At 48.5% G+C, this 58,834-nt stretch overlaps 2 protein-coding genes across 3 annotated transcripts; one reads left to right on the forward strand and one right to left on the reverse strand.

The window, feature by feature from the left end:
* The first annotated feature begins 10,404 nt into the window (after positions 1 to 10,404).
* On the forward strand, positions 10,405 to 14,109 carry SOD1 (superoxide dismutase 1). Its single transcript, XM_071573189.1, has 5 exons — positions 10,405 to 10,526; positions 10,902 to 10,995; positions 11,660 to 11,729; positions 13,211 to 13,325; positions 13,617 to 14,109. Exons 1-5 carry the CDS (start codon positions 10,452 to 10,454, stop codon positions 13,725 to 13,727), a joined length of 465 nt encoding a protein of 154 aa, XP_071429290.1. The 5' UTR covers positions 10,405 to 10,451; the 3' UTR covers positions 13,728 to 14,109.
* Positions 14,110 to 14,854: 745 nt separating this feature from the next.
* Positions 14,855 to 48,529, reverse strand: SCAF4 (SR-related CTD associated factor 4). Of its 2 annotated transcripts, XM_071564585.1 has the most exons (21): positions 48,361 to 48,529; positions 39,514 to 39,597; positions 38,837 to 38,881; positions 37,559 to 37,720; positions 35,256 to 35,391; positions 31,564 to 31,703; positions 30,864 to 31,040; positions 30,429 to 30,529; positions 29,884 to 29,931; positions 28,699 to 28,807; positions 28,200 to 28,367; positions 27,549 to 27,634; positions 25,749 to 25,939; positions 24,723 to 24,823; positions 23,921 to 24,034; positions 23,085 to 23,241; positions 22,691 to 22,845; positions 21,355 to 21,517; positions 21,148 to 21,228; positions 20,888 to 21,073; positions 14,855 to 17,088 (listed from the first exon to the last, which is right to left on the reverse strand). In XM_071564585.1, exons 1-21 carry the CDS (start codon positions 48,388 to 48,390, stop codon positions 16,262 to 16,264), a joined length of 3,261 nt encoding a protein of 1,086 aa, XP_071420686.1. In that variant the 5' UTR covers positions 48,391 to 48,529; the 3' UTR covers positions 14,855 to 16,261. The 2 variants fall into 2 exon arrangements, with proteins under 2 accessions (XP_071420686.1, XP_071420693.1); XM_071564592.1 differs by lacking the exon at positions 29,884 to 29,931.
* Positions 48,530 to 58,834: the final 10,305 nt, after the last annotated feature.

Here is a 58,834-nt window from a genome sequence, read left to right on the forward strand (position 1 = left end):
CTATTTAACTTGTAGCTGATGAACATTCACACCTCTGTTTGATGAAATGTGTAAATAGTGAGAAGTTTTGGTGGTCTCACTGCCTCAGCTTGGGTTCTTTAAGCCATGACTCAGCTCAAGGCTGGATAAGTACATTTTATAATGCACTAATAAATAAACATGAGCTGCCTCTGAACTGAAAGTGGTTTTCAACACAAAAAGGTGGAAGCACCTCCCCACCACCTTTGAAAGTCTGGGTGGGGAAATCCAAATCAGCCCAACGTGTATCTAATAAAGAATATTTATTTTCCAATGCTCTGTATTTGTTCTACCTTTAAAAATCAAATACAACATTTCAACTATCTACTTATTAATAACCATGTTGCTTGCAAATCAAATCCAAATATTAAATGTCAATTTTCTTCATGAAGCCATTATTAATTAATGGCAGGTTTTAAATGGCATTACCACACCAAGCACTTTAGTCAGAGCATTTAATCAGTGAGATTAAATGCAGGGCCTCTCCTGGGTTTGATTTTCAGGTAAAATTCCCCATTGATTCAGCCAGGAGGTTTCATTAAGATTTAAACCAGCCCTGGATTAGGAAGGCTCAGCGAGTCGAGTGGCCCTTGGAGCAGTGGCACAAACCCGAGTGAGTGACACCTCACACAGTTGGGTTTGTGGCTCCCAATCGGCTGCACAACTTCAAACCACGACTTGAAGGTGTCCACAAGCTCTTGAGCACATCTGTCCCCACCCAGCCTGGGTGGCACATCAAAAGCTCCCTGTATCCCAGGGACATCCTGGTCCCCTTTGGCCCTTCTGTCACAACTGGGGCCACAAAGGGAAGCCACAGAATCATGGAATGGTTTGGGGTGGAAGGGACCTCAAAGCCCCTCCAGTGTCACCCCTGCCATGGGCAGGGACACCTCCCACTATTCCAGGCTGCTCCAGCCTGGCCTTGGACACTCCTAGGGATGGGGCAGCCATAGCTTCTCTGGGAAATCCATTCCAGTCCCTGCCCACCCTCCCAGCCAGGAATTCCTTCACAATATCCCACCAAGCCCTCTGGCAGTTTAAAACCACTGCCCCTTGTCCTCTCACTATGTCCCATATAAAAAGTCCCTCTCCCTCCTTTTTTTAAGCCCCTTTAGACACTGGAAGGGGCTCTGAGGTGTCTCCAGACCCTTCTCTTCTCCAGGTGAACCCCCAACTCTCCGAGAGCAGAGGGACTCCAGCCCTGGAGTAAGTTGGCCCCAGCAGTGGAAAGAGGGGCCAAAGGCTGAACCCCCTGCAGGGTCTGCTCCTCCCTGCCATGGCACACACCAACCTGCAGCCCAGGAGAACTGTGTGTGTCCCCAGTGCCACCACTTAGTGTGCCCCCAGTGCCACCCCCCCATGTGTCCCCAGTGCCACCACCCCTTGTGTGCCCCCAGTGCCACCACTTAGTGTGTCCCCAGTGCCACCACCCCTGCCCTGCTGCAGCCCCTCCCCCCCACATCTGCATCTCAGCAGACCTGCAGTTTATCTCAGCTAATCTGGGCGTATTTTCCTGTAATCCCACCTCACTTGCTACTTTTCCAGGGCCTCAATGGGTGAAATTCATTAGTCATCTGACAGTTCCAGTTCTCCTGCATGTCAAGCCCCATCTCCTCATCTCCATCCCCAGACTGTTGTGCCTGAGTGTTTGTTGTGCCCCTCCACCTCCTCAGTGCTAATTCAGGAGTTGTTATTTTTGGCTCGCAGTGCTTGTGTGAATAAAAAGTTCAAGCTGCTCCAAAAATTCTTCAAAGGAAGCTGAAAACTCCCCTTGCTAAACACCAATTGCCCAACACCAGCAAACCTTGTTTTCAGGGACTGGAGCAGAAGGGAAACACCTTCCTGTGGAGATGCTGAGTTTGTGAATGATTGGGCTGCACAAAACCGAGTTGGTTTTGACAGGGACATGCAGGAGTAGCTCAGTGAGAAAAAACCAACCTGGCATTTCTCAATGAACAGAGTAAAACTCCCTGCAAGGGCAGTAATTCCATGATTGAAAACACCACACAGCATGAGAGAATTCCTATGGATGGGGAAGGCTCAGGAGCAAAGCTCTGTCTCTACTCCAGACATTCCCTGTCCATTTGTAAAATTAATTATCTGTAAATAGAGCATTCTTCTCTTTGCAGTGCAGGTGGTGATACTTCTCCTCCACACCAAAGAATGCTCTCACTCCTGAGCAGTGCACGCCTGTACCTGAGAGACAGGAACTGCAGGGGACGTTCCATGTGGAAAAATTGAAAAAAGGGTTAAAAAAGACATCAGGGAAACTTGGGAAACAGTTGTAGACTGTTGCCAGTCAAGGTGGTGCTGCTGGTGTTTCATGACCTGCCTGCAGAAGGATTGCTCAGCACCACAGCCCAGACCAGGCCATCCAAACTGGGCTGAACTGGGGACTTGTTCTGTACTGATGCATTTCAGGCCTGACACTTGTTTTCCTGTCAGTTTTGCCTGTAACTTAAAGAACATGTTCACAACCCAGAAGTTGTTCCCTTCTTTTTGCTTTGGAAATCAGGAGCAGCAGTGTAATAATGAAGGTTTTTTTCTGGTTCTTAAATAAAAGTAACTCAGGCTGGTTTGCAGGCATGGAACTCCATACACAGAAAATTAGTATTTCTGCTTAGTTTGAATTTTAGTGCTTAGTCCGTGCTTCCCTAAGTGCACTTGGAGAAGCTCTCCCAGGCCTTTAGATGCTACAAAAATCACAATAATGCCTTCCCAGGTCTTTGCCAGCCAATGTTTGTCTGTGAGGCTGCAGAGAGGCCAATAGTGGGATCACATCCTCGTGCCTCCAGGATTATGTAAAAGAGGAAATGCATGTGATGAATTATTGTCCACCTCAGCCTCTCTTTTGAAAAATGCTGTTATCTGTGCTCACTGCTGCTGTGAGGGAAGTGATCTGTGAAATCAGAGTTCTGTGGATAATGGCAGAGTCTGAGCATTCCCAGGGATATGATTGCTCATGTCAGAGGCAGGAAAGAGCCTTGGCCTCCAACCCCTGCCTGTTCTCATGTTATTGTATTAAAGTCTTTCTCTCAATGTCACTGCTAATTTCATAGAATGACAGACAGGTTCGGGTGGGAAGGACCCTAAAACTCATCTCACCCACCCTCTGCCATGGGCAGGGCCACCTCCCACTATCCCAGGTTGCTCCAGCCTGGCCTTGGACATTCCCAGGGCTGGGGCAGCCACAGCTTCTGTGGCCCCACAGTGCCCTTCAATCCCCCTGCCATGGCAGGAGGGTGGAATGAGATGACCTTTAAGGGGACAACCCACTTCACAATTCTATGATTGCAATATGAGGGAACTCACTGAGTACCCCTGTGCCACTCACTTTAAAGTCCCTTTTCCCCAGGCTAGTTCCCTGTTCATGGATGGGTTTCTTTCCCCCACAAGCAGATCCTTATGCCCTTGTTTTTGTCACAGTCTGTGCAAGATGCCAGATAATGATCCATTCCATGCCCCCAGAGGAATTAAAGCAACCACTTCTACCAACTTGAAGGCTCTCAGATCCTTTTTCAGACTAGATGTTTCCAACACTTGCAGAGCAGATTCTCTCCTCCATGAAACTCTCAGCCATCCTCCACAGCCCCTGGGGGATAAGAAAGAAGGTTTTATTCCTTTCCACAGTTGACTTTGCCAAGATTCATCAAGGTAGATAAATTATAAGCCTCATTGAAAAAGGACAGAATTATTTTTGTGGAGCTGATGAGCCTACACCATTCCCACCCTTTGTCCCTCAGACCCCTCACTCACAAAAGTATCTTCCTTTTTTTGGTTGTTGCTGCTTCAAATTTTCTGGTATTTTTGCCACAGAAGAGAAGGGTCTGTCAAGCAAACCTGGACCACTAATGCCACCCAGTGGCACACACTAGTACCTTTGCCAGCGCTAATAAATCTTGAGCTGGCTTCAACATCAAAACTCTTCCCCTCCCACACTGTTCACAAACATTCACAGAGGTTTTTTGCACCCATCTGAAAAAATGTAAGAGACCACACACGCCTGTGGTAAGCACGTTTTTTCCTCTCCTACTTCTGTTTTCTGTATAAAGTACCTTCTAGAGCTCAGGCTCTGGGAAATAATACCCAAAAATGTTGTACACGCTTGAGGGGACCTTCTGGCTCTGCAATCCCTGCCAGGAGGGGGGAACTGGGGGGTTCGGGCTCTGCTCCAGGGCACAGGGACAGGAGCAGAGGGCACGACCTCAGGCTGTGCCAGGGGAGGGGCAGCGGGCACAGCAGAAGGAATTTCTGCATGGAAATGGTTTTTAATCATTGGCAGGGGCTGCCCAGGGAGGGTTGGAGTGCCCAGCCCTGGAGGTGCCCAAGGCAGGACTGGCCATGGCACTGAGTGCTCTGGGCTGGGGAACAAGGTGGGCATCGGGCACAGGGTGGGCTCAGTGACCCCAGAGGTCTTTTCCAATCACAATGATCCTGTGATCCCACGTTTCCATGTGCCCCTTCTCCTGCCCTTTCTCAGGGAGCACTCCAGCCAGGAGCCAGGGGGGCAAGGTCTGCAGCTCCTTCCCGCGGTGCCCTTCGTCCCTTTGGCACGGCTGGAGAGATGGCTGCTGGCCTGGGAAAACAATCCCAAACGGATGCAGAGCAGTCGCAGAAATATTCACAACATGGCACTGTGGAAGTTGTGTGGAAAGACGTGGCTGATACATTTTGCAGCTGCATCCCCACTTATTAATTGCTAATATTAAACCAGCACCCCAAGGCCTCGTTTTTAGTGACAGCTGTAGAGACCCAGTTGATGCTTGGGAAGGAACTCCAGTGCTCCCAGAGAAGAAACCACATGAAAACTCCAAATAAAACCACATCTTTGTTATTCTGGAGACCTTCCTAGTTGTATTCTGTTTGTCCTCCTTGATTTGCCACTGCAGAAATGGGATAGTTTATCCTGTTGCATCATTTCTCTTCTAATTTCTCTCTGTAGTTTTGTACTTTGCACTTTCAGGATTACCCAAGACAGTTAAGCAAAAAAAATCCCTATAAATCCAAAGGATATCCAAATGAAACTCCATGAAAGTTACCTCTGGCACATGCTTATGTGGGCTGGGATTTGCAAAGGTTTGTGTTTATTTACCATTGTAAGGACTTGTACAGCAACAAATCCAAGAGCAAGGTTTTGGTTTTCACCACTGTGAATGGAATCCTTATTCAGTTGTTATATATAACACAGGTAAGGTAGGGAAAGCTACAGGGTTCTTTTGGACTTCATTGCTTTTTATCCTACTTGGTATTTCAAATCTATTTCCTAGTACATGTTTATACACAGACACACTGTTTTGGTTGCACCCCTTTAGGTGCCTTTCAGTGGCCAAAACAACATTCCCGAGTGCATAAACATTTTGTAAGTCTCCCATTTAAAAAAAAAATCTTCTAGATGAGCTTTCAGGACAATGTTCTGTCTTTGACCAGTTCCAGAGGTGTTTTCACCCTCTAGTTAACAGCTCAAAAGCCATTTAAAACTTCAGCTGGGTCTCCCCAGAGTTCAGTGTCACTGCACTGGTGCCTCTGTGCCACACCAGCAGTTTGTAGTTTCTGCAAACACCAGAATCGATATTTTCACCCATCCTGCCTGTCCTGCTGGTCACTGGGAGCTGCTTTGTACTCCAAATTTCATCCTGCCGGGCTGTTTCCATGGGGAAACATGCCCAGATTATGGAACACTTAAATTCCAGCCCCTGGTGAACATGAACAAGGAAAAACGCCCCAAACAACCAAACAAATCCAATAAAAGCCCGCAGTGGGCAGTCCTGGAGCAGCCCCAGCGCCCTGGCAGGTCGTGCCGAGGTGCAGCTCCCGCCCCACGCTGAGTACAAAGGTCTTAATCAACATTTACACAACCTCTCTCTGAGGCTCCTGTTTCAACTCCGGCAGCCTGTGGAGCTGTGCAGGGGAGAGGGACCTGCAGCACAAAGATCAGCTCCGTTCAGCTGCTGGAAGAGAATGTTGTGTTTAATCTTGCCTGTTCCATGCAAAGGCTCTCCAGCTGACACTCCTTTAATTACACGGAGCGCCTGGTTTATCAGCACCGCTACCCCTCCTTCCAGCAGCAGCTTTGCCACCAGGGAGTTCCTACGGACACAGCAATAATTGCCATGTTTTCACCTTCAGACGGCCACACGAACATAAACTCCGGGAATTCCCTCTCCCGGCATCCTGCAGGGTGTCCTTCCCCCCCGCAGGGAAAGGGGAGGTGTGAGTGACACACAGTGTCCTGCTCAGGACTGCACAAAGCCCTGGGGTCCGCTTTGGTTTCCCTGCAGAGGCATTTGGTGGTCTGTGAGTGCCCTGGGGGGTGCCCAGGGGTCTGGCAGGGAGGGAACAGCAGCTCCAGGACCTTTCCTGCTGCATCCAGAGGCAGAGGAGATGGCCTGGAGTATCCCAGGGGTCTGGCAGGGAGGGAACAGCAGCTCCAGGACCTTTCCTGCTGCATCCAGAGGCAGAGGAGATGGCCAGGAGTATCCCAGGGGTCTGGCAGGGAGGGAACAGCAGCTCCAGGAGCCTTCCTGCTGCATCCAGAGGCAGAGGAGATGGCCAGGAGTATCCCAGGGATCTGGCAGGGAGGGAACAGCAGCTCCGGGACCTTTCCTGCTGCATCCAGAGGCAGAGGAGATGGCCAGGAGTATCCCAGGGGTCTGGCAGGGAGGGAACAGCAGCTCCAGGAGCCTTCCTGCTGCATCCAGAGGCAGAGGAGATGGCCAGGAGTATCCCAGGGGTCTGGCAGGGAGGGAACAGCAGCTCCAGGAGCCTTCCTGCTGCATCCAGAGGCAGAGGAGATGGCCAGGAGTATCCCAGGGATCTGGCAGGGAGGGAACAGCAGCTCCGGGACCTTTCCTGCTGCATCCAGAGGCAGAGGAGATGGCCAGGAGTATCCCAGGGATCTGGCAGGGAGGGAACAGCAGCTCCAGGACCTTTCCTGCTGCATCCAGAGGCAGAGGAGATGGCCAGGAGTATCCCAGGGGTCTGGCAGGGAGGGAACAGCAGCTCCAGGACCTTTCCTGCTGCATCCAGAGGCAGAGGAGATGGCCAGGAGTATCCCAGGGATCTGGCAGGGAGGGAACAGCAGCTCCGGGACCTTTCCTGCTGCATCCAGAGGCAGAGGAGATGGCCAGGAGTATCCCAGGGATCTGGCAGGGAGGGAACAGCAGCTCCGGGACCTTTCCTGCTGCATCCAGAGGCAGAGGAGATGGCCAGGAGTATCTCAGGGATCTGGCAGGGAGGGAACAGCAGCTCCAGGACCTTTCCTGCTGCATCCAGAGGCAGAGGAGATGGCCAGGAGTATCCCAGGGGTCTGGCAGGGAGGGAACAGCAGCTCCAGGACCTTTCCTGCTGCATCCAGAGGCAGAGGAGATGGCCAGGAGTATCCCAGGGGTCTGGCAGGGAGGGAACAGCAGCTCCAGGAGCCTTCCTGCAGCATCCAGAGGCCAAAGGAGATGACCTGGAGTATCCCAGACTGTGGATGTGCTGACAGCTGAGTCCAGGGACAAAGCATTAGACAGTGGGAAATCCCAGCATTCTAAAATGTGGGATGCTAAAGGGAAAACCAAAGCAGCCCCCAAGGGCCTCCCAGACCATTTAAACCCCAGGATTAGAACGCACGCGTGGTGCCAGCTGGACAAACATTGTGTGCCTCGTTTTTCACCATCAGAGGGCTCCCAAATCCAGCCGCTCTGCTCCAGGGACAACGTGGAAAAGCAGCTTCCACCTTTCCACAGAGCAGCTCCAGGTGGCAACACCATGCACGCTGCTCATCCCCAGCAGGGAAGGCACAACTCATCTTCACCCCTATTTGATGGGTTACTCAGTCCCTGAGCTGGGAAAAGAGGCAATCCCAAGGGATGTGTGCATTCCAGGCTCAGCTTAACTCTGTCCTTTTCCTAAAGAACCATCACAATCAGGGAAATACTATATACCTGCACCAGGGGTATGGTTGCCATGGGAATCAGAACCCTCAAAATTCCCTCTTAGGTTTTTAATCTGTGTAGAATTCCACTCCAAAGTTGCTGCTGCTTAGGCTCTGTGTTTGATCAAGGCCACATTTGGGATTTTTTTGTTATTTTTGCACATTTTGCTGAGTTTATTAACTTCTGTCTCCATGGCTTAGGCTGCTGTTAACCTACATCCCACAGGAGTTATTCCACCTGCCCTTTAATCTGGCAAATTAGGAAACAATCAAGATGCACTTTCTCTTCTTTCCTCCCTGCTTTGACTGATATTCCAAACAACAAAATACCCACATCACCATTTGATCTCACAGAGTCCAGTGATGATTTCTGTGCTGTCAAACACCCGGTTCAGCTGCACTGGAGGTGGATTTTCTCACCTACTGGCACGATATAAGAAAATAAAAGAGTTAAAGGGAAGCATGTGGGAGAAAACATAACAAAAACCTTTCCCTGGCTTCTTGGTGTGAAGGAGCACACCTGTAACTAATACATGGTGTTTTTATTGTACTTGTGAAAGAAAAGAATCACAGAGGCCACTCCCAGGGGTGTGACCTGTAGGAGGTCACTGGTCTCTCCAGCTGAGTGTCCCTTACCTGTGTTCTGCCCAGCTTGGGCATCCCAGGGCACCTTCCCAGGTACCCTGACACTGATAATTAGCACAATCAATCTCTGAAATCATTACTTAGATTGTTCCACTTGGCATATGAAGAAACCTGACACATGTGGCTCTTACCCCTCCGTTTGTCCTACATTCATGTCAGGGCATGAAGAAGGGCAGATCTTGAAACTCACTTCCAGGAAGGAAGGAATAAACCTGTCTGATAAAAACATGGGCAGGTTTGGAGAAGGGACTGGAAGTGAGAGAAATCCCCGTGGCACAACACCCACAGTGCCCTCCTTACAAGAGGGAGGGATGAGGGAAGCCAAGGATGGCTGGGAGCAAAATGAGACACTGATATTTTAAAAAGTGTACAAAATATTTAAATGAAATCAGAGCCACCTCGAGGGCACTGGAATCTTTCCACTTGATGGGACAAGAGCTCAGGGTTGTGTGCTGTGACCTGTTTGCTCATAGATCATTCACAGAGACTCTTCTCTCTGGGCATGTTGGGAAAGAAACTCCAAGGAGTTTAACCCACAATGCCAAGGTGCCTCCTCCATAGGAAGCTGCCTGGCTCTCCTGCTCTCCCAGCATCTTGCCAGGGTCTCTCAAACAATCCCCATGTATTTCCATGGGCCTTTTTTCACCTTTCAACATGACAAATCTCTGTTCCAGTGGCATCACCTGAGCCGTGACTCAGGTGTTTTGTGTGAGTCTGAGGTGTGAAACAACCCCTGTGCATCCTCCCCTGACCTTAACGAGGCCCCAAAGGTGTGGCTTAAAACCACCCGACCTTTAAGTAATTTATACCTCAGTCATATACAGAAATTAAGTGATTAATAATTAATTAATTATGAAAGCACAATGGGCAGCAGAGAAGGAGAGGGTTGTGCCCTGCTCAGGTGAGACCCCCTGCAGAGCTGCCCCAGCTCTGGGACAGCACAGGAAGGACATGGAACTGCTGGAGAGGCCAGAGGAGGCACCAGGATGGGCAGAGGATGGAGCAGCAATGCTGGGAACAAAGGCTGAGAGAATTGGGAATGTTCACTGTGGAAAAAAGAGAAGGCTTTGGGGTGACCTCACTGTCGCTTTCCAGTGCCTGAAGGAGCTACAGGAAAGATGGAGACTGTTTAAAAGGGCCTGGAATGCCAGGACACAGGGAATGTCTTCAAACTGACAGAGAGCAGGGTTGGGTGGGACACTGGGAAGGAATTCCTGGCTGGGAAGGTGGGCAGGCCCTGGCACAGGTTGGGCAGAGAAGCTGTGGCTGCCCCATCCCTGGGAGTGTCCAAGGTCAGGTTGGAGCAACCTGGGATAGTAGGAGGTGTCCCTGCCCATGGCAGGGGTGGCACTGGATGAGCTTTAAGGTCCTTCCAACCCAAACCATTCCACAATTACCTAAACCCCCCCATCCTCCCTAACCTTTCTGTGCTGATGTGAGCTCAGAGCTTCCCTTGGGCAGGGCAGGGCAGCTCAGGAACACGGAGCTGCTCAGAGGCAGCTTCTCACCCGCCTCCCACTTTGGGACGAGAGCGCAGTGTCCGTTCCCGCTCGGGCCGGGGAGGCAGCGAGGGATCCCAATCCCGGTCCCGATCCCGGTCCCGAACCCGAACCTTGTCCCGATCTTCTCATGCACCTTCCCCCTTTCGCCACACGAGGGCGCCACCTCAGCCCCCGCGCGCGCGCGCCGCCGCCGCCGCGCGCTCCCTCCCGTTGCCCCGCCGCGATTGGCCGGGCGGCGCGCGGCACGCAGCGCGATTGGCCACCCAGCGCCGGCCCGGCGTATATAAGCGGTGCGCGGGGAGGGGTGTGCCCGCAGTCCGCGGGCGCTGCGGGCGGGGTCGGGTTGGGACGGACCAAAGCAAAGCAAGATGGCGGCGGTGCGGGCCGTGTGCGTGATGCGCGGGGACGGGCCCGTGCAGGGCGTCATTCACTTCGAGCAGCAGGTGAGCGCCCGCACCGGGGCCGAGCCTCCCCGCGGGGCTGCTGAGCCGCTCCCCGCGGCCCCTCTGCCTCCCCGGGAATGGCCGCGGCCCTCCGGGGCTGCGCCGACACTTCTGGTGGCCGAAGGAGGCGGGGAGCGGCTGCGGCGTTACCCGGGGAAGTGCGGGATGGTTCTGGAAGGCATGGTCAGATAACAGGCATTCTGGTGATAAACAACGGGAAGATCGCGTGAGAGGTGGATAAATAGATTCAAATACTGTGTGTCAGGCCGCCCGGGGCTTGTGGCGGAGCCTCCAGTGCTTTCTGTCACCTTGGTTTGACCCAGAGCCGCGTAATGCCAAAGTCCGTGTGCTGATAATAAATCCTTTCCTTTCCAGGGGGATGGACCGGTGAAAGTCACGGGGAGCATCAGCGGGCTGGCCGATGGGGAGCACGGGTTCCACGTGCACGAGTTCGGGGACAACACGAATGGTAAGGGGGGATGAGGGTGCTCAGCCCTGCCCGGAGTGCTGCGGCAAAGTGGGGCTGAGGAATGCGGGCCATTCCCCGGGGAATCGCTCCACGTGTAATGCCCTGGACATGTCGAGGCTGGTGGTCAACGTGAGACTCACTAAGCACTCCCCTGCATGGTTGGATACTCTGTTTGGAAACAAAGTTTCCAGCTGAGCCCAGAGCGCTCTGGAATGAGTGACTGCACTTAATTGGACTGTCAGCCTGCAGCGGGTGATTCACACCGCGAGGCTTAGCGGGACACGCAGCAGAAGAGCAGCTGGTTCTTGTGGATGCCTGGGAGGCAGGTTCAGCCTGGCTCCCGCAGGGAATGCTGCCCTGATGGATCCTCTGCTGTGTCCTGGGAGCGGTAGGGTTAGCCTGGCTCCAGCAGGGAATGCTGCTCTCTCTCTCATGGATGCTGTGCTGTGTCCCAGGGACAGGCAGGGTTAGCCTGGCTCCAGCAGGGAATGCTGCCCTGATGGATACTGTGTTGTGTACCAGGGACAGGCAGGGTTAGCCTGGCTCTAGCAGGGAATGCTGCTCTCTCTGATGGATGCTGTGCTGTGTCCCAGGGACAGGCAGGGTTAGCCTGGCTCCCGCAGGGAATGCTGCCCTCTCTGATGGATGCTGTGCTGTGTTCCAGGCTGCACCAGTGCCGGCCCTCACTTCAACCCGGAGCGCAAACAGCACGGAGCCCCCAGCGACGCCGAGAGGTGAGTGCAGGGACAGCCCACGACACCCAGGATTTCTCAGGGCACGTCACTGGGGCTGTGGGGACTGCTCAGCAGGTTGTTGGACACTTTGGCTCTGAGAGCATGGTGTAAAATATCATTTTGGGGACGTGTCACTGCTTTTGTCACAGCTTGGGAGGAGGGGACAGGGAGGGCCTATGCTCATGCTGGTTATCTCTGTGCTTCAGTGGGAGACCTTGTTCTTTTTTTGGGAGGAGTTCTCACAGTCCAGTTCCCTTTGGGAGCCCACCTGAGGGACTGCTGGTTGGGTCTGGGGCAGCACAGGAGCTGCTTCAGGGCAGTGGAGGAGCTGGGAGCAGCCTGGCCTTGCCCAGGGAGGGTCTGGGATAGCATTAGAACCAGCGTGGCACTGTGATCAGCCTTGGAATGCTCCCATCTGTGCCCCTGAGTGCTCCCTGTGTGGCTGATCAGTCCTACCTGAGCGATGGATCAGCGCTGGGCAGGCGGAGCTGGGAGCTGGCTGTGGGCCAGCCCCTGCATGACACAGCATGAAATGGTGTGTGAGGGCCCTGCCAGCCACTGCTCGGGGCCAAAGGTCGGGATTGCAAGCACCTGGTGGCTTTTGCAGGCTGGGTTTTGGCAAATCCTGCTGTGTCCTGCCTGCTTGGGCAGCTGTGGGCGGCAGAATCCCTTAAGGGGTGCAAGAACTTATCAGTGTGCAGCTGGAACAACTGGACTGAAGCCTCCCAGAACCTTGAATCAAGCAAATTCCTAAAGGGAAAGCTGCCCTTGACCTGATTTTATAGGACTCGGTTAAAAATGTGGAGTCTGTGCTGTGTAAGACGCTGGTGCTCAACACTTGGCTGGCTGAGAAGCATGGAGAGTTTTAGGAATGTTGGTATTCCAGGTTCTGAGTCTGGATGGAGTCTGGCAGAGCATGATCAGCAGTATTTTGAGTGAATGTTTTTTTTGGGGGAGGTGTGCAGGACACAACACCATGGAATGTCCAGGAGTTCCATGAAAACTCCCCTGCTGGAGGCACAGTTCTCTAGGAAGCCCTGGCGGAGATGTAGCTCTGATAAAAGCTGTGTGGGAGAGCAGGATGCCAAGTGATGGGGCAATGCCAAACTGGAATAATCATCCCTGCTACTGGATGGAACTGAGCAGCTCCTGCATCCCCTTTGACTGTCCCCTGACAAACTGCTCTTCCTAATCCTGTTTAAACCCGAAGCCTGTGGAATAGCTGATCTGTGCTGGGCATTAGGAGCTCTTGGGAACAGTGGCAGTGTTCCACCAGACCTGGTCTGTGCAGGCAGGGTTATTCCATGGAATCTGAGAGCCTTTGGGCAGAGGGAGATGCTGTTGTCATGGAGGGATTCTGGACCTGCGTGCCCTTGGAGATGGGATGGGGGAGTTACCTGAGTGTAGGAACAGCACAAACTCCTAGCCTTGCCTTGGAAGAGCTTTCAGTCCAGTTTCTCGAGTCTGTGTGTTTTGTGCAGGCACGTGGGAGACCTGGGCAATGTGACTGCCAAGGGAGGAGTGGCCGAGGTGGACATCCAGGATTCCGTCATTTCCCTCAGCGGCCCACACTGCATCATTGGCCGCACCATGGTGGTGAGTGCGGGGCCCTGGTGGGGCTGGACAGGCACAGAGGGCTCTCCTTACATCAGTGACATTCCAGCTGTGGAGGGAACTGGAGCCTGGCACTAATGCTGTCATGGGAAAGTGTGGAAAAGGGCACCTGAGGACTCTGGAAGGAGTTTCTAGCATGGATATGAGTCTGACATTGTGCAATCGGTCTGTGGTGTAACACGCTGCTGGCAGCTGGTGCTGTGCTGGGAGCAGTGGAATGTGGGGATTCGATCTGCAATAACACAAGTTAAGGTCTGTTCCCTTCCCTTTTAGGTCCATGAGAAACGGGATGACCTGGGCAGAGGGGGAGACAATGAGAGCAAGTTAACTGGAAACGCAGGACCCCGTTTAGCCTGTGGAGTGATTGGCATTGCCAAGAGCTAAGTGTGGCCTCTGCACTGCTGTTCCATTGCTGTTCCTGCCCTTCCTCCTGCAAGCCCAAGATCTGTCACTAATCTCCTGCTCCTCTGCATCCCAAGCAGCGCTTAAACCGCTGGAGACTGACCGAGTTTTGTATGATGTACATGGCAATTAAAGTGTCCCTCACGGAACGGCTCTGTGGTCAATGCTCACCCACCTGCTGCCAGCATTCCCTGCCATCCCTGCTGTGTGCCAGGGAAGAGGGGAGCAGTGCTCACATCCCAGACCCTGGATGAGCCCTACATGCTCTGGCAAAGAGCAGCAGACCTGGGCGTGTCAGGGCTTCCTCCTGGTGAAGGTGCATTTGTACATCTCAAACCTGTGTAATAAATGTTCTGGGCAGATACACCTGGGTCTGGCTGTCTGTAAACTGGGAACATTCCCAAACCTGCACCTCTGGGAAAAGGGGGCCTGGGCTCCAGCAGGTGAGTGGTTAACTTGCATCCAGCAAGTTGCTTCCAGGCAAGTATCCCAGGAGGAACCACTGTGCCAGCTTCCATCGTGTTCTTGTGTGTCCCTCTGAAACAAGATTTCAGAGTCTCTCTTAATAGAGAAATCAATTATTTTAATGAGGACTTGTACCACTGTTCCTTTATCTTGTACATAAGAGTACTGATGGAAGTAGCAGGTTGCAGTTCTACATAAACCCCCATTCCACTGAGGAATGTTACAAAGGGAACTTGGTAGTAGAGCAGGAATACTGTAAAAGTACTTCAAACTTACATTCCCTGCTGGTGCCAGACAATTGTGTGAGTCTTCACCTGCCTGTGCCTCTTCCCGAGGGTCACTGTGAGGTTATTCCACAGGCACTGCTGCAGAAGGCAGTAAGGAATTGCTCCGCAGTTTTCCTAGGCTCTGCTTTCACATCCCTACTGAGGGAAAGGGAGAGAAGGTGAGGTGGGACGTGGGTGAACAGAGCAGCCTCTCTCTCCAGCTCTCTAATGAAGTGAGACAAGCCCTCCCGCCTCACAGCTGAGGCTCAGACCTCAGTGTCTGGTGTTCTCTGGACATGGGAAAGTCCCACAGGCCCCTCAGGAAACAACCAGGGAGGACACGAGTTGTAACACATGGAAGGTGAGTTCACTGCAATATGTAAACAGGTTCTTTCTCTCTTTATTCTGCTATTGCAAGAACATAAAAATAGATGTCCTCTCCCCCACCCAGAGCTCCACACTTGGCTCTTCCATCCCTCCCTCCCCCAGAGACAATTCCCTCTGCCATGGGGCTGCTCAGAAAATGGACTAAGGAAGCAGCTGCCCTTTCCTTGGGGAAAACCCCAACTTTAAAGGTAGAACACACCTATAGCAAGGAGAAAAAAACCCAAAACAATTAATATGCACAGGATTCATACACGTTTCCCGTGGTGCTTCTGGAGGGCAGGACTTCTCAAACTGTCCATGCCTGAAGGATCAGCCACTGGGAAACCGAACCTGCCCTCATCCAATCTGACAAAACCACAGAAGTGTTTTGGAGAGAAGGTGTCGGAAAGCCCGGGAACACCAGGAGCTGCCCTCTGTCCCCCAGCCCAGGGGCACACAACCTACCTCTGGCAGGGTGCGGAGGGGCCGGCATTCCCACCGGAGCAGCCCCAATCCCAGAGGAAGTGGCAGAATCCTCATCCCAGCTCCACTTCAGGAACCAGGCTGGAAATTTACAGCAGGTTTTGGTGCCTCTGAGGTCTCACTTTCCAACAGCAGCATTGGCTGACAGATAGAAAAGCTGCAGAAAGGGCTCTGTCCAGCCCAGCACACACTTTGTAACAGCAGAGCAGACATGCCTGAAGGTGTCACTTCTTAAAAAAAGGCAAATTAAGGGCAACAGGAACCACAGAAGCAACCGAGGGGGAGCAAAAAAAAAATAAAGCAAAGAATGGATTGCATTGCAAACACTAAACAGTTAACTCTGCAATTAACATTTTAAAACTAACTTTTACCCAGGGTGGTCAAGTATCTCATTAAAATGCAGCAATCTAAAACTCCAGAGGACTGTTACAAATAAAAATTCGCTTCTGTGAATCGCTACACAAACAGGTGGATTTCCTTTAACAAACAGAACCAAACCAGTCTAATTTAGACTCCAGTACAGCATTAACAGTTCCAACTTTAGGCTGTTGAACACTCCTTTTTCCACTTCAGTGCAGCGTAGGAAGAATAGCACACGTTAAAAGTTTGTTACGAAAATAGAGTTTATTAAAAACACATCCCTATCGTTTTGAGGAGCTTTCACCGTTACCTTTTTCTTAAATTAAAAAAAAAATAGAAAGCACTTCTACTTCTGATTCGTAAACTTTTTAAAGTCAAAACTTTAAAAAAGTTACAGCAAAAATGGGTAATATTTTAATCATCTCTTCAGTAATTTTTATGTTATGCTGTGGCTATTTTAAATAGGAGGGAAGCAATCAAATTGCTTACAGGGCCCCTGCGCTGGGCGGGGCTGGGGGCGGCAGCGGATTTACAGCACTGTACAACTAAAGCTCGACACTCCGACACAGCCCAGTCTCAGCGGGGAGCCTCCGCCACGGAGCCCGTGTCCTTGTCCTCCTGCTCCAGGGATGAGGTAGCCTCGGGAGCCGACTCTTCCGCAGGTTTCGCACCCGCAGGTTCAGACTCTCCCGCAGCGAGTTCTGAAACAATGTCTGCCTCGGCCGCTTTGCCGCCGCCGTGGGGCTCGTGGTTTTTGTCGCCTTCCGCCCTGTCTGTCACCTCCGCCTTTTCCTTGCCGCGGCTTTCCTCCTTGTCTCTGCGCGACTCGCGGTCTCTGGAATCCCTTTCCCTGTCTCGGTGGCCGCTGGAGCGCCTGTTCCTGTCCTCCGAGTCCCTGTGCCTGTCGCGATCAGGGCTGCGCCGGCCCCAGTCGCGCCGGTCGCGACGCTCGTGCTCCCGGTCGTCCCCGCGGCTCCCGTAGCGCTCACGCTCGTTGTCCGCCCGGTTCCCGAAGGATCTCCTTCCGAACCTCTCCTGGTCTCTGTTGGGCGTGAACGTCTGCCTGTCGTTCCTGAACTGCCGGCCGTCCCTGCTCTCCTCGGGGCCGCCGCTGCCCGGCCCGCCCCCGGGCCGCACGAAGTGCCCCGGCGGGGGAAAGGGCGTTTTCATGCCGTGGGGCGGGGGCATCCCGAAGCCCCCCGGGCCCGGAGGGGGCCCCCTGTGCATCATGTGCGGGGGCATGTGTCGCGGGGGCATCATGGGGAAGCGCGGCAGCGGCGGTGGCGGCATTCCCGGCGGGCGCTGCAGCGGGATCAGCCCGGGCCGGGCGCCCAGCAGCCCGGTGGATGGAGTCTGAAGCCCGACCACGGGCGCGGGCGGCGGCGGGGCCACGGCCTGGGTGCCTGCAACGACACACACGGACAGTCAGAGCCTGCCAGCAACGACACGAGACATTCCTATGGCTCCAAACCCGGGAAAAGAGCACGGAATTTGGAGCGGAGCTTCCTGTGCTGCTCCATGCGCTGCCCAGGAGCAAACACAGCTCGCTGGCGCAAGGGCAGGAACTCATCCCTGATTCCAAAGGCTTCCTTTGCACCTGTGCAGGTCCCTGCTCCTCCTCACCCAAACCCCTTCCTGGTATAACAAACCCTTGCCATATAAACTAAAAGGAAATGCAACAGGTCATTTCTGGCTTCTTTTTTAAATAATACATTATCTCATCCTTTACAGCACTTATCCAACACCAGCTATTTTCACTTTCAATTCCTGGACCCTTTTGTTTTTTAGTATGCTTTTCATATGCAGAAGAAAGTTCCTTCTGCAAGCAAGCTCTTGGAGGAAGCTCAGCCCAAAGCTCCCTGACACCAACACAAGGAGCCAGAATGGAGGAGGGAGGAATTCTGAGCTCCAGCTGAGGCTTTACACCCCATGGGCACCAGACTCCTTCAGCCTGAACCAGGAACACCTTCCTGCTCCTGTGCTCAGCAGAGAAAGGTTTCACATTTAGTTAAGTACAAGTAATTTAATTTCTCCACTTTATTTCTACACAAACTGCAGCACTGAAGCAGCATAAAGGTACCTGGAACTCCTTCTCTTTCCCTTTGAACACTCTTTAAGTATCAGCCCCCTTCAATGTCGAGGTTAAAGCAAATGTACAGGCAGTACCAGAGTCTCCTCACTCTGCTCACCAATCAGACACCAATTAAACACTTCCAGAGCTGTCCAGAAACACACCCTCACTGAAAATGCTCAGGAAAATTGATGACACGGATGCACATGGCAGGTCTGGGAAGATTTACAGCCCTTTGCTGTCTCATGTAGAGAAAGGCAGTACAGGACGTTGAGGTAGTTTCTCAATCTGGCTAAGAAGTCCTTGAGCTCTGAGAGAAACCTTGAGGTGATTTACTGACCATGTCACACCCAGCTCCTCACACTGCAGACAGAACCCTCACTCCCCCCCTTACACCTGCTCTTCTGTGGTGTATTTGATGTGTAAAACCACACTTTGGTTTCACAACTCACTTTACCTGTAACTGGCACTGGTGCTGTCCAGTTACAGGCCCTCAGACCTTGCCCTGTTTGCTCAGGAGGAGGCAGGACTGTGTTGGGCAAACCCATCCCAAACAGGAGGGTGGCTGCACAGTCACAGCTGAAATAACCTGCCATAAATCCCAATGTTTTGTAGCAGTCACACTGAGGGGCTCAGAGAATGGTTTATGATTTAATACACATTACAAAAACCACTTCAGAACAAACCAGCAAGGGAGCAAAGACTCTGTAACTGAGTTTACACTATGAGGAAATGAATGCCAAGTTCAATGGGAACTCCAGGATAACTAAACTTTGATTGCATGTAATTATCCTGGTAGGAATTTGGGTAAGAGAGCAGGTATTCAGGCTCCTTTTACAGGTGCCTGTTGCAGAAAGCAGCACCTTTTAAATCCTTTTGGATTGGACAGTGTGTTCTTAGGGCTGAGTAAATGTTTTAATAAACTGCAGCTGCTGAGTTTGGCACATTCAGATTCCCTGATCCTGATGAAACACACATTATTGCAGTTATCGCTCCAGCAGCTCCACGTCCTTCTGATGTTGGACTCCAGGGCTGGAGGCAGCACTACAGGAGAGTTTAATTTGTGCCACCTTACCTACTGGTTTGAAAAAGCCAAGACAACTGATATTAATCTTTTATCTTTAATCACATAAAATATTATGTTTCTTCTGTTTTTCTTGCGTCTTGTATCAGACTGCGAACAGTCCCCACAACTCTGGGACATCAGGGTGGAGAGTTTTATGTAACCCTTTGATTATAAATAACTTCTTGAAATAAGACACCCACCAACATCCAATGCTATTGCTTAAGCAAACACACAGATCTCAGCCAGCACTCCAGGACTGCTCTGTGAGCTCAGGAAACCTGAGCCTGAACGTCGAGAGAAGTTGCTCTGATCCCATGGACAACTTTACCTGCCTCAGCTACTCAGTGAACAAGTTAATAAAAACAAAGGCAAGTTCTCAACTTGCAGATTTTCCAAATTCAGCTTCCTTGGATTTGTAAGAAGAAACAGCAGGGGCTGTGCAAGGAGCTGATGAAGGCGTCTAATTTACTTCAATCTCCACTTTGTAAAACCTTTGTTACATGTGCAGCAATACAGCAAAGGGCAGAGGAGCTTCATACGTTCCACAGGCTTGGAACGGGAAGCTCAGGTTATGCTGCACAAGACACAGCCCCATCAAACTCCAGAATTCTGGCAGTCCTGTGCTGCCATTACCAAAAGTGTGACTCACCATGAAGGTGTGAATTTCTGAAATGCACAGTCTGATATTCCCCATCACTGTAAAATTCCGACTCCATCATGTCACCACGGAATTCTTTAAGCTTTTCTCTGTTTGCCAATTGCCCAAGATCCTCTAAAACAATAATCAATCAGCTGCTGGGTTTGCATGCCTGCCTTGCTGGAGTTTTAAAAGCAGCACAGTGATTTTCAGAGAAGCAGCTCTTTGCTTTTTGAAAATTGGCTTTTGAAACGGTTTTATTTCCAGTTTTCAGCAGGAAGGATCCCTAAATCACTGGTCATGGATGGAAAATTTAGCCCTCACATCCCGTGGAGCAGTGAGATCTCAGGGTGACACATCTTTAGGTTTTTTCAGTGCCCACTGTAAAGTTCAGGGCAGAAACCAAGTAACACAAAACCAGCTTTTACATTCATTTGATGGGCTCTCATCCAGAGGTCTGAAATCCCAAAAATGCAACCATCTCACTGAAATACACAGGAACAAGTCTCTTGAGTCAATTCTTGACACTGGCCCATCAAAGGTCCCCCTAAAACAAGACATTTAGTAGAGCTCTGTACTATTAAACAGTTCATGCTCCTTTCAAAATCTGACCAGGTTTTTATCATACTGGCAAAAACAATTTGTGCAACATATTCACATGGGCTTGGTTTTCTAGTCAAAATACCACTGGGCAATTTTTAAATAGTATATTCCTACAAAGGTTTCAAAACCTGTAATACTGCAGGGCTGAAATAAAAGCTTCTGAGTTTGTTTTATTAAAAGAATTTATTCCACACAGGAAAAGTATGTGTCATATCCTCATAGATTGAAAAAAATATTAAAAATAGTTAATAATAATAGTTAATAATTTAATGCATATAATTAGCTGAGTATAAAACCTGGGTTTTATGTCACTTTATTTTAAGTTAATTCTCTGTACTGTATAAACTTGTACTTGTTATTTGAATTTGTAATGTAAATGTTACAGCTTTGTTTCTTCAGGAAACAGATCTTCAATAATAAATATTTACTGCTCCTTCTGTGCAAAACCAAGACTCTAAAAGTGTTTTCAAAGCCAACAGAGGGGCAGAAATTTCAACAAATTGGGAAAAATGTGCTTCACAGAATCACAGAACGGATTGGGTTGGAAAAGACCTCCGAGATCATCAAGTCCAACCCTTGGGCCAACTCCAGTCCCTTTACCAGATCATGGCACTCAGTGCCACGGCCAAGCTCAGTTGAAAAACCTCCAAGGATGGGGAATCCACCCCCTCTCTGGGCAGCCCATTCCAATGCCTGAGCACTCTCTGTGAAGAATTTTTTTCTGACTCCCTTTCCCCTGGACCGTCAGTCAATCGCAAAATGAAAATGGTATTTCAAATCCAGGGAAAAATGAACTGCAGCACTTACCCAAAAGAGTGAACTTACCAAGGAGTGGGACAGTCTGGGTGACGGGAGCAGGAACATTGGCAGGTGCTACAGGAGGTGGAACAGTCCCGTAGAGTTTGGAACTATCGCTAGTCTCAGCGTTCCCTCTGCCTCCAGCAACCACCGGGATGGGGTTTCCTACAGACGATTCCTTTGCAGCATCCTCACTCCCACCAGGTGCTGTAGCTGAGAACAAAGCATGGGCACGTGAGGCACCACCAGGAGCAATCCCTGCTGTCCCCCCTGCCCCTCACACTTACAGTTGGGGATGTTCACTGCCGGAGTGTGCGGCACCGACACTGGGGGGGTGATGGGTGGCGGCGGCCCCGGAGGGAGGAAGCCTGAAAGGCAAGAGCAGCTCTGAGTGCCCTTGTGCCCCCACACCCCGTGCAGCTGGATCTGTGCTGGCTCAGCAGGGCTCAGCAAGGCACAACAGGGCTCAGCAGGACACAGACACCCCCACGTACCTGGGGGGAGATGCAGAGGGTTGAAGCCAGGCCGTAGAAACGGAGGCGGCGGCGGGGGCGGCACCCCGGGGGCAAATCCAGGAGGGGGGATTCCTAAAGGTGCTGTGAACGCCGGGGGCTGGAGTGCACCGACCACGGGAGGCCCCGAGGGGTGGGGTGGAACCTGCGGGAAAAGGAAGGCGGAAATGTGTCACCCTGAGACTGACCAAGCGACTCCTTGTTCCGCTGGGATCTCTGCCTTTGTCCAGCATAAGAACATTTAAACAGCCTTAAATTGCTCTGCAGAAAGGTGAGACTTGCACAAGACTTAATTAGCACTCGAGGAGCTCCTACCACTTACAAGATCAACACCAATCTTGTTTGCATTTGTAATTAGAGAAGAGTTCTTCTCTGTGGTCAGTGGCTATCAGTGTCTGTTGGTAGCTCATCTCCACACACCCTTACACAGTGGCTGGGATTCATTTCCACCCAGGAGGGTCCACTGCAATGCACAGACTTCAGAGCAACTAAGAAACCTTTGCTTGTTCCTTTCTCACTGCCCGAATTTATACATTCTATTCAAGTGACTTTTTTCCTTTTTTTAAATTCTGGTTTGTATCAAGCTCTGAATTTAAATTAGCTCTGATTTTAATTAAGTTGGGTTTTAGTCTCATATTTATGAGCTTATTAGAGAAACTACATTAATTGTGTGGGAATCTAAAGGAAAAAATTCAATCAAAAGGAAAAAATTCAATCAAATTTTAACTCTGCACCTAAAATGGGTTTAATAAAGCAAAGTGCCAGGTGACCACAACTGACCACCTCCAAGACAAGCAACATCTCAGAACTACCACACCACAACTCATTTTTTATTTCTAGAGGAAAGAAGAAAAAGCTGCTACTGTTTTATTCTCAGGACTGAAAGAACCCACTCCAGGTTCCCCACCAGGGGCTGGGTTATGAGCCCAGGCACACTCACCCTGTGCTGTCACAATTTATAGTCAGAATAGTATCATAAATACCCAATCTGGGTAGGGATGCAGCAAACTGAGATCAGTGTGGGAAAAAGTCACTGGAGGGAGAGTTGTTTACTCAGGAGGAGATGGGAATAGAGAAAGGGAAGAGAAAGCACAAGGGACAGGAAGGTCAGGAAGTGAGAAGAGAATCAGTCATGGGAATCCTGCAGCAGCAGCTCTTTCCTGACACTTCCTTTCTCAGCATGGATTTAAGGAAAATAAACAAAATCACTAGAGAACAGAGTTACACTCGTGGCATTTCCTCCCTCAATTTAAGCAATAATTCAGTGTGAAGAACATTGTTGTTTGTTTACCCTGAGGACATGAGGAGCAGCTCTCACCTGTGGAGGAGGTACTGTTATTGGTGCAGGCATGGGAACAGGAATTGGGACAGGCAAAGCTTTGGGTATGGGTGACACTGGTTCGTTGTGTGCAGCTTCTGCGCCTCCGTTCTGAGCTACTTCATTTTCAGACTTCTTGGTGATCCCTTTCCACTCTGCACAAAACAAAACCCCAACATGGATCAGCTGAGGGGGAGCATTCAGGTGAAACATGCCTGGTGATGCTGCAAAAGTGACCTGACTGAAAATACTCAGATAATAAGCAAGCACAGAGCTAAGAAGCATTCATACATACTTCTGAAAATAATAATAAAAAATTTACAAAATGGACAGAATGACCAAATCCTGAAAATAAAGCTTCAGTGACCACACAGAACTGAACATGCAGCAATACCTGGACAAAGAGTCTCGTTGTCCAACATTCCCCCTTCACAGAAACTTTCCAGATCTTCAGGTTTGACTTTGTCCCACGGTATGTAGGTCACACCTAACTCCACATCCCAATACTGCTTGTAGTCTGGCTTTATTCCTTTATTCAGAGCCCAGGCAATCTTGGGGAGGGGAAATAGATGCAGTCAGGAAAATACTTCTGTTTTAATGCATCTAATATTTCCTTCTCAAAAAACAGCATTACCATTTGGGGCTAAAAAGCAAAGACAGCAACTGAAATACTTACAAAACTCTGAACTTAGCTGGGATTTTTTAAAGCAGGTTTAGTTTTTATTCCTTGGCTTAAATCTTGTTCACCATTTGTAAAAATGTATAGAGCCAGTTCCTTTGCTTGTTCCCCAGCCACTAAAATTAATTCCATTTCCCTTTGGATGACTTTAATATGATGTTCTACAGAAGGAAGAACTTCACTAATTAATGCATCCTTCCTTATTTATTAGGGTTCTTTGTAGGATTATCATATGTAATGAATCTGTTATGAGACAAATATCCAACCAAGAGAAAACACAGTTCCAGTCTCCTGTAAAGGCTAAAAATACACCATTTTTGTTGATTAAATAGACAATTACTGGCAATCTTTGAAGGAAACTGATCCAGGTTCTACTAATGCCATTACAGACCAGGAAGAATAATTCTCAAAAAGTGGTCCATTCCCCTGAATTACAGAATACCACCTCCAGAACACATGCAAGCCTGAAACACCCAAAAGCCTCCCACAGATGAGACAGGATGAGAGGCATTACAGCAGCGTTAGAAATCCTGGCATTTTCCAAGCAGTACCTTGATGGATTTCTGGTTGACTTTGAAGTTCCCTCGGCTCAGTTTCTGGAGGGCTCTGTTGGCATCTTGTCTGTGCACCATGACAATGTAGGCACATCCCCTGGGTGGGATCATCTGGGTGGGATTTAAGGAAAAAAACCCTGAGTTTGCAGATACCAAAGCAATGAACAACACACAAGTGTGCAGTTACAGCAAGCTGGGACATCACAGGGTGTTCCAAAGGGCCTATGGAAGTGTGGGAAGGGAATGTTAATTTAAGAGGCCAAGAAAGTCAGTATCTTCTGGAAAACCACATTTACAAAATTTGGGAATAGGAAGAAAATAAGTCACTTTTTTTTGTTTGTCTCAATGAAATTTTAACAGCTATCATTTATATACAAAAATATCCTTAAATACAGCAAAACAAAACAATAGTTCTCTGTGTTTATGGGTAAAATGACACCAGCTAAGAAGTCCACATTTCTGTACTCAAACAAAATGGAGCAATGAACTGAGCAGCACAGGATGTAATTCTGCAGCCACTTCCTTGCTTCCTCATTTTCCAGAGGAAGCAGGATTTGTATGAAAATGGGATAATCTTCCCTATTTTATTTGCATTTTAAAACTGTAGGAAACCTAAGCAGCTCTTTGACTACAACTCAGCCAAATTAATTGAGTCTACACATTAAAAACCACTACACATAGGAAATCAGAGCTTAACTCTTTGCAATGTATTAAAAATAAAGCTGTCTTAGAGCAGCCTGGAAAGGCTTTTTGCAACCAAGCCTACCAAAGTATCTCAGACTGTCCCATTGATACTCACATTGATTGATTCAATTGGGCCAAACTCCTCCAAAAGACTTCCAACATCCTGCTGAGTTGTCCTCTTGTCCAGCTGTCCCACCCAGAGTGTGGTACTACAAACTACAACAGAGTTAGCACAGGTTGTAAGAGCTCTCCTTGCAGGACAGAGCAAGCAGCACACTCATCTCACTTCATGTTGAATTCAGGGTGATAAACCAGCAAATGAGCTCCAAGTATCTCGCTGGCTGTGTTTAGCACAGTAACATTCAATACTCAGCCATGTTTTCCCCACTGATACAAAGCTGTGACAGCACCAGGTGACAATGTGGAAGAGGTGCTGGCAGAGACACTTCCATCACTGCCAGGGAGCTCCCAGTGAGCAGCTGCCAGGGCTCTGCCCTCCACTTACCCTCCTGCCATTGTCACTCAGCAGCTTTTGACTTCTTCAAGTCTGTGTGCCTCTTACATAAGAATGTTTTTATTTTACTTCCCACAGGAATATTCAGAGGACAACTACTACATTTGATCTATAAACACAGGCAAGGCCAGAATTATTTCAGATTATTTCAAACCTCAGCCTGTGTTTTCCAGGTCAAAGCCCCCCTTTCAGGTCTGACACACACACCCCACTGAATAATTAGAAAAATTGTAATAATTTACAACTAACTCAACTTCTTGTTTAATCTCCTTTACCTTACTGGTCTCCAAGGAAGGAAAATACAAGCATGCAGTTTCAGCTTTTTCTTTTCTCATTTTACAGCAAAATTATTCCCAACTTGGAGACACTCCAAAAATGCCAAACTCTCTACTATGAATAAAGGAAGTGCAGAGATGTGTGGTGAATTTAATTCCTACCAGCTTTACAACAGCTCAGAAAATAAGTCACAGTGCAGCTTATTCCTATTCTGTTGGGCTGAGTCTTGGAGACCACAACAAACAGAACTAAACCCAAGGAAAAGGAACACAGAAATTTCAGAAACATCACACAATACCAACGGTACTCCTGGATTTGCAGAGTTACATCAGCCATAAAGACTGAACTTACCACTAACAGTTTCTGCCTTGATCTGGGGGAGGCCTTTGGACCTTCGCTCCCTCTCCCGCTCCCGCTCCCGCCTCTCCTGAGACCGAGACTTTGGTGAGTGCCGGCGCCGGTCCCGGGAGCGTGAGCGGGAGCGCCGGTGGCGGGAGCGCCGGGACCGGGAGCTGGACCGGGAGCGTCTCCTCTTGGGGGACCTGAGGGGATCAGAGACAGGGATGTCACAGCTGCTCCAGGGAGCACTTACTCCTTTTACAAAAAAAATGGCTAAAAAAAGAGATTTCAATGAATTCTGCCACTGAAACTGCATTTCACATCATGTTCAAGTTTGAAACCAAAGTCTGGAAGAGCTTGAAAACCCTCAAAGAAATCACGTGGAACTTGGTGAACGAGAAGACTCGTAACTAAGGGCAGAGCTGTGCTTTGGTACTGGAGCCAGATCTGCTTGGTGAGCTGAGCTGTGACTCATGGCCCTGTGAGACACACCAGACTGGTGATTATGGGCACAGAACCACCTTGTGGGGTTTGGGGGTGTGTGGGTGGAGGGGGAAAGGATGGGTGGAACCTCACAGAGTGGCACCATATCCCTCCTGGCAGGCCCTGGAGCCCACATGGGGAAGCGCTGGAGTGGCTGACAGTCACAAACAGGTCCTGGCGCTCTGACCCCACTCAGATGGGCAGCACAGTGAGGGCACTGCCCACACTGAACATCCACAGCTCCTGGAGCTCTGACCCCACTCAGGCTGGCAGGGACAGTGAGGACACTGCCCATACTGAACATCCACAGCTCCTGGAGCTCTGACCCTGCTCAGATGGGCAGGGACAGTGAGGGCACTGCCAACACTGGAACATCCACAGCTCCTGGAGCTCTGACCCAGGTCAGATGGGCAGCACAGTGAGGGCACTGTCCACACTGAACATCCACAGCTCCTGGAGCTCTGACCCTGCTCAGGCTGGCAGGGACAGTGAGGGCACTGCCCCTCACTGTGGCCTGGAACCCAGAGTGGGTCAGAGGCCCTGCCTGGGGGATTTGGCCACAAACACCAGGGAAGATAAAGAGGCACACGCAAGGTCTCCATTTTGCCCTGGCCTGCTCTCCTGAATCTGTCCAGATGTGACCTAATTGGTAACTCTATTTTTTTCTTCTCTTTTTCTCTCTTTATTCTTTCTTCTCAATCTCTCTTCCCTTTTCCTTTTCTTCCTCTTGTAGGTAACAAACACTTACTCTCTGTAACTTGTGTGTACCTCATTTAAGTTGCATGGAGTCTGTGTTTGCTGGGTATAACAAAAGTTATCTGTAGCAATGCTTGGTCCTGGTAATCTGTTGTGATGCTTTTGTGAAGCTGTTTGTTATTTCTGCAAAACCCTTTTTGCCAAAATGCCTGTTTTTCTCACCAAATTGAAAGATATCTCTTGGAGAAAAATGTGTAGTTTTTTCTCAAGATGTGAAATCAAGGTACCAAGGAACCAATGGCTTTACAAGGGTGAAATCTCTTGAAAACTAAAACGAAAGTGAACACCCAGTCAAGCCTGGAGCTTCTAACCAGGTTGTAACAGCCCCCTGTGCCAGGCAGAGCCTCCAGCACACTGATCACAAGTGTCTGAGTATGAAAAGGGGCTTTGGAGCACAGACAAAAGGCAACCATCACATTCTGCTTCCCTACAATTCACTCAGTATTGACAGGGTTCAGAACTGCACAGACACCCAACTTACTTAGAGGGAGGTGGCTTTCAGGGGTTCATCAGTCTGAAAGAGTCACTAATGCAGCTCTCACTCCTGCACTGGAAGCACTTTCACTGACTTACCTTGATGCAGACCTAGATCTTGATTTCCTGCTGTCAGAAACATGTCGTTTCCCCTCCTGAACAGGTGGCTGCTCCACTTCCATATCCTAAAACATGAAGTTGACTGGTGTTATGGGCGAGCAGCACAAGTATTTTATGCCAAGACTAAATTATGTAACAGCACTAAATTACACTGAAGATTCAAATGTGTGAAATTAGAGAGTAATGTGGTCTCCTCAGAAGCTTCCCCACATCTGTGGTCACTGACAGGGAGAGGGTCCAGCATTACAAGTACTTAACACATCATAGAAATAATTTAAACAACTCTCATTTTCAATTTGCAAATTATCTTTTTTCTGTATTTCAGTCCATACCCACAGAACAATATTATTTTCCTTAAAGACAGTCAGTGGATCCTGCTCTGTCATCAAAATTACAGCAAAGGGAGGTTTACTAAAACTCTTCTCCAAGATGTCAGAGGGAACTACTTTAAGGCAATGGGAAGTTGGTTTCACCACACTTATCCTGGAGCTTTGCAGCTTGATATGTGTCCCTCCCAGCCAGCTCGGCCTTGGACCTGCTGCCATTTCTGCTCCTGAACAGTCCACACACACTGAAGAAAGACACGTATCGGGTGTTTAGGTTGGTCTGTTCACTGCCAGCGCTGCTCACCTGCTGATGGGGCTTCTGCATGTGTGACTCAGCCTGGACTGGAAAAGGAGACTGGAAAGTTGGCTGCACAGGTGCTGCTGGTGGAATCACAGGCTGAGCCATGGGTGGAAACTGCGGGGTAGGCAGGAGACCAAAACCTGGCATTTGCCCATTAGGAGGAAGAGGGACCTTTGGAGAAAACAAACAAACAAAAAATCAAGCTAGGAAAAGAAATCAGATTGGCTTTCCCAGTTTGCTCAAGTTATGTTGCATCTCTACTCCAAAGTCACAATAAAAGACTGGGGAGAGATGAAGTAGGTCAAGCATTTAAGTAGAAAATAACAGTCTTGTTCTTCAAAGCATGACTAGGACAGAGAACAAAAACATGTTTCTTTGAAAAAAGGAAGGCTAAGCCACATTCACTCTTCACAATGGGAAAACCACTTCCTTATTTCTGCACCACAGAAAGCAGCAGAAGACAGAAAACACAGGAGAGGGAGAAGGGAAAACCTGAAGTTACCTGGTGGCGCATTGGATCCTGCTGCATTCCCATCATCCGCTGCTGGAAGGGATCCATGTTTGGGAGCTGAGGAAACACTGGCTGCTGCATCCCTTCTGCTGGAAACCCACTGAAACCAGGAGCATTTTGGTGAGACAAGCCAGTAGGTACACAGATCTTTTTGGTTTTACACATTTCTATACACATTTACAGTCTTGCTGTAACTTTAGACAGAACAATTACCTTTACTATGATCCCATTTCCAACAAAAAAAAACAACAAGGAGAAAGAGTGACTTCCTGATGGTTTCTCCACTCTAAGAGTAGTTCTTTATCATTCACAGAGACACTACACAAAGTTAGAGCCTCTCTCTGCCCCCTGTACTTGCATGAGCAGCCTAAAGATCTGAGCCTGTGGAAATGCTGCCTGCCCGAGGTTGAATTCCTTCCTTTCCAGTTCCTCTTTTGGGAACAAAAGCACCAACTCTTTTCCTCGAGGAAAATAAACTGGCTGCACTTTTGCTGTGAACAACCCCTTTGGTTTGGGAGGAGCCAGGGCAGAGAAGCACAGGATGTGCATCCCAGCAGGATTGCAGTGATGCCAAACCCTCCCTGATCCAACACACAGAATGGACAGTGCTCAGGGAACTCAGGAGGGTGTGCAGAGTACAGGACCTGCCTGCAGGAAACTAGATTTCAGGAGGATAAAGGAATTCCATGGAGCTTTGCAGTATTTGAAGACACAAGAGCCACACAGTTCTCAAGAGATTCTGGACAGGTCAGTTTTTCATGGAGTTTTACTGAGTTTGTGTGCCCAGACTGGGAATGCTGGAATTCCACCTTCAGGGACATCCTGCACAGCTGTGAGTGCAAAGGACAGAGGGTCTGAAGTGCTGCCAACAGAACATAAACCTGCCCCAAAGCCCCTGGCTGGGCAGGCACAAGCAGTGCTTGTGCGTGACCTACCTCATCTCTCTGTACTCCAGAGCTCACCTGTATTCTACGGAAAATACCACCAATTTCTTTAAAAGGCATTTTAATTAACTAATACTCATGGAACATAAAAGTGCTGGAGGTGAGAGGCACAGTAAGAAAGCTGATGAGAGTGTTAGTGGCTCTGGGTTTGAGAGCAGGGTTTAGATGCATTTGCAGAAAGTAGGACATGGGGCCACGGACTGAAGCAGGGAAAAAAGAAATATGGACTAACCCCGGCATTAAGCACCATCCAGCCTGTGCACTGAATGAGAGAGAGGCCCTGTGGAGAAAACTGGATGTGGTCATGGCAGTTCAGACTTCAGCAGAACGCACAGCAAAGGGGCAACAGGAGCCTGAGCTCCTTTGGGTGGGGCAATGTTTGAGAATGTAGAGCTGTAAAGCCAATTTGCATTTCTGTAGCAGTTAAAGCTATCACAGTGTTTGGAATAGAATCTTTTTCTCAGCCAGCAAAGCAATCCAGCTGATCACCAACAATGCCCTGACACTCTCAGTTGTGCAATAAGAACAGAGAACTCATCTTGAAATCAAAGCTAAGCTTTTCTCTACAGAACACACTCCTCAATCAGTGATGTTACACAAAACCACATCACCAAAGTAAAGACACACAAAACACATCCCACCAAAAGTTGTTAACCATGTTTTAAATTTGGGCTGTAACAGTTAAGTACTAAACTAACTCTGAATTTTAATCCACTTCCTAACCTAAAAATTTTTTAAAGCAAAGATTTCTTATTTTTGTTATGACACAAAACTTACAAAGCTGGCTGAGACACTGAAGGAGAAGGAGCTGAATCCTCTTTTTTTGAATCTTCCACTGCTTCTGGTTCATCATCATAGTCAAACCGATCCAGTAGCTTCTGAAAGATACCACATTGTGCCAACTATTTCTTCTGTATCTTACAGAATTGGCAGCCAAAATATCTTTATTATCACAGTCTTTCTACATTTCTAACAGCTCTGGAATTCAAAACAAGGTTAGAATTGAGAAAAAATAAAAATCTATGCTCTAATTCAGAATAAAAACTGTCCAAAACCAGTTTCCTTCAGATTCGGAAAATGCAGAGGCCATAAAAACAGGAAGCAAACCTCCAAATGGAAAGAGCAGAACCAAAATTAAGAACTAACAGAGGACACTGAGGTACCATGCCATGTCCTGAAGAGCTTCAAGGCAAAGAACAACCCAAGACTTACTTTGTCAAAGGATGTTTTCTGCTCGGGTGCTGAGAAAGCAGCTTTCTGCTCTGGTGGCTGAGCTGTCGTGGTTTTCAGCTGAGCAGTAATCGCTTGAACCTGAGCCATCACAGTGTTGTCTATGACTGGTGACTGGGGCTTCTGGGGCTGCTGGAACGTCTGCAGGATTTGCTGAAGCTATAGAAACAAGGTGATATTAAGAATCTGTTCTTATATAAACACAAAGATCAAAAGAGTTGTGGGATATGAATTTTACATCAAACCAGACTACGGCATGGAATGAACTGCAACAATTTGACTGAACTATGGAGAACTCTCAGCAAGACCAAGAGTCAGTTTTTAAACACTTCAATGCCAAAATCCAGCAGATCCCAACACTGCAGTGCCAGGGCTCCTCAACACTGCAAGTGCTTAGAGGATCTCACAATAAAGACCCGCATTTTCATGGATATATTCCACTTGGAAACTTTGTAACTGCATCAGTTCAGAACTAATTATTTAGGAGTGTTTAACTGCATTTTCCCCAAATACCACAGTTACTGGATGGGAGGGTCACAGATCATTCAAGTACTCTCTGACTGCACTGAAGACCTTAGGGAGGCTCTTTGTTTTGCTTCAAACCCAGGGTATTAATTCCATCATTTCCCACCCTCATTTCACAAAACAGCTGGAGTTGGAAGGGGAGCAATGAGCAGGTTACCTGTTGTCCTTGAGTTGTCTGGAACAGCTGAGCTACAGCTGCAAAGGCATCGGAGCTGGGCAGCTGTGGCACGGAGGGCACCGAGTTCGCCGTCACCGGAGGGGGCTCCGAGGGCACCTTTGCCGGAGGGGGCGGCGAACCTGGGGGTCCAGGAGCAGAGGGCTGTGTCACTGTGTCACTCCCAGAACATACCTCCTGCCCCACAGGGCACACTCTGCCTCCCCAAAACACCTGCCTGCCCACAGTGCCCAGTTTAACCTAGAAGGACCTATGTACCCATCCCAACTGCGTGTTCAGTTCTGGGCCCCTCAGTTCAGGCAAGAGATTGAGGGGCTGGAGCGGGGCCAGAGAAGAGCAACGAGGCTGGAGAAGGGACTGGATGTGGCACTGAGTGTCCTCTTAAACACCTCCAGGGACAGAGAATCCAACATGTCTTGATCCAACCCCACTGTGATCACCAGCCCAGGGCACTCTGTGCCCTGGGCTGGTGATCACAGTGGGGTTGGATCAAGGGTTGAACTTCACAATCTCAGAGGTCTCTTCCAACCCAACTGAGAAGAGCAACGAGGCTGGAGAAGGGACTGCAGCACAAGTGCTGTGGGGAGAGGCTGAGGGAGCTGGGGGTGTTTAGCCTGGAGAAGAGGAGGCTCAGAGGTGACCTCAGCACTGTCTGGAACTCCCTGAAGGGAAGTTCTGGCCAGGTGGGACTTGGTCTCTTCTCCCAGGCACTCAGCAATAGGACAAGGGGGCACGATGGGCTCAAGCTCTGCCAGGGGAAATTGAAGTTGGAGAGCAGAAAAAACTTCTTTGCAGAGAGAGTGCTCAGGCATTGGAATGGGCTGCCCAGAGAGGGGGTGGATTCCCCATCCCTGGAGGTTTTAAACTGAGATTGGCCGTGGCACTGAGTGCCATGATCTGGTAAAGGGACTGGAGTTGGACCAAGGGTTGGACTTGATGATCTCAGAGAACTTTTCCAACCCAATCGATTCTGTTTGTTGTGCCATGATCTGCCCCGGGCACTGCTCACACCATGGAAGGAAAAAGGCCCATCTGGAAGCAGGTCCCACATGGAATTTTTGAGCCCTGCTCGCTGTTTATGAGTGTCCAGGTTCAGCAAAGCTCCAAGTCAAACAGCATCAGGCAGTGAGCACCAGTGTGCTGAAGGTGGTGGTTCTGGGCTCATCCTTTTGGGTGAGTATTGCAAATCAACCACCTCATGGCTCATCTGAAGAGCAACTGAGTTTCTCTTAATACTTTCTAGCAGGAACAGAACTTTTTCTAAGAATTCTGGTAATAATTAAAGGTTATTTTACAGGCAGCTCATTTACTTTGGTAAGGTGTGTTCACATGACCCCCTTTGCACAGGCACAAGCCACACGTGCAGCTGATGGATAAATCCTCCCACCAGAAAAATGGCTTTGCTCATTTTTCCAGGAAAAGACTCCCATTCCCAAGAAGCTTTACTGAAACTGAGATCACACTTTAAGACATGCTGCTGATAGCTTTGGCTACATATGCAGCTCTGCTATTCTCTTTGCTTTACACTACAATGCCTTTTTTAATAAACATTTTGTCAGCACAAGGTAAATTAGTAATAATACCATCAGTTCCTACACACCATGAACAAGTAACCATTCTTTAGAAAACCTGTTTTATTGGACATAATAAGGCTGCACAAGGGGTGACAGCTGAAAAAACTGCATAGATAAAAGTACTTAGTTTGAAATACTAAGCAAACATGTTTGCCTTGCAATAGCAACTCCTTTAAAGGCATTGCTCTGTTTGCACTTCAAATAACTCCAGTGTTGACAGGCAGCAAGCACAGAAAAATGTGTTAAATAATATTTTCCCAGAAGTGAAATGCAACAAAAATACTGAAAAAAGGTATGTGGTTGTTTTTAAGCATAAAGTAACTCCCAAATTATTTCCTGTATATATTCAGAAGGATATTTGCTTGCTCAAGGGAGAAAATTTGCATTTCTCTCTCTCTTTATGGGCTAAACAGATTCTATCTCACATAATGCATTAATACATTAATTATTATTCATTAGTATATTTATTTCAGGGCCAAATTATCCCCTCTGGTGGATCTCAAGGGAATGGAACCAACCTGTTTGCCCCAGTGAGGAGACACAGGTGGGAAGGCAGTGCTCTTGCCCTGCCCCAGCAGAATGGACTGGACAGGCACCACTCAGCATTGCATTCCCTCTCCTGCCACATCCATACAACATTCCATGGGATACACTTCCCTAAACACAGAGAGATCTTGGAGAGGACCTCACTTGTGCAGCTGTGCATCACTGCTCTGCTGGCTGTCACCACTCCTCCCTCACTCCATTACATTTTTCCCAGTCCCACTCCAAGGAACACCAGCACAGTGAATAGGGAGGTTACCAGAGCTCAGTGTGAAACACAAAGCCAAAAAACAGCTCCTCTGGAGAAAGAGGGAACTGTGGAAGGTGTAGAATCATAGAATCATGGAATCATAGAATGGATTGGGTTGGAAAAGACCTCTGAGATCATCAAGTCCAACCCTTGATCCAACCCCACTGTGAACACCAGCCCAGGGCACTCTGTGATCACAGTAGGGTTGGATCAAGACATGGTGGATTCTCACTCAGTGCCACATTCATAGAATCATTGGATTGGCAAAGCCCTCTGAGATCATCAAGTCCAACCCTTGGTCCAACTCCAGTCCCTTTACCAGATCATGGCATACAGTGCCACGGCCAAGCTCAGTTGAAAAACCTCCAGGGATGGGGAATCCACCCCCTCTCTGGGCAGCCCATTCCAATGCCTGAGCACTCTCTCTGCAAAGAATTTTTTTCTGCTCTCCAACTTCAATTTCCCCTGGCAGAGCTTGAGCCCATCGTGCCCCCTTGTCCTATTGCTGAGTGCCTGGGATTCTCATCCTCCACTCTGAAATCTCACTGTCAGCCTTTTGTCTGGCACAAAATAGGTCAGTGCAGGCACTGTGGGCAGCCCCTCACTGCCCTGCTCTGCTCTGTGGGTCAGCAAAGCCCAGACACAAACGCACAGTTTGGGAATGTGAACAGGGAACATCAGGGAAAGGGCTGCACACTGAGGCACTGACAGCTCTTGCTTACTGGGACTAAGCTGGTCCAAGGAAAGGGGAAGCTCTTAACATGTAAAACCCCACTTTACTCACCTGGATTCTAATGTTAAAATTACAAAACTGATGCACAAATGTTTGGGAATGTGGACAGGGAACATCAGGGAAAGGGCTGCACACTGAGGCACTGACAGCTCCTGCTTTCTGGGACTAAGTTGGTCCAAGGAAAGACCCCACTTGACATGTAAAACCCCTACTTTACAACCTGGATTCTAATGTTAAAAAATTCTATCAGAATTATAAAACTGAGAAATAACAGAAAAATATTTCTAAGCAAAATAAAGAATAAGTGTTTAAGAAGTCACCTGTAAGTGTGCATATGCATATTCATTATATACATTTCATATATTCTCCTATGAAGTGCTCACATTCTGATAATTTCTCTAGTACAGTATCAGCATTTATTCAAAATTAGTTCAGTTGCTCCACATAATTGTGACAGCAAAGATGAGTTTCTGGACATGTCACTGCTGGAACTAAGAGCAGGAGCTTCACTGTGAAAACAAACCAGCTCTTGCCATTTGCTCTATGAAAGCACAAGTTAAAATGTCATTCCTACCTTCATTGTTAGTAGCATTCTCTGCCATTGGTGCAGGGGCACTAGTTCCTGCTGCCATATCCAAGAGAGGCTGAATTATCTCTATTTTAAACACTCCATTTTTCTGCCAAAGGTTCAGGACACGGACTATTTTACTCTGTTGAAAGAAAAGCAAGGACCAGTGTGAATTCAGCTCTCCCAACTCACAGGGTCCCAGCTCATCTCTGTGTGGAGGAGAAAGGTTTGAACAGCATAGAACATAACCAGGCACAACATTGAACAAACCCTGTGCCATGACACAGAGCAGCATCACCTTCTGCATGGCAAAAACTGCCAAGTTATTTTACTGTCTGCTTCAAGAAAGAGCAATTTGTGACATTTTGCTGAAACTGCTGTGGTCAGTCAGAAATCCAGGTTTGATGTACAACTGGGGACATCACTCCAGCCCCAGTCAGGAATCCAGGCTGGATGTACAACTGGGGACATCATTTTAGCCCCATTTCTTTACAGATGGTCACCAGGGGATGAAACAACCACCCAATGCAACCACAAAGGGAAAAAGAAGAGCTGGAAAGCCCTAATGAAGAGAGGCAAGTACACCAGAAAACACAAAAGCAACACTTCAAAGCCAGACTGAGGATTGCTTCCTTGATTTCATCCCTAACCCAACCACCAATTCTATGCTGACACCAAAAACCATCTCCATCACTATTCAAAAGATCAGGAAAGCAAGTGAGAAACATCCTCCCTGATCACTGCAGAAGGACTAATTTGGAATCTCTGATTGTCAGCTGTTATTTTCAGCTCAGTTCTTTTTGTTTTTTTGACATGAAGAACAATGCAGCTTTCAGGAACAAACTGGAAATTAGTCTTTCCTTCTTTAGCCCAGCACTAAAACAATGATGTCTCACTAGTTGTGTTGCTCCAGTTGGAATGTGGAGGCAGGTAAAAGTCAGAATAAATGTTGTATTGCTGTCCTTGTGCAGACTTAGTCACCTCACCTGCACACATACAAGCTTTATTATGTACTTTTTACTTCAAATGAATTGATTCTGTCCCTTCTTCTTTCAACAATCAAATGTCTCACTGTGACTCAGTTACCTACACCCATGCAAATCCAGCTCTGCCTTCATTAGCTAAGTGGTTAAAGAATTCTACAAAATGTTTGCTAAAATAACATCAATTAGAGAGAAACATAACATGTCTATTTTTAAAAAGATTTTAGTCTGAAAAACAGTTAACTTGAAAACAGCAAATAATGCTCTCTCTCCAGAAAACTTGAAAACAACACAAAGGCCAAAGAATGAATAAATTTAATACTCCTCTTTTCAGTCACATTAATCTTACAGAAAGGCTGTTTAAAAAAGAAACAGCAGCATCATTCTCTTTAGGTATCAACCATATCTGCAAAACTCCTTTTTTTGTTTAGGAACTGGAAATTCATCAAACCAGCAAGTTAAAAATTTAATTATTCCCTATATCAAGATGTTCCATTAAGGAGGTGGACAGTCTAATTCACACAGGTGAACAAAATGGTGAGCACAGAAACAAAGGAGAAGGGACTGCCCTTTTTCACCAAGGAATTAACCCAAGAGCTCCACAATATCAGATTCAAAGCCTGAAGGTCAAAATGTTCCACTTAGAAAAATAGAGAACATCAAAGCCTTTCAAAAGCTTAATTAGAAAGTTAGGGAAGAAGTCAGGTAGAAAAGGAGTATTTTACAGAGGAAAAGGTAGTAGGTGTTTTTCTGGAAACTTCCAGAACACACTTCTCTTGGATTTTCCTGACAAAGGGCACAAAAGCCATTTTCTTTTGGTAACAACCTGGGCCATCAGGAATTCAGGGCACTTTCAGAGTCTGTTCTATCAACAAGTACAGCAGAACTGAGAAAGGCCTTAAACCAGTGCTGGCAACAGAGACCAGCAATGAAACTCTCAAGTAGGATTGGGAAAGACTGATGCAATCAGAGTGCTGATTTTCTTAGAAAACATTTGTGAGCAGAACCATCACTGCCTACAAAACCAGAGCTGCTCCTGCAACACTTCCTTTCTGTGGGAGACACTGCCTTCCAGAGGAAGTTTTCCTGAGGGAGCCTCAAGAAGAGAAGCTTTTGGCAGAGTAACACACCCTGCTGAAGTGTCTGCATAGGCAAAACCAAGCTGATGAGGGCAGGCAAAACACATCTTTGAACTCCAACTTGCATTTAACTATCACCTCTGATCATCTTCCTCAGTCTGTTTTACCCTTCCCACAGTCAGGAGCGGAGAGAATACCCAAACTCACCGTCCCAGGAGCACAAACCCCTGGGAAGTGACAGCCATACCTTGTCTTCAGATGGACACAGATACAAATACTGGAATGTGGCAGTAATATTCTTGGAGAATCTTGGCCCAAAGACATCCTTGTCTGTTCCGAACTGGTGGCGGGACTGGCGGACAATGGAGTCGATGACGTACAGCCCAGGCACTTTGTACTCGGGTTTGCACTGCAACAGAACCAGAGACAGCCACGTCACACACAATTCCAGCGCCTGGGAATTGCAGTCCCAGAGCCTGGAAGTGCAACATGAGCCAACCGTGTGCCCAGGTGGCCAAGAAGGCCAATGGGATCCTGGCCTGGATCCAAACTAGCGTGGCCAGCAGGCCCAGGGCAGTGACCCTTCCCCTGGACTCTGCCTTGGGGAGGCCACACCTTGAGTGTTGTGTTCAGTTCTGGGCCCCTGAGTTCAGGCAAGAGATTGAGGGGCTGGAGCGGGGCCAGAGAAGAGCAGCGAGGCTGGAGAAGGGACTGCAGCACAAGTGCTGTAGGGAGAGGCTGAGGGAGCTGGGGGTGTTCAGCCTGGAGAAGAGGAGGCTCAGAGGTGACCTCAGCACTGTCTGGAACTCCCTGAAGGGAAGTTCTGGCCAGGTGGGGGTTGGTCTCTCCTCCCAGGCACTCAGCAATAGGACAAGGGGGCACGATGGGCTCAAGCTCTGCCAGGGGAAATTGAAGTTGGAGAGCAGAAAAAACTTCTTTGCAGAGAGAGTGCTCAGGCATTGGAATGGGCTGCCCAGAGAGGGGGTGGATTCCCCATCCCTGGAGGTTTTTAAAGTGAGATTGGCTGTGGCACTGAGTGCCATGATCTGGTAAAGGGACTGGAGTTGGACCAAGGGTTGGACTTGATGATCTCAGAGGTCTTTTCCAACCCAGTCATTTCTAGGATTCTGTGATTCTCCCAGGAAACCTGGGCACAGACACAGCATTCCAGCTTTGTGCTGCATGCCCAGGCAAGCAAGAACACTGACACTTCTGGAAATATCTATTAACTTAGTGACAATTCATTTTAAGTCCAGGACCTCCAGTTTCCTCCCCAGCTGCTGGGTAGACAAAAATTTCACTCTTTACTTTTTCTGCCCTCCTTCTTAATGTGTTATAGAAAACTAAAATGAGGTTATATAGACAAAGTGATACCAAAATGTATGAAATCCTAACAAACCAGGATTTCCTCCCTCAATCCCTGAGTAACAGAAGCCTTTGTGGTTATTTATCAGCATTATTAGCAATACTTAGTAATAGATGCAGACAATAACTTTATCAATACTTTTTTTAATTATTTTTTTACCTTTTTGATAAACTTCTCCACAATCTGGACAACATGCTTGTAGAGCTGAAAAAAAACACATAGATTAACTTTTCAACTACTCCACAGTGGCACATCATTTAGGAAGTGTTTTTATACTCTCTGTGCTTCCTACCAGTTTGGAAAGGCCACAAAGTATTGCAGGCACATTCCAAAAGGCAGGATGTTGTCAAGCTAAATTAATTAAAACACAGATTAAAATATTTCATGGGGGAGACTCAGACCCAAGGCCTCCTTTCTGCCAGAAGGGTCAGTGAGTTCACAAGTGATGCAGGTTGTAAAATATCAGTAAAAGCTTTCTGGAGTTATTTTCTATGCAAGACCAGTGTTCAAATACCAAGGTACAGTTGCACTCTGCAACAGTTAAAATTTTATTTCACAAAAATCACAACACTCCAGTGGGTGTAGCATTAAAAAGCAATGACTTCCAAAAAAAAAATCAAAAATAAATAAATAAAATCAAGCTGGCATTTTGCTCCCAGTCCAAAAATCAGGAGATGATGTTCACCACCCACTGGTTTCTATACAACAGCCTTAACACCCACCAGGATAAACCATCCCTGAAACTGAGACTGGGAAATCCTGAGTATTTACTTCCAAGTGAAACAATCAAACACTGCTGCTGGTTCAGTTTTTGTGTTTGCTCTGTTGTACTTTACCTTAATAGCTTTAATGGCAGCTTTTGTGATGAGAATCATCTTTGCTCGGGAAATAGGAGGTTTCATCTCCATCAGTGAAAAGAGCTAAACAGGGAAAACAAACATTAAAAATGTATTCTGAGGCTGAAGCAATTAACCCAAAGGACAACATTGCAGTGACATCCCACACTCTGCCTGGCCCCACTGCTGGCCCTGAGAACCTGCTGTTGTACAAACCCCCCAGGGAGCAGCAGGAACAGTCTGTGTTCCCAAATAAATCCCAGTAATTGCAGAGGGCCCAAATCCTACAATCTTTAACACCCCATGCACACAACTCTCACCCATCAGGGAGCTCAGACCAACACCAAGTTTTCCAACCATCCTGCTGGACCAGGCACTGCAAACACCCTTTATGGAAGTGTTTGACATTTCCTTTGCCATGACCATACCACGTTATCCTACAATGAACTGCCCCAACTGTCTCAGAGACTTGGCTGCCTTGTTCTCCACATGGCACCCAGTGGAAAGGGGCATTTCTCAAGGAAAGGGGCATTCCTCAAGGACAGGAAAGGGGCATTCCTCAAGGACAGTGTTTTCTGTAGCTATTAGTCTTGATGGATGACATGTGTGTACATATATAAATATATAAAAACATATAAAAATATATATAAATATATACACACACATGGAGAGATGGAGGGATGGAGGGATGGAGGGACGGACGGGCAGACAGACAGACAGACTGTCCATAACTGAAAATCAGCATTACCTTCCCATTTCAGAGACTGGGGGAAACCAAAGCTGGTACACAGAGCTCAGAAATCATCCCGGAAGGGCTGGACACAAAGCTGAAGGACACACAATTCCTGGGATACCAGCACCCCCTGGACACTGGGACATGCCCACTGTGCTTGGCTGCCTGGGGGAAGTTTAGGGAACTGAGGGATTTGAGGAGATTTGTTGTCACCAACAGCCTGGCACTCACATACACACACACACCAGAGATCCCAGATTCCAGTTCCCCCTCTGGATCTGCACTGAATTCCATCCAATCCATGAGCTGCTCTTGGAAATTCCCACAGCAAACACACAGTTGCCAAAGCTACACTGGGCACTGCCCTGGGCACATTGCTGCTCTTCCCAAAGCCTGGAAGCAAAATCCATGTCAGCCTGTCAGGACCACTCACTCTTCTCCAAACTTCCTTCCCATCTCCCAGCACAGAGAGCCCAGAATATCCCAGCATCACTTTTTAATCCCCTCCTCTCTATCCCAGCTCCTGGTTAGGGGCTCTGCTGCATTAAATATTTCCAATTTTCCCATAAAACTCCCTATTTAAGTTGGTTTACTAAAGGGAGAGTCATTGTATTGTCCTGATTTGTAGAGTGCAAAACAACACTGAGATCTGCAGTGTTTACACACACACAGAGTCATTTCTGCCTTGAAATATTCCTCACAAATCATAGGGGGGAAAAATGCTTTTGTGTTACATAATTTCATTTTGCTCTTTACAATAAAGAAAAAATTGAGACCTTGAACACAACTCAAAAATGTCATCAATTATATTTCACAAAGCAAAATAAGAGAAGTGTCTTCGTTTGTCAGTGTAATGGAAAGGAAGATGTCATTTAAAAATTTCTCTTATTTTTAATTAATTTATTTTAACTTTCAAGATACTGATGAAATAACCAATTTATGCAGATTTATTCACTCAGTCAAGGAAAAGAATCAATGAAGAAGGCAAAAAAAACTGGCCAAATACTTAAAGGCAACTGAAAAGCCAACAAGGCTTTCAGCAGAACAAAAGGGAGGCCTCACACCTCTAAAATACCGAGAGTTGGCAACAAGGTATTTAATTTCTTAATTCAGTTCTTATCCAGGAGATTTGACAGAACAAACCCTGTCCTTCAGAACAGTGATAGCCTTTCCCAACACCAACACCAGACCCTGACTTGTCGTTATTCATCTCCACAACATGCAAGTTCTGGTGCCAGAATGTTGGGTTTTTAAAGCCATTTTAAGTGTAAGATATTTCAGCTTGATGAGAAATCACAGCACGGACAAATCGAAACTGCCAGATACAAACCAGAAGGAGAGAGGGGTCTGTGCACTGACTTGTTAACTAAAATAATCTTGTTCTCAGTTTTGACTTAATTGCTTTGGAATAAGTGCAAAGACTCTCAAAATGGTATTATTAAAACTCAGAAAAATCTGTTTTAAGAGGTAACAAAGGGGGGAAAAATGCAAACCCCAACAACAAACCCGAAATGGGGACAGAGGAGAAAGGAAGGAGCCAACACTGAGACAGGGATTCCATATCCTTTCCTTTCCACGTGGAGAAGCAACTCCAGCAAAGGGATCCAGCCCCATATAATAAGAACAAAGCAGCACTTTGTGCTTCAGGAACACCAGCAGAGACCCCCCAGGACACTGGGAGGGCTCAGGGCAACAAGAAACAAGAGGCAGCAAAATAATAAAAAGAAATTACTTAGAAGTGTCCCAAGCATGACCCTGCAATGGGGGAAACACAGGGAAAAATCAAAATCCAAGGAGGAAACTGCCAGGGAGGGAGGGCTAAGGCACACAGATATCCCCTCGTATATCTGTGCTCTGCCCTCTCCTCATCCTCCCCACCACCATCTCCTGGAATTTTACATCAAACTGCTGCTTTTTTCAAAATCTTATAATATCAAATGACTATTTTAAAGCTGATTTTTATTTAACTCTCAGTATCACTTACATGTGTCAACACCATGTTTTAGAGATGGGAAAATGTAAAATTTAACACTCTTACAAATCCCTCATGGCTTTCCACTGTCGGAGGGGGAGCTGCTCAGTGAGACACCCATGTAGTTCTATCCCCATATGTTCAATTAGACTTGGATCTTCTCCCACACATATTGCCCAAACTGGTGCATTACAAACCCCACTCCCATTTCCACAGGTCTGTCCTCACAATAATACAACTATTTTCTCAGTCAGCCCATGAACAACCTGGACACAAAACCTCACGCTGTGTTTAAAAAGTCATTGAGGTGGATGCAACAAAGGCAATGAAAGTGCAGCTTTGGGAGCGTTTCCTGCCCCACACCAGGAGCCTGTCCCGGGAATGCTCTGACCTGCCAGGAATGACTCTGCTCCCACTGGCCACAACTGGGGGATGTTGGCACAAGAGAAGGGGAGGTATTAAAGAGCCCACTGAACTCCAGGCACAACACACGATATTGATTTAAGGATATTTCTGAGTACTTTTCACAGCAGCACGGAAGGAAACTGTAAAGTACCTGTAAAGTGTCTGTAAATCACAAAAGGCAGACAATTCACCTGCTCGTTTTCAGGCTAATAAAGGCTATTAAATAACTCACCAAACCGCTGCGGACAGCAAAAGGAAGACCAACCATACAGTGACTCCTCCCAAATTAAAACTGAGTGTAAAGTACAGAAGCACCACAGAAAGCAGGGGCAGGAACGAGCCAAGGCACTTCCAGCTCCAACTGTGCCCCGGGAGGTGCCAGCAGGGCTGGGAAATGGGACAAGGAACAGCAGGATGGCCTTCGGTTCTCAGTCTTTTGAGCAGCAAATTATTAACTCCTGTCACTCACAGTTAATGCCCTTAGAGGGTGTATTTTGCATACAGGCCTGCGAACTACTGTTTTAAAATTTACTAAGTTTGATGTACCAGTTTATTTATCTGTTTTAAGGAAGGTAAAAATACCTTTTAGGCCTTGAACTGACTTCCCTGGATTTGCTCTCTGGCCGAAGTGTCTTTGCCATAAAAAGTCTCTTTATTCACAAATAAAGAGCTCCTGGTGTGATTTACACAGTTATTAAACCAACCCCACAGCACAGGGAGAAGCACCTACTCAACAAACACGGTGTTCAGTGATTAGAGGATATGGAGCACTCAGGTCACTGCCAGGACACCCCATTCAGCTTTCCCTTCTCCAGTTTCCAGAGCAGCCCAACACACCCTCGAGGATTCCATAAAGTGTCCAAAAACACTTCCCAAAGGAGGCTCCATACACAGCCTGAGTTCATTCACTGCCTTTTGGAATGTGTTTTATTTGTGCATTTAGAAACCACCTGACACAGCAAACCACGGAGCACTTGGAGTTGTAATTATAATGGTAGTTATTTGTTCATGTGCCCACAGAAGCAAAAGGATGAAGGGAAGTTCTGGCCAGGTGGGGGTTGGTCTCTTCTCCCAGGCACTCAGCAATAGGACAAGGGGGCACGATGGGCTCAAGCTCTGCCAGGGGAAATTGAAGTTGGAGAGCAGAAAGAAATTCTTTGCAGAGAGAGTGCTCAGGCATTGGAATGGGCTGCCCAGAGAGGGGGTGGATTCCCCATCCTTGGAGGTTTTTCAACTGAGCTTGGCCGTGGCACTGAGTGCCATGATCTGGTAAAGGGACTGGAGCTGGACCAAGGGTTGGACTTGATGATCTCGGAGGGCTTTTCCAACCCAATCCATTCTGTGATTCTGTGGATGTGGCACTGAGTGAGAATACACCACATCTTGATCCAACCCCACTGTGATCACCAGCCCACGGAGTGCCCTGGGCTGGTGATCACAGTGAGGTTGGATCAAGGGTTGGATTTGATGATCTTGGAGGTCTTTTCCAACCCAATCCATTCTATGACGGAAGACACAACCAACAAGCACAGAAACCACACTATTTTGTTACCATTATTGCTAATGCACAGTGAAAACTTTAAGAAGGTGGATGTTTTAAGTCCAAAGGAATTCTGTTGGCCCTGTACCTTTTCCTTCCCCTACAAAACTTCCTTTCCTCTCCAGGTGCCTGTTCCTCCTTGAGGCTCTAAGGAAAGGAGAAATCGGCAATGAAGACCCTCCTATCTCAGAGATCAAAGCAAGCTTTAAATGCTGAGAAGCACAGCCAGGATCAGGTGCTGCTGACGGTGAGAGATCCCCACAACACCCACAGCTGTCAGGCTGCATTCCTGGGAAAGCAAAGTGAATTTAAGTTTGGCCAGATATGACCCCCAGGCAGTGAAGCTCAACTTCATCAACTGAGCTACTTCTGTGGCCCAGAAAGGCCATTCACAAATCCTGAAACATCTTCACAAAAGATCCTCGCACGAAAATGACATCATGGAAGTAACACAGAACAGTTTTGTTTCCTACAGGGATGGTTTGGAAGTGCAGCTCTCAGGATCAGGGCAGGGCTCTGTGTCCAACACATCTCCTGGGAAGCTGCTCCTCTCATGTCTCCTACCGGGAATCCCTACAGGAATGTCACAGCTTCCAGCATTCCTGGAAACAAGCTCAGTGCAGAGGCAAGAGAGACTCCAGGCAGATGCTGGTGTGGTGTCCTTGCTGCCTTTCCATGCACATCCGGACTCTCACCAGGGATCCCGAGCTCCAGTCACTGCTGGAGCACCACTGGGAAGGATATCCTGCCAACTCTATTTATAGCCCTGGGGAGGGAGGGAGGGAGGGGAAGACTGGAATAGAAGAGGCAAAATAAAGCCTTGCCATTGGCACAAAACTGCACCTGCCCCGTGCCCTGAGTAGGGGCAAACAGCAGAGAAGAACCTGCAGCTCCAGCTTGACACAAACAGCCCACAAGATCTGCCCCCTGTTTGTCTCCAGGCTCGTTCGGGGGGATATCAAATGTTTCAGTGGTGCAGATTAACCACTGAGACAAATGATTAAGGGAATACTATGCATTACTCAACACAAATAAAAGATTACAAAACAGGAAAGTTGACTTTATGCTACTTCCAGCAGCAAGACTGTAGGAGAATTTTTAAAAGTCTCTATTTCTACCTTTTATAGCCAGTAAACTCTGCCTCAAGTTTTTCAGATTAAAGGACACACAACTCTCCCAAAATGAAAACATGCTCAGGATTTATAAACCATGGCAGATGTGTGGGTTTGGTGGGGAGTTATGTTTGCTTTTGTTTCAGGGGTGTGATTTTTTTGTTTGTTTGGGTTGTTGTTTTTATTTTTTTAGAAAAACACTTGCTTGTTTCCCTAAACATTTCCCCAAAGTGCTTGTTTGTTTCCCCAAACATCTTCCCAAAGTGCTTGTTTGTTTCCCTAAACATTTCCCCCAAGGTCCCTGCTTGTTTCCCCAAAGTGCTTCCTTGTTTCCCCAAACATTTCCCCAAAGTGCTTCCTTGTTTCCCCAAACATTTCCCCAAAGTGTTTGTCTCCCTAAACATTTCCCCAAAGTGCTTGTTTGTTTCCCTAAACAATTCCCCAAAGTGCTTCCTTGTTTCCCCAAACATTTTCCCAACTCCTTGCTTGTTTCCCTAAAAGCCAAACAAAGTTCTGCCCATTATCCAGTTACCTTTTGTGATTTATTTATGCTGTGCCACGAATGTAACACAATATACACACCTGGCAGAGCAGGATCCCGTTGGAAGGAAATTCCTCAGAGGAAACACACCCCAGCCCTGTCAAATCCCACCCTCTGGGCTGGTGGCATCTGCTCCAGCTACAGCTGGATAAAGACAGAGCAGCAAGCACAGAACCTGCGCCTGCTCCTGCACAAACACGAGAATTTTGGAAAGGGCATTTACTGGCGAACTCGCATTCAAAGCACAGGCTCAAAGCACAGGCTGAGGGAGCAGCACCACAATCAAACAGATCAAATTACGCAACCCAAGCGAGTCACCACCCACCGCCAGAGCCAAACCAACTCCTCTCGCTCCCTCCCCAGGCCCTTCCATCCCAGAGCAGACACCCACCAGCTCCAGGATGCCTCACTTACAGCCAGGCTTTGAACCTGAGCCTCCCGCCATGCTGCGAACACCAAATGACCCCAGAAAGTCCCAAATGATGGGATCACCTGACACAGTTAAGTGGCATCTCCTCCTTCGGGCAGAGTGGCAAAGAGCTGGCACAGAAGCCGAGCCAGAAGGGAATCACCTCCTGCACACGTGGGAAATGCAGCTCCAATCTCGGGGCTGCTGCAGTTGGGACTTGCATGATAAAATCACAATTCCCTGGCTACAGTGGCATTCCATGGCCAGCAACTCCAGGAATTCTTGGCCTACCGGGTACTCTGCATCTGCTCCCATCTTCACTGCTGGAGCTGTAGCACCCCCAATAAAATAATTAACTCTTCAGTGACCTGGGACTGGCAAAGCGACACAGACAGAACGAGCCCTCAGACATTCCCCAGCCTGTGCCATTCCTGCCACTCTGGGAACAACACGCAGGTGAAACTGCTCTTTTTTCACTGAGAAAGCCCAGAAATGGAGCGGTATCTGCCTGTAAAGCTCCCCCTCCCTCAGCCCATTTCAGTTTGTGTGGCTCTGCCTGCACAGCTCCAGGCAACGCAGGGGACAAAGCCAAGAAAGAGATGGGTTTGAGGACTGGCGTTTCTCTGCTCAGCCAACACCACAAACACTCCTGGAGAGGACAGGACAGGATCACAGCCCCTGAGCTCACCCACCAGCAGCCCCAGGGACCAGCCACACACACCAGAAACTGCGGGACAGGGATTTTAGGGAGCACACTTGTCTCCCCCATAACTGCCGTCCCAATGGAATTCAGTGCTTTGCTCTTTCAGACAGCAGGATTTCCCTCAGCTCTTCTGTCTGCAGCAAACCAAAGCATCCCACCTTCCCCACAGGAAGAGGTACAGAACACAACATGCCCGTTTCCAAGACAAGGGATTAGTCACGGGATCCCAGGAAACTGCAGTGAACTTTCACAAGCGAGCAGCTGCCATTTCTCCTGTTCTGCAGAAATGCACAGACACCCAACCTGCAGCATCCACCTGGGAACAGGCTCTGCCTGAGCTCTGAGCCATTTTCTGTCCATTTTCAAGCCTGCAGAGCCTCAGTGCCCAGCCGAAGTGGAGGTGTAACCAACAACAAACCATCATTTTTAAGTCATGTATCAAAAAACTTTATAAAGCAGAGACTCTACTGAATCGCTGTTTATTACACAAAAAACAACCACGCTCCGCTCTGCTTCCAACTCCCATCGGCTGACCAAAAAAGAAAGGAAAAAGTCAGATGACAGGGAGGGACTTTCTGCGTGGCTCGGAAGGAGTAAATGATTTCCAACCTCCGCTGTCCCCAGCGCTGGGGTGACTCCCCCAAGCCCGCACAGGGACCCCCCTCCCTCCCTGCCACCTCCGGGGCGCTATGAGGAAACACCAGACTCGGAACGCGGCTTCCCCCGCGCTGCCGAGCAACAGGCTGGGCCGGGAACAAGGATCCTGGAACAGGGATCCTGGAACAGGGATCCCGCTCTCGGCCGTGCGGGGAGCACACCGGGATGGGGCACAGCGAGGCGGGTAGTGAAGGGGGAGAGGAGAGGGGCAAGGCCGGGAAACAGCGGGGCAGGGGGACAGCAGAGACCGGGGGAGAGCAGCAGAGACCGGGGGGCAATGGGGCCTAGGGACAGCAGAGACCTTTGGGAGAGCAAAGCCGGTGGGCAGCAGAGACGAGGGAGAGCAGCAGAGACGAGGGAGAGCAGCAGAGACGAGGGAGAGCAGCAGAGACGAGGGAGAGCAGCAGAGACGAGGGAGAGCAGCAGAGACGAGGGAGAGCAGCAGAGACGAGGGAGAGCAGCAGAGACGAGGGAGAGCAGAGACGAGGGGCAGCACGGCCGAGGGTTCAGCAGAGATCCCTCCAACGCCGCCGGGCCGGGCCGGGCCCGGGCCCAACCGAAGCGGCCCCAGAAGGGCCGCAGGGCCCAGCCCCGCTCGCCTCCATTTTCCCCCGCTCCCCGCGGGGCCGGGGCTCTCCCGGCCGGTCGCTCCCTGCCGGGCCGGGCCCTGCCGGAAGCGCGGGGCCAAGGCCGCGATGGCGGCGGCCGTATGTGTGTGTATGCGCGAGCGTGTGTCCCCCCGCGCGGCCCGCCGCCCACCCCCCCGCGCTGGTACCTCCTGGTTGAAGGCGTTGACGGCCTCCATGTCGGCGGCGGGGGCGGCGGGCGGCGGGCGCGGCGGGCGGCGGGGCGGGCGGTCGGTGCCCTCAGGGCGCGGCCATGATGGCGGCGGCCATGGCGGGGCTGGCGGGCAGCGCGCGCGTACCGGCCCGACCGCGCGACGGGCGGGGGCACGCGCGGGGCACGCCGGGAGCGCGCGCGAGAGCTGCGCGGGGCGCCCACGTGACCGGCCCCGCACGCGCCATGGCAGCGACTCGGACACGCCCCCTGCGGGGGGGTGGGGGGAATGGCGGCACTGCCGGAGCCGCTGCTGAGGGCGGCACTGACCCCGGGCACGGCACGGCACGGCACGGCACGGCACGGCACGGCACGGCACGGCACGGCACGGCACGGCATTGCCTCGGCCCCTCGCTGGGGCTGCTGCGGGGCTGTGCGGGCGGCCGGGCTCGGCTCGGCTCCGTTCGGCTCGGGTGGGTTCGGCCAAGCTCGACTCGGCTCTTCGGGAGAGTTCGGCTGAGCTCGGCCACGTTCGGGTATTTTCGGCTCTATTCGGCCGAGCTCGTCTCTGTTCGGCTGGGTTCGGCCGAGCTCGGCTTCGTTCGGGTACTTTCGTCTAAGCTCGGGAGAGCTCGGTCGGGCTCGGCTGTGTTCGGATAGATTCGGCTGAGCTCGGGTTCTTTCGGGTGGCTTCGTCTCCGTTCGGATGGGTTCGGCCGAGCTCGGCTCTATTCGGGTGAGTTCGGTTCTGTTCGGATACTTTCGGCTCTGTTCGGGTAGGTTCGGCCAGACTCGGCTCCGTTCGGGTACTTTCGGCTCCGTTCGGGTACTTTCGGCTCCGTTCGGGTACTTTCGGCTCCGTTCGGGTGGGTTCGGCCGAGATCGGCTCTGTTCGGTACTTTCGGCTCTGTTCGGTACTTTCGGCTCTGTTCGGTACTTTCGGCTCTGTTCGGCTGAGCTCGGCTGGGCTCGGCTGGTTCGGCTGTTTTGGGCTCTGTTCGGCACTTGTGTTGCAATCAGAATAATAAAAGAATCACTTTAGCCTTCATAGTTCTGGGACTCTGAAGGCCTACAGAGGAGTGTGTGGGGGAAATAATAAATATTATTGCCTGCCAAGTGTCAGTGTCTTTGCTTTTAGTGATTTTTGCCGGTTTCAACACAGTACATTAACTTCACGTGTAGGGTCTTGTTCGTGTCACTGCCCCAAAATTGGCTCTTCTGCCACCTGGAAAGCAGGAGCAGCAGAGGGAGAACACATTCCATGGTTCTGTGTAGCTGGGAACAAACTGTGGGCACTGCACAGAGTGATGCTTTTCACCTTCCTCCCAGCTGATGAAAGACTCGTGAAAGTCTCACTCGGGCTGGGTGAAATCTGAAATGTTTGGGAGTTCAGCAGAGTCCCTGTCACTGCACACATAAAGAAGCACAACTTTAGCTGATTTTCATTTGGATCAGGCATTTAAGGAGTGTCACATAATGGTGTGTCTGTCACTTTCTTCCCTTGCAATGACATTGAAGATGTGCAGAACCCTAAATTTTGCTCAGTCTCCCAAATTATTATTAGCACTGCGTGTTATTCCTGACAAAGGACGTGACTGACAATGATCACCCATAAAAATGTCGTGTTCCTTGTTCTTTGATGAGCTGTGTCTGCCTCTCTGACTCATCCAGCCGCTCTGTAATTAACTTAGAGAGCAACTTTTTTTTAACTAGAATTTCCCGGAATCCAATAATACAATTAGCCAAAGTAAAGCAGAGTGGTGGCTCTGCTGTGGGGCTCTCCCTTGTATTATCTGTGACCACCAAGAGTGTAAAACATCCTTCTGGATCAGGGGGTTGCTCTGGATTGCTCTGGATTGATCAGGGGATTCCACCTGGGGGAAGCTGGATCAGGGGAAATTGGTGATTTTTGTTGTGATCATCGAGGTTTTTAAGCTCTGCCACACTGTTACTGCTGAAGACTTGTTAAAAAGTACTTGTTTGGGTTTTTTCCCTGTTGAGGAGACAATATCTAAACCTGGTGGGGTTTATAAGAACACCTGTAAGGAATGTGTTCACATCATCACATTAAAATTAATTATTCAGCGCTTTAAGAAACTGGCACTGTAGGAAGCAAGTTGTTGTTTGGTTTTTTGTTTGGGTTTTTTTACATTAAAAATCCCAAATTACCCTTTTAGTGACTCATTTATTTGAAAAAAGAAAAACTGCAGTTCTCAGGATAAAGAAATAGGACCACAAAGTTATAACAAAGAGACAGAAGGACACGAGTTGTTGTTTGGTTTTTTGTTTTTTTTTTACATTAAAAATCCCAAATTACCCTTTTAGTGACTCATTTATTTGAAAAAAGAAAAACCTGCAGTTCTCAGGATGAAGAAACAGGACCACAAAGTTACAGCGAAGAGACAGAAGTTGTGCAGGTGGGGAACAGTTTCACATTTCCAACATTTTCATTGCTGTTTTGGCTCACACACCTGCCTCGAACATCACAGGCACTCAGATCATCCTTGACGGAGGAGGAGGAGAAGGAGATCCTGTACAAGAGACCTAAGTTAATAAAACTTAATAAAACTTTTCCTTGGTGCTCTTGAGAACAACCGGTGGCACAGCTCCTTATTTGTGCCTTCTATTCATCTTTCCAGGTATCGTGGAGCAAATCATTCCTGGCAGGCTTTACTCTACTCCTGAGATTTAAACCCCCTTTTTTTCAGTTTGCTGCTGCTCTTCCAGTCCCTGCCGTGGCCAGGAGATGGCCCTTAAGTCCGCACCAGGAGGGGTAAACGCGACTTGCCTTGGCGGAAACTGAGTTTGGGTAAGGTCAGTAAACACCGTGGGCCAAAGAGAACTCACAGGATAAAAGATCCCTTTGATCTCGTAGCACATGAGGGGCACAGACTCAAGAACAAAGTGCAGGAACTTGTTGCTGCACAAAAGAACTCTGTTTCCTTGCTCAGTCTGAGGGATCTGACATGCCCCTGGATTCAGGAGGGGCCATCAAACAAAAGCCCTGTGTGCTGCTGGCGTTTGTTTGTTTTGTAAACGAGACTAATTAAAGACACTTTCCAGCACTTTTTTTTCTCTGTTCCAGCTGAGATGTTGAGACCTCTGTCCCTTTCACCTGCCCACAAACATCGTTCCCCCACCGTTTTTATCGCTGATTTATTCGCAGGATTCACTCTCAGACCTTTTGCTTTGCTCTCAGTGAAAGCCTTGCAGTGGACAGTGCCAGGTTGCATCCAAAATTCCCCAGCCCCCAAGTCCTGTTTCAGCCAGAAAACCAAGTGTGAAAACAACATGAAAACCTGCTTTTTCTCAGTTTAAAAAAATCATTATTTATACATATATTTATAACTTTACACACCCACATGTGCATATTCCACCACGGTACTAACCAGATTATTTTCTACCTTCCATGCAGGAGGATTCTTGCAGAGGATGGTTCATCCCCTGGATCTGATGGTCATTTTTGTGATTCAAGATCAAATTAAGCTGTATCAAACCCCAGACCAATTTTTGAAGAGACCCAAAGAAATCATAGAATGGTTTGCGTTGGAAGGGACTTTAAAGATCATCCAGTTCCACCCCTGCCATGGGCAGAGACACCTCCCACTATCCCAGGCTGCTCCAAGCCCCATCCAGCCCGGCTTTGGACGCTTCCAGGGATGGAATGCTCTGACCAGGCACTGTCAGCCCAACTGTGAAATGCTTCATTTGCAAACTCACTGATTGGGGTTGTTGGGTTGTTTTGTTTTGTTGGGGTTTGTTTTGTTTTTGTTTGTTTTTTAATTTTATTTGGGGTTTGGGTTTTTTTCTTGTTGTTTTGGGTTAGAGGAGGTTGTTTGGTGTGTTTGTTTTGGTTTGGGTTTGGCAATATACATTGTAGCATCACTTCAAATATAAATAATTAGTGAAACAGACCCTGCCAAAGTAAACATTACTATGAATGTGTGAATCTTCTCTTACTTAAAGAGAGAACGAGCTGTGATGGGTAAGTTCTTTCATGTGCTACTATAAAACACTCCATTCCTGCAAGGAGAGGGGTGTTCTAAGAGCCTGAGCTGGGTATAACCGGGATCTGGGTGAGTCCTGGCTGCTTTTTGTGGCCATCCTACTCATCCTGGTGGATACCTAAATTCCTGCCACTGTGTCTGTCACTGGCACAGTTTCTGTCACCGTGGCTGAGGGGGAAATTCAGCCCAGGCACTTTGCTGAGCCAAGAGTCTAGTTAAGAACGTGTTTGTTGGTTGCTGAAGCTCAGTCACTGCCCTGGCAGCCGTGGCAGGACTGGACAACCCTTTGGGGGAAGAAATTTTCTCTAATATCCAAGTAAACCTCCCCTGGCACAACGTGAGGCTGTTTCCTCTTGTCCTGTCCCTTGTTACCTGGGAGAAGAGGCTGATCCTCACCTCACTACAACCTCCTTAGGTAGTTGTAGGGAGCCAGAAGGTGCCCCCTGAGCCTCCTTTTCTCCAGGCTGAGCCCCCCCAGCTCCCTTAGCTGCTCCAGCCCCTTCCCAGCTCCATTCTCTGCTCTGGACACTCTCCAGCCCCTCAATGTCCAGAACTGCCCCAGGGCTGGAGGTGCCAGCACAGGGACAGTCCCTGCCCTGGGCTGTGCCCACACCAGTGCTGGTCCAAGCCAGGTGCCACTGGCCTCTTGCCCACCTGTGTACACCTGGGCTCATGTTCAGACCTTAAACAGGACTGTGTCCCATACTGAGCCCTGGGGACCCCACTGGTGAGTGGCCACCAGGCATTCATCACCCGTGAGCCCTGGCTGGGTTCAGCCTGAGCTCTCCCATCATTGTGGGGGCACTTGGAGTTCAGCCCCAAACATCCCCACACCCCATGGAAGCAGAGAAACCATTTGGCTCTTCCAGGCTTCTGATTTTTACTCTGCTGTGTCTGTGGGCTCTCCTGTCCCCCTGCACACCCACGGTGTGTTTGTCCTGCCTTGCCTTCCAGGGCTGGCTGGGGCTCTCCTGGCAGGGTGTGGGTTTCTGCACTCGTGCTGCTGTTGCTATGCAACCACCCCCAGCAATTTGCATGACCCTTTCTCCAGATATGATATTAATATGCAGGAATTAGTGCCGGCTGTGGTTGGTGATACACCAGTTCCAACCCCCTTGTCTCTGACACTGCCTGTGCTGAGCTGCTGATGTTGGTCGGGACTGGGGGAGCCCCAAGTGCCACCAGCTCATCCTCACCTTCTGACAGCATAAAAATATTCAAGGAGAGAAAATAAGAGTGTGGGCAAACACTGCTGTCATGGGCCTTGACATGCCCCCAAAGGTTAGAAACCCACGTGAAATAAAAACCTTCCAGGCAATTCCAATGGCAGAACTTTCTCTTGGTTGTCACAGGAGAATCTGGGTGGTTTCAGAGGAATAATTCAGGCTGATGGTTCGTGCTGCCAGATGGGCCACTGTGATGTTCTGTCCCTCCTTCCTGCCTGACACCCAGCTCCAGGCTTCTTCCTGCCTGGAATACAACAGCCTCGAGAAAAAACATCTGATTTCAATTTGGAGAGTTCCAAAGAAGGAGACTTTGCCACAAGGCCTCGCTGGGTTGCTGTGGTGGTTAATTACCCTCTCTGTTAAAAATATGTGTCTTATTTTATAGCTTGAATTTGTCTGGATTCAGCTCCCAACCCCTGGATCTCATTATAGCCTTGTCTGCGAGCCTGTGTTCATACTCAGACACACAGGCTGGGAGCAGTCGCCCCCTCCCTTTGCTGGCCTTAAATGGACCAAGTTCCTCCACTGTAAAGTGTATTATTTAGGTCTTTCTTCACTTTTGTAGCTCTTTTCTGAATTCTCTTCAGTTTACCACCTTAGTCCTTGGACTGGGGAGGTTCAGTTTTCCAGGAGGAGTTACAGGAGTGTGGAATACTCTGATTTTTAGCAGCTTTTTCTTCAGGGCTTCTTGTTTTTCCTTTGTGTGGGCCCTGTTTTAACTGGACTGAGATGTTATTTTTGCTAGGCTGAAATACCCACCCAGTGCCTGAGTCATGTTATCTCTTTTGGCCCCTTCAGGGCAGACAGGGAGCAGCAGAGTCTGAAAGTGCTGCGAGAGGCAGAGTTTTCATGAGTAATTCCTCCTGCCTGCCAAATATTCCGTGGCACTCAGTGTTCATCAGCCAGGTGGATCAGTGCTGATTCAAGGGAGAAAGTGCTTGCTGGAGAAACAGGTGCAGAAATAAATAACCTACTGGGGTTTGTGATAATCAGCCTGATACTCAAGCACGTCTCTGAGTGATTCTGTAATCATGTCAATATGCAAACCCAGAGCTAGATTTTTCCCTGGGGTTCTTTCTCTTCTTTTTTTCCCCCCTCCATTTCTCTAGAAAGTCTACCAGTAAAATATTTAAAAACATTTGGATCCAGCAGGAACTGTCTTCCAGTTTTCCACTGAAGGATTTACAAGGATGTGTTGACTGGAACCTTTTTTTTCCAGAGTGTTTGAAGCAAATCCTCCCCTGGCACCACTGGGAGCAGAGCTGGGGGCAACAAACCCATCTTTGTACTGAGGGCACCAGTAAGAGAAAGAACAACAAAATCTCATGGGAATCAGTATTTCACCAACATTTTTTCTTTTTTTTTTTATTTTCTTTTCCTTTGATGGGGGAAGTTGGAGTCATGGGCAAATGGTCAAACCATCAGTTGCCCCAGAGCTCCTCTTGCTTTGTACTCTTTGAACCAATGTGGTAGGGGCCTTGATAACACTTCTGAGACTAAAAAATAAGCAAGAAAGGAAGAACAACCTGGAGAGAAATGGAAAATAAATGACAGCAAACACCCCTTTGAGTGTGCAGAAAGAATTGTTGAGACAGGCTGGCTTGGGCCAAGTATCCCAAGGAAGTTTGGGGAGGGAGTTCAGGGAGTTCTGGAGGAGCTGCTCAGCACCCAGCCAGGGGCAGGGATGTGAGGGTGTAGCTGTGTGGAAAGGGAACTGCACAATGGTGAGATTCAGTTGTGCAATAACACCCAGTGGGAAGCAAAGGAGCTGTGGGAGGAAGGCTTTGCACATCCTCAGGCTTTGGGGAGGCAAACCACAACAGTACAGCTGGCTGAAAACTCAATTCATCCTGCAGCAAAATTTAAGGTCATTTACAAAACAATTGGCCAAGAATACCGTGTATGAGCTGCACTATTGCCAGGGAGGCTCCTTCTGAAATACACAGCCAGGTGTGGGTTCCCCTATAGATTCTGCCAGTCCAAGACCACCAGTTTGGTTCAGTGACACAGCACAGCTCAGGCTGAGGCTGCCCGAGGAATTTCCTCTTCCCCTTCTCTGAGTACTATCTTGACAGCTGAGTCCAGCCAGAGAGCTTTTGCTGACACACCCTGAACTGGAACATCTGGAGAGTGTAAGCTCTGCTTTCCCCGTGCAACATCCCCAGCTCAGGAATTTCCTTCTCCCAGTGGCCTCGCAGAGCCGACCTCCACTGACCTGGGGGCACACTGGAAGGCCCATCTGCTTTCCAAACCTTTGCCTGGGGGTCTGGCAGGGGGACTCATGGATAACTCATCCCATGGGAGTCTGGGAGATGAACAGTGGCCAGCCTGGTGTGTAGCTGCTTTTGAAACCATGTATTGTATATCCAGGCTACTAAACAGGCTAAACAAAATCGTTTTACCTTACAGGGTTTGCACAATAAATAAATTCATTGAAATAAAGAAACTCCTCAGACTTTGGTAAGTGTGCTGTGGGGGTTCTTCATGCTTGAGTGAGAACCACAGAATCATAGAATCAGTTGGGTTGGAAGAGACCTCTGAGATCAAGTCCAACCTTTGATCCAACACCACTTTGATTACTAGATCGTATCACTAAGTGATTAAAGTAAATAAAAAATAAACTGTGGAGGAACTGGACTTCACACAAATCTATGAGATTCATAGTGAAGGCATTTTATTACACATAGCACACAGTTTATACATGGTTAGAACTACAGCTTATTGGCTAAAAAGAGTTACACAACACCATGCTAGAGACTTCAATTCGTTACAGCCCATTATCTCTCAAGTCCCATGTTTTGGTGAACTTGCCCTAGATGTTTTCAAGAACCTCTCTGGTGTGCTGTGAGACACCTGAGGAGCTCCCATGAGAAACTAACTCCTCCAAGCAGCTGTGACTTGTTTATTCTCAGCTGCCTTCAGTCTCACAGGGTCTTCTATAGATCTGAATTGCTCACTTTTGATTTTACTGCAACTACAAGTCATCTCACACTTAGGTGATCTCACACTTAGGTGATCTCTCCCAAGCCACTTGTTCTTGCTCCTGCAAAGGAAGCGTGTCCCACGTGCCCCAGGGACAGCAGAGTGGCACGTGTGACATGCTCAGGGTGGAACCAGCGCATCCTGTGCAGCCCCGTCACGTCCTTCCGGATGCTGTTCCTGCTCCCACTGCTCATCCTCCACACCTGCCCCAGCCTCCCAGAGCCTGCAGAGCCACATCTGTGCCTTTCCCCTGGTGGGAGCTGTGCTATTGAACAGTGAGCCTCAAAAAGAAGGGAGGTGGGAATTGGTCCCACAATTATTTTCATGTTGGTATAACATCCTTTTCTTTTTACACCCTTTTCTTTGTCAGGTTAAGAATAGTGCCATCTGGAATTTTATGCTGATACAAATAGTTCTCCCTTCAAAACAATCTCCTTAAAGTAATACCCCTGTAATATCTGAAACCCAAATATTACAAAACTAAGGAGCTGTCAAAAAAATCCAAACAAAGCTCAAAACCCAAAACAAACACCCAAAAAAACCAAAAACCCAAAACAAAACCTGCAAAATCCCCAGTTATTTTAAAACAGGGTGAAATACCAAGGAAAACATGTGACTTTTTCCTTTTCTTAGCCTCTCAGCACTAAGCCAGGGCTTCTCCTGTGACCTGCCTGAAGTCAGCAGTTAACCACGGACCTGCTGATGTGGTGAATGTTAAATGCCACCACCGGCTGCACCAGAAGAGGCAACAGCACGGGAAGGTGAAATCTTTTGCTGATGGGCTCCAGGGTTCAAGCCAATAACACATTTTAATGCAATATTTTAAAGTGCTGGAGATGGCCAAGAACAATACTGCCAGGGTAACTCTGAATTTCTTTGCTTTTGTGGGTTTAAATTGAGCGCTAAATTATTTTTAGCAGCTTGTTGTTACAGCTTTTGCAACCTGAAGATAGACTGCTGCCTTTAATTCATTAGTAATTTCAACAGTTAATCAGAAAATGTCACTACCTAGAAAGACCGCAGCTCCAAGTAAAGCACACTGGAGTTAAATTTAAATTAGAGCCTGGGCAGAAATGAATGCAGCCTTTGATCCCCTTTGCATCCAGACTGCACCCTGATGGGCACAGCTGGACAGGACAGAAACCGTGAGAAGGCAGCGGGCTGGGCTGGGGAAAAGGATACTGTCAACTCATTAAGTGCTCAAGTTGAGTCCATTAAAAAAAACACATTCACTGGGTTCTTTCAGAACCCTCCTAATCTTTGCTGCAGTGGATGTTTCTTGCCAGTTTTATTTTTAAAGGAGGCTGATTTTCAGGTGTTTGACTGAAAGTACCATTAACTACCATTAAGTACCATTAACCATTGACATACCATTAACATCTGTTTAATCCTCACAGGGTCCGGAGCCATGTTTTTGCCAGCAGAGTGGGAGCTGTGAGCCCAGACAAAGGCACAGAGCTCTGCCTGCCTGTCTGTCTGTCTGTCTGTCTGTTGGAATGTTCCTCTGAGCAGGGGAAGGGTCCTGTTCCAATAGTCATGTATTTCAATGAGACACAATGCAGCCTCTTCCCAACTGGAAAGCAATAAGTACTTTTTGATCTTCCAGTGTAACTGTCTGCAGAACAGGGGTTTTTTCCCCCCTTTTTCCCTTGTTCCCAGACAGCAATGTTGTTAAACCCCTCACATATGTCACACTGACTGAAGAATCTGTGACACAGACCAGGCCCACCGTGGAATGATTTTATCTTGCCTCTGTTCTGAGCAGTGCAACGACTGGGTCACCTTCCCTGCAAACACATGGAATGCTCCTGTCACCTTCCCACTTCAGCTTCCACTTAGGAAACCTCAAATGAGTTTTCTCCGGATTAGCCGGAACCAGATTTACCAGTTCCAGCTGACTCGGGAAGGCCTGATGACAGTGGGAATTTGTCTGAGGATGAGATCTGCATGGCACAGGGAGGTACAAGGTTACCTGCACTGCCTCACCATGTGCTTACATTGCAATTTCCCTGATGACCAGCTCAGAAGAGGACTTGTCCCAAACTTCCTGGCACTTTTAAACACTCTGGGTTTCCTTCCAGCCCCTGTTCATGGCACAGCAGCACAAACAGGCTGCCATGGCATTGCACAGGGGGAGGGAGGGGGGCAGCTCCAGGTTAGCTCTCAGGGATGTGCCAGGCCAAAGTGCCCCCCAGCTGCCATCAGTTCAAGTAGTGGGGCATGGTCCTGTGTCCCTACACCTTTCCCAGGGGACCAA

Source organism: Pithys albifrons, chromosome 1 (assembly GCF_047495875.1).
Source record: "Pithys albifrons albifrons isolate INPA30051 chromosome 1, PitAlb_v1, whole genome shotgun sequence".
NCBI classification, from domain to species: Eukaryota; Metazoa; Chordata; class Aves; order Passeriformes; family Thamnophilidae; genus Pithys; species Pithys albifrons.

Bases quoted from the DNA above. Each gene is read 5' to 3' on its own strand.
- SOD1 (XM_071573189.1), top strand. From the start codon at position 10,452: ATGGCGGCGGTGCGGGCCGTGTGCGTGATGCGCGGGGACGGGCCCGTG. The intron at 10,996-11,659 runs GTAAGGGGGGAT...GCTGTGTTCCAG, and splicing joins GTTCGGGGACAACACGAATG to GCTGCACCAGTGCCGGCCCT. The intron at 13,326-13,616 runs GTGAGTGCGGGG...CTTCCCTTTTAG, and splicing joins TCATTGGCCGCACCATGGTG to GTCCATGAGAAACGGGATGA.
- SCAF4 (XM_071564585.1), bottom strand. From the start codon at position 48,390: ATGGAGGCCGTCAACGCCTTCAACCAGGAG. The intron at 28,808-29,883 runs GTTAGTCCATAT...TCCTGGTTTCAG, and splicing joins GGATGGTGCTTAATGCCGGG to TGGGTTTCCAGCAGAAGGGA. The intron at 27,635-28,199 runs GTGAGCAGCGCT...TTCATGTTTTAG, and splicing joins TGCAGAAGCCCCATCAGCAG to GATATGGAAGTGGAGCAGCC.